At 54.0% G+C, this 70,342-nt stretch overlaps 1 protein-coding gene across 1 annotated transcript; it reads left to right on the plus strand.

The window, feature by feature from the left end:
- The first annotated feature begins 14,737 nt into the window (after positions 1-14,737).
- Positions 14,738-58,369, plus strand: Slco2b1 (solute carrier organic anion transporter family member 2B1). Its single transcript, XM_048360502.1, is given in 15 exon segments — positions 14,738-15,334; positions 27,011-27,141; positions 28,577-28,714; positions 30,949-31,111; positions 34,212-34,445; positions 34,674-34,772; positions 37,245-37,435; positions 48,454-48,556; positions 52,740-52,774; positions 52,776-53,098; positions 54,176-54,341; positions 55,694-55,857; positions 56,484-56,548; positions 56,820-56,940; positions 57,833-58,369. Coding segments are annotated over 15 exon segments (2,130 nt in total). The 5' UTR covers positions 14,738-15,318; the 3' UTR covers positions 58,014-58,369.
- Positions 58,370-70,342: the final 11,973 nt, after the last annotated feature.

Consider the following 70,342-nt stretch of genomic DNA (forward strand, 5'->3'; position numbering starts at 1 on the left):
GTCAGTACTTTATGGGTTATATTTGCCTTTTATATTTAGATCTTTAATTAGGTATATTTTATTGTTCCCTTGGGGTAAGGGACAAAACCCATTTTTTAACTGATGGATAAAAATAGCTCCAATATGATTTATCATCTTCTATACCAATCTACAGAGTCATTCCTGCCATAATCACATCATATATTTGTGTTTGTGGAATAGGCATTCTGCTTCACTGGTCTTTGTACCCATCCACATCTTAAAAACTTTCCTGGCTGTCTTCTCACTTTTATTATCATGTCAGCCCTATTATATGGACAAATTTCTAATGCCTTTATGAGGATTCTCTTTATACTCTCTCTGAATTTTTTGTTTCCGCAGAAGAGTTGATTTCATAACCTAGTCTATAGTTAATGAGTGTGAAAGCTATCTGGTATAATTTTTCCCTTCTATGAATCATTCAAAAAAAACTTTTGGAAAAGAAGAGATAGAATCAGAGTGGCCAGGAGTGGGGTATGGATGGGGGTAACTTCTAATGTCCTACAGCCTGGTGACATAATTGTGGTTGACAACAATTAGACATGTGTCTCAAAATAACTAATATTTTTAGATTTTGAATGCTCTCAACACAAAGAAATGCTGAATGATTGAAGTAATGAATATGCCAGTTACCCTGATCCGATCATCATACACCGTGAGCCTGAGAGGTCAATCTCTTCTCCAAAATACTATTTGATTTGTCAATTGAAAATAAAAATGTATTTTAAAGTATAATTTGAAACCATTTTCTGTGTTGAGTGAATGTTGACATCTGAGAGGCAGAATTAGCAAACTTGAAGGATCAATGACCCAGAATGCCCTGGTCCTGAGGACGTGCCATGTTGGGACGGTTGTGTGACATCCTTGCTCCTCAGCGTGTAGGTGAGTGGGTTGAGGGTGCACATCCCTCTCGTCAGATCGATTCTACTGGCCACGTAGGCTGTGAAAATGAAGAGTAGGAGGTGCTGTGTTAGTCAGCTTCCCGTTAGGATCCTAACTGTGATTTATACAGAGAAAAGGATTATTGTGGTGCATCATTCTGGAATTCTGGTCCAACACTTTGCATCTCTGGCTAGGGTGGCATATCATTGCAGAAAAATGTGGCAGAGCAAACTGCTAACATCTTGAGCCAGGAAGCAAACAAGAAGAAGAAAGGATTAGGACCAGCAGTTCACTTTGAAAACACAATCCCCAATAACCCAAAGACCTCCCATAAAGTTCACAGCAGCCCCCAAAGGGCAACCCTGAGGGATGAACCTTTACTGTGTAACCTTTGGAGGGATATTCCACACCCAAACTACGAAGGGCGCCCACGGCCAAAAGGGGAACCTGTGGGTGGTGAAGGTTTTTGAATGTCCTTTTCAGCACAGAAGCCTGGATGTGGACAGAGGGGAGGAGAAAAGCCCCAGGAGGAGAATGATAAAGGACACCACCATGGTGATATAGAAGTCCACGAGGGTGTGGGAGGTGATGTCAGAGCCGTTAGCCAGGACCACAGGGAGCTGTGGTCACAAAAGCTGCAGTAGAGATGGATGATGCTGTCAGATGCCACCTGTGATGTCTGTACTAGTGCCAGAATGGGCAGGAATAGGGCAGTGAGCCAGGAACTGGCCGCCAATGTGTCACTAGTCAGGGTGACCTTGTGGACCATGTAGTGGGAGAGGTGGCAGAGAGCCCCAGTCACTGGGAGAAAGCCTCAGAGCAAGAAAGGGTGTGCAAGATGTATGTCCATCAGAAGCAGGCAGAAAGCTCAGAAGTGATCCCCGAAAAGGAATAAGGTCAGCATGGAGGTGGTGCACGTGAAATAACTCAGGGAAGAGATAGACTCGGTGTATCTTCATAAAACTAAAGTCCTGCTGGGCACAGGTGGCTCTGACTATAACTCTAGCTACTCAGGAGACTGAGATATGAAGATTGAGGTTCAAAGCCAGCCTCAGCAGGAAAGTTTGTGAAACTCTGATCTCCAATAAACTTTTGAAGAAAAAAAAAATCTGGAAGTGGAACTGTGGCTCAGATGATAGAGCATTTGCCTTGAGCTCAAAAGCTCAGGGACGGTGCCCAGGCCCTGAGTTCAAGCTCCAGGACTGGTACACACACACACACACACACACACACACACACACACGCACACACACACACACACACACACACACACGTCCTGGAAGCCAGATTTACATCCCAACCATAGATGTTTCGCGCCTGCTGCCTGAGTCATCAGTGATATTTTTAGATAAGTGACTTAGTTCATGAAAGGGATAACATGAATTACATGGAAAATTTTTCCATAACAGCACAGTCAGCAGATTTTTCTTTCTTTTTCTTTTCATGGCTACATAAATACAACTCACACTTCTCTGACAGTTGCTGCAATTCTAAGTTGGAGACCAGATAGAGTCAGAGGGACAGGCTTGCTGGGAAATCCCAAAGCACCAGAATCTTGTCATCCAATCCCCAAAAACGGCTCAGAGAGGGGAGTGACTTAGTCAAGGTAACAGAAAATTGGTAACAATTATGAGATTGGAGGCATGGCTCAGTTAGTAGAGCACCAGCCAGTGAGGGAAAAAGTATTGGGTACTGTGTTTGAGTCCCAGTCTTGGACCTAAAAGAAAAAAAAATGGCAGCAATCTTACCAGAAGCTACCTACCTGCTCCCTCCCTTGTTCTCCTATGAGCCCACCCAGGAGGAGACACGAAGCTTGTTTCTGGCAGCCTAGTTCTCTCTGGGGCCGTACATCTGCCTCAGAATCTCTCAGGAGTGTGAGGGTTCCTGGGGAGTAGGGGTTTGTTCTGAGAACCCCTCCCACAAAGCCAGCATGTCACTGGTTTGCAGGCTCCTTGTTTCCTACTCTTCCATGGGAATAGACTGGACAGGCTCTCCTGACAGTGTGGGTGGCCAGTTCTGCCCAGCATTACTGTAGGCTCAGCCACCACTTGGCTCTGAGCCAGCTCTCCACAGTGATGGAAAGGGTTGCTGAGGCCTGTGACCTGGCTGACGTCACACGGTGGGCAGCTCGGCCACAGAACCAGGCATCTCAGGATGTGGGACTCTAGAGCAGAGAGCGCCCCTCCCTGCTGGGATGAGGCCCCCTCACCTCCTGCCTCCTACAGCTGGTCTGTGGTGAGTGCTGGGCACTTCACTTCCTGTCTTTTTGCCTGAGGTCTCTGCAGCCTGTCCCAGTCCAGCTGTCTACCCTAAGGCCCTCCAGCTGAGTAACTCAGGCCCAAGCCTTGCGTCACAAAATCCCCACGCTCCACCCTTCCCAGGTCTCCTGGTATCTGGACCCCCACCCAGAGCTCCTCTTCTTCTGGGGTTCTGCGTAGCATTTTGGGGGGCATTCCCAGGTGACTTGTTAGCAGCTACCATTACGCTTTGCTGATAATCAGAACAACAAGATTAATCGTCCTGGGACACAGGACTCTATGTCCTGTGGGGACCCTCCAGTGGTTAACCAGCGTTCGGTGTGACCACCCAAGGGCAAAGTTGCTCATTTGTAATCTCACTTCTATGCTACTTAGTCACAAAATGTGAAGAGGGTGTAAAAAGTCTCTGTGACTAAAGTCCTTGTGTCCTGAAGCTAATCAAATCAGACAGTGCAGAGAGCCATTCAGCTTCCCAGTCTTTACTTTCTCCAGCTCAAGGGCCTTGTTTTCTTGCTCTCTGTCTCTGTCTCTCTCTGAGATGCTCTAAATGTAACTTCCTCCAGGGAGCCTTCTCCAGACCCCAGTGTTCTTTCCCTCCTCTGGATTAACCAGGCTCGGCTCTCAGTGCTGTCACTTTAAAGATTAGGAGATCTGAATGGATCTGTCTTTGTGCTGGGTGAACTTACACAGTTGGGTGGTGGGGCTTGCAGGAGAACTAGACATCATATGTGCTGATCTGTGATACTGAGATGGGAAGGAAAGCCGGGATAGAGAGAGAAAGAAGGCTTACCATAAGGTTACCTTATGATAACTCAATGAGGAAATCTCCCAAGACAAAAATGGGGGGGGGGGGCGGGGAAGAAGAGTAAACAAATCCACGAAGGAAGGAAAACTCAGGGCAGTATGTTAGAGGGATAGGTAGAAGTTGGTTTGGGATGAGAGGCACTTTGAGAGGTTTAAGATGCTGAGGCTAAATAGGTCAGCAGGGGCTAGTAGAGGGAGAAGGGGCTCCAACTTTCTAAGAGTAAGAACTCCACATGAAGTTGTTGGAGAACCACACCCGGCCTTTAGACAGTACAACAGCACAGTTGGCTACACGCTTCAGAAAGATGGGGACCATTGTGGCTGCAAGCAGGGTGGCCTCGACGAGGAGAGGCTACAGGCAGTCAGAACAGCCAGAGAGCTTGGCGCCCAGGAGAGGGAGGAGGAAGAGTAGTGATGATCACAGCAATAACAGAAGATGGCCACCCTCGTGGACTCCCTGTGCTAATGACAGTGCCCTGGCACTCCCTCGTGTAGTTCGTTCCACTTAATCCAAGCCGTAACTTTTATTAGGAGTGTTATAGTTTGGATGTGAAATATTTCCCCCCAAAGACTCCTATGTGAAAGGCTTGGTCCCCAGAGGTGATGCTATGAAGAAATAATTGGTCTCTAGTACTTCTCTGTCTCTTTCATGGCCTGAGTTTTTGTTTTGCTTCTGTTTCTTCTTAACTTCAACAAATGAGAGGATGCAAGCAATAATTGTTTTTGTGGACTGGTTTATTTCACTTCACATGATGAGCTCCTGTTCCATCCATTTTCCAACAAAATGACATAATTTTATTCCTCTTAATGGCTGAGTAAAAGTCTATTGTGTACATGATCTTTAAAAGAAGAAGTAATTGGATTGCAAGGGCACTAAGTTCATCAATGGATTAATCTGTCAATGAGTTCACAGCTGAATGGGCTACAGAAGGTAGAAACTGACCTGAGAAAGTGGGTCACTTGGGGCGTAGCTTTGAAGGGTATGCATTGTCGCCGGACCCTTCCTCTTCCTCTCTCTCTCCACAATACTCGAGCCATCTAACCGTGGACTTAACCCACTGAAACCAGGGGCCAACTAGATCTTTCCTCTCAAGTTGGTTTTCCTTGGGGCATTTTGTCACAGAAATAATAGACTGATAATGCTTTGTTTTGTAGATGGGAAAGTTCACAGAGATTAGAGTAGCCAAGCAAGCTTTGCTGCCTCCTGTGACCCAAAAGTGAGTTGGATTAGAGTTTGACTCATCTCCACGTGCCTTACCACTCGAGGATTAGAGACGTCAAGCGGAAAAGTCAGAATTAGATAAGTGGTTATCCATTTCTGGGTAGAGTCTAAGACAACGGCTGGTATTCTGACAAGACAGAGGATGGAGATGTTGGCTGAGACAGAGAATATGGTGGTGAGTGCTGAGCGGGGGAAGCGAGAAGATTTGGGAGGAAGCCATGAGTTCAGTTTGGTCCATGTCACACTTGAAGACGTTGGTGGGAAGATGTCCAGCTGACATTCAACAGTCCATGTCTGGAGCTCAGCCAGGCTGTGATGGCAACATACTTTAAACTGGGTAATTTATAAACTCCTGGATTGTGTTGCTCACCGATCTGAGAAGGCCAAGGTCAAGGTATTGACAGGACTCCCTCTCTATTTGATAGATGGAATCTTCTAGCTATGTCCCCATATAGTGGAAGGGGCAAACAAGCTCTCTTAGACATCTCTTCCTTCCTTGCTTGCTTGCTGTTCTTCTTGAGCTCCTGAAGCTTGAACTCAGAGCCTCACACTTACTAGGAGGTGTGTTACTGCTGAACCATACTTCCAGTCCCTTTTGCACTGGTTATTTTTGAGGTAAGTTCTCACTTCCTGGCTGGCATGTTTCTGGACTTTGTTCCTCCTATTTTAGGCTCCCTGTCATCGCTGAGATGGCAGGCACATGTTTCCACACCTAGCTTCTTCCACGGAGATGGAATCGTGTGGACTTTTCTGCCTGGCCTGGAGCCATGATCTTCCCCATTTCAACCTCTGTGTCACTTAGAATGACAACTGTGCCACTCTGCTCAGCCATGGGATGAGAAGTTTTGTAAACTTTTCTGCCCAGGATGACCTCAAACTGTGATCTACCCAGTTTGAGCCTCTCAAGTAACTAGGATTATAGGCATGAGCCCCCAGCTCCTCAAAGTTTGGGCATCTTTAATAAGACCACTAATATAACAAATGAGGGTTCTTCCCTAGTGACCCCCATTGTCTCCCAAAAGCCTCACGCTCTTATACTATCACATTGGAAGTTTGGCTTCAACTATGAAGGGAGTAGGACACAACTATTTACACCAAAGCAAGGGAATAGGAAGAATATTATGGTAGTGGTGTGTGTGTGTGTGTGTGTGTGTGTGTGTGTGTGTGTGTGCTGGTACTAGGATTTGAATTCAGAGCCCATGCCTGAGTTGTAGGTTGGTGCTCTGCCACATGAGCCACAGCGCCAGCTTTTTGCTGGTTAATTGGAGGTAAGAGTCTCAGGGACTTTTCTTCCTAGGCTACCTCCAGTGATCCTCAGATCTCAGCCTCCTGAGTTGCTAGGATTACAGATATGAGCCAGCAGACTCTGGCTGGTTGGATCTGTTTATGCATACTTCCCACAGTTGGTTGGTGGGGAAGGAACTGTGGGAAGATGAAGTAACATTGGAGGAAGAGGGTGGAACACAGAAGAGCTTCTGAACCAGGGTCTGGGCTCCCGGGCACTGGGTGGGAGAGAAGTGAGCTCAGGGGAAGCCCGCAGGCCGGGGTTGGCAGTGGCGGCAAGCTCCACGTAAGCCCTGGCTGATGGGAGAATTTCATGAAGACGCGGAGAGGCAGGCATATTTGCTCACCTCTCAATGGAAACGGAGGCCATGCAGCACATAAGGCTCTAATCTTGGTGCCAGACTGATTTGGTTCCGGCCTGACACATCTGAAAAGCTGTTTTCTTTTCTCTAAAATGGGGGTTTGTTCATTGAGTAAGTACTTCTCAAGTGCCAGCTCTCTTCTGTTCATATGGTGCAGGTTGGTGGCCAGTGGCTCATACTTGTAACCCTCCCTACTCTGGGACTGAGATCTGAGGATCCTATCTGAAGCCAGCTCAAGCGGGAGAGTCCGCGGGACTTACCTCCCACCACCAAAAACAAAAAGCAAAAAGCACAAACAAAACAAAAAAGTAGAGCTGTTGCTCAAATGATAGAGTACCAGCCTTTAGCAAAAAAGCTAAGGAACGGGCCTGGGTTCAAGCCTCATTAGCAGCCACGCGTGCGACACACACACACACACACACACACACACATGCAAGCAGGTGTTCAAGGCATCGTGCTCCAGAACTGCGCAAGCCTACGTCCCATGGGGAGGTCCATAAGCTCACTGTCCATGCTTCCTCGCCTTAGAAAGTGAGGAGATCGCAGCACGTGGCTAAAGGAGCAAGCCCTCCAGACCTGGGCCGTGCCTCAGGAACCTGCATCCACTCAAAACAGAAAGCAGCCCACTCTCAGTCCACGAGAAGGCCAGCTGCCAGCGCCCTACCTGGGCACAGCTGCGCCCCAGGAGAGCTGGAAATGGTGACACTCCATCTCTCTCTGTCCTCCCCCCCTGCCCCCCACCGGGCAGTTGTAAATATCTCAGGGGAGAATCTGCACTGCGGCCCAGCCTTGAGCGAGGGGCCCAAGGAGCTCTGAGGAGGAGGGTTCCAATTCAAACCCCAATATTGTGGCCTCCCGGCCACCAGGAGGCAGTGTGGCCCAGGGGAAGGTCATTCGCTGGAGGCCGGAATGACCAGTTGTGTTTCCTCTGGCCAGGGCCTCTGTGGTCTCCCTGCCTCCGCTTCCCCTTTGTGAGTGGGGTCCTAGAACCCGCAGTGTTCGCTTGAGGAAAACGTTGGTGCGATGGCAGTGGCAGCCATCATCACCGCAGAGGGGCTTTCCCTGCAGGCCTCTCCCTCTGGGAGACTGAGAGGGCTCCCTGCTGTCCTCCCTGGGGGAGCCCAGAGACCTGGCAAGGAGAAGCTTGGGGGGGGGCAGGGCAGGGAGCTGGATTTGGGGGGCGCTGTGGTGCAGCCAGCCTGCTGGGCTCTCCTTGACCATGGATGCAAACACATGAGGAAGTGAGCCCGACCCCACCTGTGCTCTTCCGGAAGGGGTGAGGAAACATCTGGGCTGGCAGGGAAGGGGACGGCAGATGGTCCCTGAGGGTGTGACGTACTAGGTAAACAAAGAAAGGAAGGACTTTGAACTAGAGAGGAAAAGCCAACTAGGCACCCACACCGGGGCTTGAACTCAGGGCCTCAACCTCCTAGTCGACTGTTTCACTCAAGGCTGGGGACCTGTCACGTGAGCCATGCCTCCCCTTCTGACCTTTTGCTGACCAATTGGAGATAAGAGCCTTCGGGACTTTTCTGCCAAGGCTGGTTTTGAACTGCAATCCTCAGACCTCAGCCCTCCTCTAGCGAGAGTTACAGGTGTGAACCATCAGCACCTAGCCAAGAATGAGAGAGACTCGGTCTGCCCCCACCCCCACCCCAGGGCACATCTGCATTTTATCTGTAGACAAACCGCGAAGAGGCGACAGGAATTGGCAAGAGCACTTTAGACCCGAGTGAAGAGCCAGACGAAAGCCATTTTGAAGTCAGGCCCCACTTTACCTCGCGAACCTGAGATAAGCAGGCCCTGTGAGCAAACCCAGGACAAGCTTATTAGGGCCCAGCCGGTCTAGAACTCTAACTGCTGGGAATGCTTAACTCTAACCACCCCAGATTGCCTCGAGCCCTGAGCCAATCAGATTTGTACCGGTGTCCTAATCTTGCTTGCTTGAACACCTGATGGCTGTAACTTTGTTTTTTGCCTTTATAACCCCGGTGCAATCGCAGCTCGGGGCTCCCTCCTAACCTCAGCCGTGTCGGTGGGCAGGACGAGGCCCGAGTTGCAGCTCGCCTGAATAAAGCCTTGCTTTTGCATTTCGGAACGTCTGGCTCTCGGTGGCCTTCTTGGTGGTCTTCTCGCAACTTGGCATAACACCGAGCACTTGGACGGCAGAAGGAGTAGATCCAGAGGAAGTGTGCGTGGAACAGAGGGGCACGTGTGTAGGAAGTGAGGAGGAAGAGAATGAAACCAGATACAAACTGACACTGCTGAAGGAAATGAGGCGTCCCTTCCAGGGCGAGCTGAGAGGCCCCACCCAGGGCTGCCCTGGGCTTCTGGAGAGCACCTGCTTGCTTTCCAGAGCAGCTTCCTCAAGAGAAGAAGCCATTGCCACAGTGAGGGCGGGGGGTTGTGCCCACCTACCAGGCACTGAATTCTGGTCCTCCATTTTCTACCCATCCTTCAGGTGAGAACATGGAGGCATGATGGCTCATCCCGGTAATCCCACAGACTCAAGAGGCTGAGAACCAGAGGATTATAGTCCCAGACCAGCCTAGGGAAAAATGTCTGGGAGACTCCATCTCCACTGAGAGAAGCTGGATGTTGTGGCAAACGCCAGTGTTCCCAGAAATGACAGGAAGCCTAAAGTAGATGATGCAGCTCAGGCACAACAACCCGAGCAGGAAACAAGACCACCAGCAAGAAACAGGGCTGGACGCGGAAACGAGACCCTAACTCAAAATCACCAGCAAGAAACAGGGCTGGACGCGGAAACGAGACCCTAACTCAAAATCACCAGCAAGAAACAGGGCTGGACGCGGAAACGAGACCCTAACTCAAAATCACCAGCAAGAAACAGCGCTGGACGCGGAAACGAGACCCTAACTCAAAATCACCAGCAAGAAACAGGGCTGGACGCGGAAACGAGACCCTAACTCAAAATCACCAGCAAGAAACAGGGCTGGAGGCATGACTCTGGCAAGGGTGAGGCCCTGAGTGCAATACTGAAGAAAAAAAAAAATATATATATATATATATACTGACGCATGGGCGGGATCCCAGTTGGAGAAGAGGAAGATGGGTGGTGGTAACAGTTGCACATTGCTTTGTTTGGGAACATACCAATGCTACTTAAAAATGAGTAAGGTACAAGCCGGGCAGTGGGGGCTCACGCCTGGGATCCTAGCTACTCAGGAGGCTGAGATCTGAGAGTCGAGGTTCAAAGCCAGCCAGCGCAGGAAAGTTCATGCACTCTTAGCTCCAATTAACCACTAAAAAAGGCCAGAAGTGGGGCTGTGGCTCAAGTGGCAGAGTGCAAGCCCCCTCTCCCCCCCCCCCCCCGCCAGGGAGGTCTGTGCCAGGCAGAAGACACAGCTGCTTCTCACAGTCTGGGCCCCAGGAGCGAGAGAGCGGAGTGGGCTCTCAGCGGGAGGGGTGGGGAGAGGTCTGTCAGGCCCAGAGGCTGCCCGGACGGACGGACGCGGGGAGATGGATCAGGGTGGGGCCCGTTCAGGCAGAAGGCCCAGACCAAAGGGGTTAGGGGTGTGGTGGGGTGTGGGGCAAGAGGGCAGGTTTGGAAGCCTCAGGGTAACATGGGCCGGTGTGCAGGAAAAGAGGGGAGCAGGCAATGGCTGCTTTTGCTGGATCTCCCATGCACCCCCCCCACTCTCCCTCTCCTCCCTGGTGATGGGCATGATTCCAAAGATTGCCCCCCCCCCCTCTAGGAGGAAAAGCCAGGGTGCAGCCCTCCTCCCGGCCTCCAGGGGGCAGTGCTGTGAACTCCTCAGGGAGCTGGGCCCTCCCTCCCAGGGGAGGCTGCTTGCTCCGCCCCCCCCACCCCTCAGCTCCTCCCAACCCTCCCCTCACCCTGCCTTCCCTGCACACCATTCTCATCAATATCCTCCCTCCCCCCCCCCCGCAGGACACAGATGGACGCGTGCAAGCCCACAGTTGACACGCACACAGTGGTAGCGCGTGCTTGATTTCACCTGGCTCTTCCAGAAGACACAGGCCTAGAAGGGCGAGATCTGTTCCCAGTGCCCTCCGGCTTTACGACTAAGGAACTGAGGACTAGGAGGGTGGGGGGCCTGACCACTGCCAGAGTGGGGGGGTGGGGCGGGGAGGGGGTGAAGCCCCTCAGACACAGCTTGTCAGTACCCGCAGAGCCACGCAGCTGCCCGCGGAGCCCTGATTTCACCCCTGAGGGACCACAAGGGGGGCTTCCAAGGGATGTGTCGTCCTGGAGTTGTCAGTCAGGACAGCTTGACCTGACACAGGCCTGCTCTGATTTACTTCCTCATTCTCTACTTCCAGAATTATAGGCGTCCTCGCCACAGCCATCATCACCACATTCATAACGGCTGTGTGTGCGCGGCCCTCTGGGCTTAGCGGGCACTAATCCATCCATCCATCCATCCGTCCACGCACCCAAGTCTTGACAGCTCTAGGAGGCGTTTTGAAGATGTGGAGGATCAGAGCGAGCCGGTGATCCGCCCCCAGTCACCCGGCAAGACCCCAGAAGAGAAGACGGGATGAAATGGCCGAGTCCAGGCAGCCCTGCTAGAGCATGTCTTGATATCCTACTTCATGAGTCTTGGAGAGCTTCTTACTGGGTCAGGATTGAACTGCCTGGTGCTTCAACTCAAGCTCCGTCCGGGGCTGCCACTTCTAGGGCAAGGTAGAGATCTTGTAGCACAACACTGAGGCAGTGGGGCCCCGGGGAAGACCACTGCTGGGGCCAAAGAGCGTAGTGTGTGTGTGGGGGGGGTGGGCAGTGGATCTGAGAGAAGCCTGCAGGCTCTCAGGCGGCTCCAGGGTGGGCTGTCCCGGCTGGATGGGCCGGAACAGCTGAGCGGCGGAGGGAGGGGGGACGCTCCCCCTGGGCCCCCCAGCTGCCCTGCTGGTCCATAACTTGTCACATGCTTGGGAGATGAGCTGCAGCTAGTGTGGAATGGAGGAGCTGGGCCAAACCGACGCTCAGCAGCATGGGGCTTGTTTCTCAGCCTCCAGCTGGGGAAACGCAGGGGGATAGCTTACATCTTCCCAGCCTCAACCTTCCTATCTGCAGATGGGGGCAGTTGGTTCCCTGAGTTCTCCCTTCTTGCCTACACAGACCTGGGTACCAGGCGTCCATCCTCGCTGACACGGCACGGGCTGCGCATGGGCTGTCTGCGGCGCCAGGTGAGTGGCCTTGCGGAATGGGAATGGCAGTGTCCCCCCCCGCCCCCCGTGGAGCAGGCACACTGCCGCTTTCCTTTGAGAAGCTGCTGAGCCAGGCACAGTGGGTCTGCAAAGTAGCGAGCCCTGTGTCTGGGGGGGGGCTGGGCCCAGGCTCTAAGACAGGCCGGAGCTCATTTATAGACATTTGTTCCCTGGCTCCAAGCCAAGGGGAAGTGGGCGCCGAGGTGCTGAGGAGGCGGCTTGGCGCCTTTTTCAGGAAGGATCCCCGGCCTCTCTTCCCCTTCTCACCTCGGCCTCCTGGTCTCCGGAGCCATCTCACTGTGACCCTCGGGACTGTCCTGGAGTTTCTGGCTCACACCACCATCCCCGCCCCACCGATGGGAAGACAGAGGATTTGCCCAAAGCCGCGCGGCAAGGCTGTGACCGAGTCGGGACCACAATTGAGCTCACGTGGCACCCCGCATCTTCCTTCCCTTTCTGGTTACCAGGCCTGTCTTAGTGGGGTGAAGAAGCTCCCATTTTGCCAGCAGTTTTACAACGGCATCAGGCTTGGCATGAGACACAGGGCTGGCAAACGTCGTGAGCTCTGAAAGCTGCAGAGTTTTGCAAGCCGCGCAGGCTTTGCCAGCACCACGAGACTCTAAAAACGGCACCAAGTTTTGTAAACAATGGAAACCCACAAGATGGTGTTGGGACCCCTAAGTGTTTCGGGGCTGTGCGCAGTGAGCAAGGGCAGAGCAAAGCCTGGGTGTTGGCCGGTGGCCGAGCCGGGACGAGAACCAGTGTGGCCACTCTCCCAGCTGAAACCCGGCTTTAGACCTTAGACCAAAGGCCAGGAGTCCCAGGTTCGGTCTGGCCACTCACCCCCATTTGCCAAATAAACAGGCAAAGAAAGCAGATTTATTGCATGGATGACATCTTTAGCCATCTCCAGAGGTACCCCAAGGTACAGACCCAAGGGTACAGATACAACGTGGGGGGACTTTGAGCTCATTCACAGGACCCAGCAAAAACATCTTTTAAGTCCCTTCTTACAAAGCCTCTGTGCAACTGCTAGCCTGTCTCAGAGGCTCCAGGGTACGTGAGCCTTGCACCAGCACTGAGTTCAAGAATACTCTGGTCTCAATAAGTGCCCCACCCATTCCATGTACAAAAGTTCTTCAGCCTCTGAGGCTTAGATGGCCGCAGTAGAGAATCTAGAAGTCAAAAGAAACCTTTCCTCTCTCAATGGTGCACCTGCACTTCTGAGTCTGGGAGATTCCGCCTCTGTCCATCTCCATGAGGTCCTGCAGTGCTGACTTTAGACTGAGGGACTTGGAGACATAGGACTACTATGACTTTTCCAAGAGGATCAGGAGCTGTGCTTTCTTCCTCCCTCCCTCCTTCCCTCCCTCTCTCCTTCCTCCCTTCCTTCTTTTCCATCCTTCCTTCCTTCCTTCCTTCCTTCTCTCTTCTTATTGGTTTTTGGGCTTGAACTCTGGACCTGGGTGCTGTTCCTGAGCTCTTCAGCTCAAGGATAGTACTCTACCACTTTGAGCCACAGTGCCACTTCTGGTTCTCTGGTGGTTCCTTGGAGATAAGAGTCTCATGGGCTTTCCTGCCTGGACTGGCTTTGAACTGGGATCCTCAGATCTCAGCCTCCTGAGTAGCTAGGATGACAGGCAAGAGCTATCAGCGCTGGCTTTCTTTCTTGTGTACATGTAACCATTACTGGAATTTGAACTCGGGCCTGGTTGCTGTCCCTTAGCTCTTTCACTTAAGACTAGTACTCTACCACTAGAACCACAGCTCCACCTCCAGCCTTAAGCTAGACTCAAAATCTACATCCCCCAGCTTTACTTTTGCATAAATAGATTTGGAGAAAATCCAAATCTTTCTCTGAGGATTCAGCCTAGGAGAGAGAAAATCCTGAGTCCGGCACCAGAGGTCCAGGCTAAATCGAGGGATCTCATTTCCAGACTGTGTGGACCCCAGGGAGCCTGGTGTTGGTGGGAATGTGGGGTGCCTGCTGGAAAAGCAGGGTTGTTAGTTTTGCCTGTTTGTGTGTTTGTTTTTCCTGCTCTGCCCTGAGCCTGGCCTCTGCCACTCCCTTCTCTAGACTCCGGGGGTCCAGGCTGGGTTCAGGGCCTCCTAAGCACCCAGGCCTTTTGCTTTTTTGCTTGCTTTCCAGATAGGGTCTGGTACCTTTGCCCACCTGGAGCTGGTGTGGGCCTGGAGCCCTTCTTCCACCTGGCCCGCAGTCACACTTGCTGAGGTTACTGTCACGCTGCCTGCAGCATTCTGCTCCAGGCTTGGCTTCTTCAAAGCTCGGTGAGCTTTCGCAATAGCAGCACTCACTGCAAGGGAGGAGTCTTGTATTCTTTGCCAGTGAGGGAAATGACACTCAAGGAGGTGGAGAGATTGGCCTAAGGCCACGAAGGGCTGCCAGCGGACGACGGGCCCTCCGGATGGCAGCGGAACCTCTGTCCTCAGCCCAGACGTCTCTGGGGCTGTCACATCTGTTCTTCCCGACTCCGCCCCAGCCCTGTCTTAGGTGGCTGTCATAGATGGGGTGTCTAGCATGAGTCTCCCAAGGAGGCTGGCATGGTGCCCGAATAGACAGGGTCACTCCTTGGGCTGGTTGGCAGTACCCTGAGAGGGGATGAGGGCTTAGTCTATGAAAGAGGACCAGGGCTCCGTGCAGAAGCAAGGGCTGTCTGTGGCTCCTGGAGGATCGAGGAGGCTAGGGGCTCAGATGAAGACCGAGAGTACAGCTGGGAAACTGAAAATTCTGGAATGTTTGTCCCCTGAACGGCCCCAGGGCTTGAAGAGAGCCGTAACATCCTCTGTGTAACAGGTACCGATCAGATAAGGACAGACAGACAGAGCCTGCATAGCGACCGGGTTGTCAGAGCCACTGAGTGGCTGCTGGGGCCTCCTCCCTGCAGGGGGGCTGAACCTAAATAAGCCCAACCTCCTATAGACTCTGACCCTGCTGTCCCAGCCAGAGATCTGGGATTCACAGAAGAGAGGAAAGACAGACAGACAGACAGAGAAGCAAGTGCTAAGACAGAGATGGGGGCCCAGCGCAGAGAGAAAGAGGAAGGGGAGAGTGAAACAAGGAGACAGACACTTGCAGAGAGGGTAGTTTGAGCAGGACCCGCTTCTGTCCACTGTAGCCAAAGAAGCAGTGTCCAGTGCGTGGATTTTCTGCACCCACGCGTCCTGCTGTGGCTCGAAGCTGTCTCCAGGGTCCTCCGTCAGTGCTTCCTCTCTGCCAAGCTCCAGGTCCGGAGACTGAACTAGGGGCTAGAACTCTCTGCGTTCTACAGTCATGGGTCCCAGAATAGGTAAGTCCAGGCAAAGGGAGGGGGCGAGGGCGTTGGGAGGGACTGGGGGAGCAGGGCTTCCTCCTCGGGGGGAAGGAACTGAGCTGGGGGGGCAGGCCCGTGCACAGGGGCGAAGGTGCTGGGTGATGACAGGGGAGTGGAGGAGCAGGAAAGCCATGTTTACTCAGGTGGAGGCAGGAGGGAGCTCAGCCAAACCACCTTGTGCTACCAAGAAGTGGCAACCACCGAAAGGCAGGCCCTTCCTGTTCATCTAGCTGGTGAGATAAGGAATCAAGGTAGAGACAGACGAAAAAGACAGGAAACCATAGAGAAAGGTAGTCAGAGACAGAACACGTCCAGACTGACAGGCAGACAGACAGTGATGAACAGGCATTGCCTGAGCTTCAGAGGAAGGTGGACGGCAATGCTGGAGGGAGGGCCACTACAGAGACCCCGAGAAACAGAGAAGCAGGAGGCCAGGAGAGCAAGACAGACAGATGGAGAATCACACAGTGTTCTGGCAAGATCCAGGTGGAAAAAAAAGGTTCAGAGAGAGAGCTTCAGAGACCTATCTGGGCTGGCAGTAGGGTGGGGAAAAGGCTGTAGGAGAAATGTGTGGAATTCTCCAGAAGCCAAGCTTGGAGAGTAACACGGTAAGTACCCCAGGGCCAGGCGATGTTGCAGCGTAGGCTTGGGAAGGCTGGGATAACAAAACGTGTTCAGACGGAGCTCTGGGGGCAGGATGTCTGCAGAGGTCTCTTCTGGCCCCCCGGGTACCTGGCCTGCGGCTCTCCACGGCTCCCCAGACAAGGCCCCCCCCCGTTCCCGGCTGGCAGTGAGGATCTCAGGTGAGGACACAGACCCAGCCAGGCAGAGCCCCGAGTCAGGGCAGGAAGGACTGGGCGGACGCTTCCTCCCAGGGGCCCCTACAGGATAGGAGGGAGGGAGCTCATGCTTGGGGATTGGGCTGGAGTTTTTGTTTATTTTTTGGAGGCACGGTCTCAAACTCTCAACCCTAACTGTGTCCGCCTCCTGAGGGTTGGGATTCGATTATAGATGTGTACCGTCATGCCCAGCACAGGAAGACTTGGTCTGAGGGGTGAAGAGAAACGGAACTCCCAGTCAGCCTGGACTCAGTGTGACTGCAAGGGTTACAGACCCCACGATGTGGGAACAACCAGAGCCTTCCGTGGTTCTGTACTCTACTCGCTCCCCAGCCACTCCCTTGCCTCTCCACCTGACTTTAAAAACACGTGGCCCCTGCAGGCCAGCTCTGGAACATTCTCTAGATGCTCCCCGACACACACACACACGGCAGGAAGCTGATCCCAGAGTCCACCCACTAGCTGGCTGAAGGGTGAGAGGATGCAGGTGGGAAGAGCCCTGGGCCAAACACCAGATGGAGAGAGACCCGCGGTGCCCCCCAGAGCACGGGGGGGGGGGGGGTCAGCCAGAGAGCCTCAGGGCACCGGCAGGCTTCCGGCAGAGCTCCCCAGCCTGGGCAAGGTCAGGGGTTAAAGAAAGCCACCCCCGTCTCTGTGTGCCCCACAGTGTGCCCCACAGGACCCTCCACCCACCTCCACCCACCTCCCATTATGGTGAAACTTAACCTTCCCTCATTCCTCCAAATGCCATCTCCTTCAGGAAGCCTTTCTGGTGGACTCCCCCTGGGGTAACCTCTGCCAGCCAGCACACACGGGCGACCTGACTCCCGACTGAAGTCCGTCCCTCCTCACTTCCAGGGTTGCAACTGTCGATCTCGACAGCTGCTCCAGCGCAGCCCTGTGTGATGTTCAAATCCAGGCTCTGACTTTCAGTAGAATGTTCTCATCTGTGTGTGTGTGTGTGTGTGTGTGTGTGTGTGTGCGCGCGCGCGCGCGCACACCTTGCACTTGTTCTGTGACTTGAACTCAGGGCCTAGGTGCTGCTCCTAAGCTTTTGTGCTCAAAGACTAGCACTCTACCACTTGTGCCACAGCTCCACTTCCAGCTTTGTTGGTGCTTCATTAGACGTGAAAGTGCCACGGACTGGCGCTGAACAGTAATTTTCAGATCTCAACCTTCTGAGTAGCTGGCATTACAGGCACGACCCACCAGAGCCTGGCTAGTCGTGTCTTTTTAACAGGAGAGGAAATTGATGCTTGGAGCGGGAAAGTGACTTGTACAAGGACACACAACAAGTCACCATCAAAGTGGGGGGGGGGGCGCGCAGGACACAGGATGGCCTGCTGCCAAAGCTTTCTTCTCTGTCTGCGTCATTGTCCTTCCCCAGACTGCACAGTGGTGAGACTTTGGCTGCCTCAAGCATTTCGACACTGGCTCCAGACAAAGCCAGCTGTTCACTGAGTGTTGGTGAGAGTGGCCAGCAGAGCTGCGGGGAGGGGGAGGGAGGTTACTTCGCTCCAGGCTGGCCTGGGCCTTGCCTGCCGTGCCAGACTTTAGACAACCCAGATCCAGGTGGTGAGCTGGATTTGACTGCCATGAATTCAATGTCCAGTCAGTTCCCGCCCCTTCTGGGAACGCCCAACCTTTCTCTGGGCAGCTGTGGAGGCAGAGCCACGGTTGAAGGGGCAGGACTGGGCCTTCCGTCTGCTCTGGGAGCTTGCTCTCTCCGGGGCAACCTGAGGATGGCACTGGTGCTCTCACGGGCGGTGCCCCGAGTCTGGGCACTAATGTTTGAGATGATGGAGTTCAATGCCACCACAGCACACTGGAGGAGGCCTGATTCCTGAGGTCTTGAGTTCTGCCCAGGGCTGGGCAGAAATGGGATGGGGTCGGTCACAGTGCATAAACTGCCTTCCCACCCTTCCCTGCCCTTACCATGAAACTCTCCTCCCTCTCTCCCTCCAGCCTTTCTTTTTTTAAATTTAATTTATTTGTTTATTCATTGAACACAAATTTTTTGACAAGGTGTTGTGCAAAAAGGGCACAGTTACATAGTAGGGCAGTGTGTACATTTCTTGTGATATCTTACACCCTGTTTTTCTGTCTCTTCTCTAGGTCAGGTAGACATATATACAATATACAATGTATCAAGAACATATACAGTAGCCACGTGGCCACGCCCAAGAAAGTTCGCCTAGGGCTTTAAATGTAATGTCGACATTAGACAATATGTCGACAGTAGTCTTATATGAACGTACATACCTAGCTTTTGAGCTATTGTATTCCCCTGAGAGGTCAATTTTTGACCTTTATATGTTGAGTAATTGTTTGGTTTTAGTTACATACTGTTGGGTCGCTACCCCAATCCTGTGGGGAATACTATTTGACAAGCAGTTTTTGGTTTCACAGACTTGGTCTCTACTGTCTCTCCGTCTCCCTTTCTTAACAGGCATGTATCAGGGAGATCATGCCCCTTTGTTTTCTGTGTTCTAGGCTTGTCTTGCTCAACATTATTTGTTCGAGTTCTGACCATTTCCCTGCGAATAACAATATTTCACCATTCCTAATAGCTATGTAGTATTCCATTGTGTATAAGTACCATATTTTTTGGCCTCCAGCCTTTCTTTTTTTTTTTGGCCAGTCCTGGGCCTTGGACTCAGGGCCTGAGCACTGTCCCTGGCTTCTTCCAGCTCAAGGCTAGCACTCTGCCGCTTGAGCCACAGCGCCGCTTCTGGCCATTTTCTGTATATGTGGTGCTGGGGAATCGAACCTAGGGCCTCGTGTATCTGAGGCAGGCACTCTTGCCACTAGGCTATATCCCCAGCCCCCCTCCAGCCTTTCTTAAAGTCCTAAAGCCCGAACTGAGCCAGGCGCGGTGCTAATATAAGAGAGCCAGGGTAAAAGTACTTGTAGCCCCAACCCTCAGAAGGCGCCGGTAGGAGGATCATGAAGTCAAGGCCAGCCTGGACTGCATAAAGAGATTCTGTGTCAAAACACCAAAGAGGGGGTGTGTCCAATCTTAGAACAGAAGAAGCGGTGACCTTCCCCAGCTGGGTGGACAGGAGCTCCGTACAGGGGGCCTGCATCGGCCTGGACAGGACCTGTGGAAGTTCCGGGAGGGCAGCTGGTGCTACAAGTGTTCCAGACACTTGTCAGAACCTGGCACTGTTTGGGATGGTGAGCTCTTGGGTTCCGTCCCATTAAGGGAAGTCCACTGCTCAGTATCTCAGGAAACAAAGAGAAAGAAATTGAAGGGCCCGTCAAAAAGAGCGTGCGTGCCACGTTAGGCCTGTGGACTTTGTCTCTGAGCTGTGGAAGATGCGCGAGGAAGGGAATGGCTGTGCTTCGGTGGTCCTGAGAGAATCTCACCGCAGCCCCGCTCACGTGTCCAGCAGCGCTATGAAGGACTCCGCGTCCCCTTATCAATGGGCCTCAAGGCTGGAGGGCCCAGGCCAGCTGCCCGGGATGCCCCGGCTGCCAGAGCCCAGCCCTGAGTCGCAGCCCTATTCCCCCACCTGCCTGGCCTTCTTTCCTCAGTGGTATTGCCAGCTCCCACATGTCCAGCTCATGCCTGGTGGACACGGGCCTTCTCCAGACCCTCCCCACCCCCACCCCGCCCCACCCCACCCCCGGTGCCCGAGCAGCTCTGAGATGGCATTGGAACAGGTGCTTGGAAACTGAACCATGTCAAGGACTGGCAGGTCCTGAGACACACAGAGTTGGCTGGGTCAATGAGGCCCTAGCTAGGGGAGGATAAGCCCCTTCCAGAGCCCAGAGGCCACATGGAGGGGGGGGGGAGGAGGAGGAGGAGGAGGAAGAGGAGGAGGAAGAGGAGGAGGAAGAAGAAGAACAGGAGGAGGAAGAGGAGGAGGAGGAGGAGGAGGAGGAAGAGGAGGAGGAAGAGGAAGAAGAACAGGAGGAGGAAGAGGAGGAGGAGGAGGAGGAGGAAGAGGAGGAGGAAGAGGAAGAAGAACAGGAGGAGGAAGAGGAGGAGGAGGAGGAGAAGGAGGAGGAGGAGGAGGAAGAGGAGGAGGAGGAGGAGGGGGGAGGGGGAGGAGGAGGAGGAGGAGGAAGAGGAAGAGGAAGAGGAAGAAGAACAGGAGGAGGAAGAGGAGGAGGAGGAGGAGAAGGAGGAGGAGGAGGAGGAGGAGGAGGAGGAGGAAGAGGAGGAGGAGGAGGAGGAGGAGGAGGAGAGGAGGAGGAAGAGGAGGAGGAGGAGGCAGTGTGGCGGTGAGCTGACCTATCTCTGCTTCCTATTTTAGGCCTAAGAAGATCTGCCTGCTGCCCTGTGGGCTCAAGGCTCCCCCTCTCCCCCATACATGCCCAGAGTCCCTATTCTTAAGGTCATCATGGGTGTCGATGGGGCCGTCAGGGCCAGACTGGGAACAGAAAGTCCCCGCACAGGGTCCCTGGCCCAGCTTGGAAACCACCAGAGTGCCTGTCCCCCTCCAGTATCCAGCCTATCTCCCTCAAGAAGGAACAGCTGGATGTCCTCTAGACAGACCACCCAAGGGTCCTGCCAGAGGAATTTCCCACAAATGACAGCCAAGCCCAGCCCTCCCCCCTTCTATTCGGAGTCTCTCCTCGCTAGATGCTGGGCTGATCACGCTGTTGACTGGAGCCCTCAGACCTTGCACTACCCACCCCATACCACCTTAGCAGCCCCCGCCTGGAGTTCCAGCTCCAGCCGGCCTGCCTCCCTCCTTCAGCTTAGTGTGGCCCAACAACGCTGCTCTTGGACTGAGAAGATGGCAAGTGCCTCGATGGGGAGGAAGGACTGGCCCCTGGCTAAGGGTGCGGCCTGTGCAAAGGCTCGGAGGTGGGGAGAGCAGGGTGGACTTGGAGAAGGGCCAGCGTCCACTGGAGCAAGAGGATAATGCGCTCTGGGGATGAACAGGTGAAGTGTGACTGGCTCCCCGTGACCTTGAACTTGAGGTAGGGAGTTGACTCTTCATTATGCACCAGGCTGGGGAGAAGGAAGGGAGCTGGCTGTCACTAAAGACTTGGGAGCGCCAGGTACAGAGCATTTCCCTTGGTTCTGTTACAGTAGCTGTGAGCTGCTGTTCCCTTCCAGAGAAGGAAACTGAGGCTTCGAGAGGCTGAGCAGCTGCCCTGGGCCACACAGCTTCACGGGCCACTGGTGGGAGCTGGTAGAGCTGGGGCAAAGAACAAGTATTTGAATCCAAAGTCTAGGGCGGTGAGGGTTTGGGGAGGGACCCAATGGGAGCCATGAAAAGCAGGAAGGAGCGCTGTGCTGAGCAGGCCCACGTGTGGAGGGAGAGGGGTTGACCGGAGCACAGGGGCTGTGAGACTCCTGGAGCCCCCCCCCCCCAGGCGTCTGTCCTCACCGTCAAGCAGGGATGGGCCCAGGGCCTGCTAGCAAGGACTTCCTTCCTTCTGCTCTGCTCTGCTCTGTTCTATTCTGCTCTGTTCTAGAAACCTGAGGTCTTAGACCCTAGACCCACGCCGTAAGGTTGCGCATGTCAGATTTGGCCACTTGCCTCTCATAGAGAGATGGTAGCAGTGAAGGGAGAGAAAGGAGATGGATTCTGTGGCAGCCGTGGGAAGAGAGCACTCTGCCATGTTTGGGGTACGGGCATGAGCTACATGCTTAAACAGACAGGGAGCTGAGGGCAAGAGGAGAGAAGCTGAAAGACCCCCCCACCCCATTCCCACCAGTCACAGATTGGAGCTGGTTGAACTTTATCTGAGTCCTTATTCTGGGGAGGAATCTTGAGAAGCTTTCTCATCCTGAGCCAGGATAAACAAGTCATTGTGCATCTTTCCTGGTGGGTGGAGTGGGCTGAGGAAGCTCTGTTGTTCCTCAGGGGTAGCTGTGGCCCCCATAACAATGTCACTGAGAAGTGGAAGAGCACCAGCCTGGAGCAAAAACGCTAAGCGAGTCCACCAGGCCCTGAGTTCAAGCCCAGCCTCAGTACCAGCACGTACACACACACACACACACACACACACACACACACACGGAGCTCCTCAAGGAGAGGTTCACTGGGCTGTTTCTGTCCAGTATGGCTCAGGGAGATCACAGTGTGGATGAATATTTACTCTCCCTTCTAGAACCTACCAGTCACCAGCTCTGTCCTGCCCTGGTGTCCTTGGGTAAATTGTGGGCCTCTTTGGCTCTGTTTCTGCACCTTTAAAATGGCTAACCTGGCCCTCGATTTCTGCTCAGAGGCTCCCCAAGGCCAGCTTTGTTTGGGAAGGCGGACAAGGAAGGAAGCCCACGGACGCAGGGCCCAGGCCCAGGCAGGGTCACCCCGGGCAGCCCCAGGAAACAGCTCCGAGTAGGCGCGACACTTCGGACAAGCTGAGTGTTGTCCTCTTGGGAATTGGGAATCCGTGTTGGGAATCAGATCAATCTGCTGATCTTTCAAGAAAAAAAAGAAGCCCCAATCTGGAGTTTATGTGAAATTTCCAGATTTTTAGGTGGTGGCAATAAACAAAAAACACTCAGCCAGCCAGCCAGCGTTATGCAAGTGCCAAGATGATATTCACCCCAAGAGCACCTTGCCTGGGAGCCTGGATCCTGGGTCTCCTAGCCATAACCTCTGACCTCCACTGCCCTCTGACCTCTACTTGGCCTGGCAAAGCAGTGAGAGGGCCCTGTGGGGAGGCTTGTCCTTCTCCTTACCTAGGAAAGTCAGGAAAAAACAAAGAAGCACCGGAATGCCAGGAGCCAGTGGGAAGGACCTGGCAGGGTTATGAAGAGAGTAAGTTATTCTGAGCCTGGTGGCCAGACCTGCAAACAAACTCACTGGAGAGTTTGGAGCAAAGGCCGACTGGCCAAGCTGGCACTGGTGAGGCCCCTGGGAGTTGACGGAGGTCATTCGCCCTCCACGCCTGAGAGGTGAGGTTCCCCATTGCACTTACTGTGGCTCCGCATCTTCTAGCTGTCAGCCCTGGGGCACTCAGGGTCCATGACTGAGAACCTCAGTCGCCTGGAGTGGTCCCAGGCCTTGCTGTCTGTAATGGACAGACTCAAACGTTCTGTCCTGCCTTGGTCCTTCCTGTCCTGGGATGCCAGCGCTCTCCTGAGCTTTGTCTTGTCATGTCTGAGCACCTATGGCCCTGCTTCTCCTGAAGGGACAAGTTCAGGCCTTGGTAGTGAGTTCTGACCCCCCCCCCCCGCAAATGCTGTATTCCTATGCGACTGGGGGCCACATACGTGGGCTCTTTGACACTTTCCCAACAGCAAGCACTATCGTCCTGACCTCTGCCTAGAGGACAAGACTGTCCCCATACAGCCAGCCGTGACAAGTCACGGGACAGGAGCTAGATGGGAACAAGAACTGGCCACACAGAGAGTATCTTTGCATCTGTTCTAAGGCCATGGGTGTAAACTTCATCTTATGGTTGCCTTTATTTATTTATATTTACCGTGTGTGTGTGTGTGTGTGTGTGTGCGTGTGTGCGTGTGTGTGTGTCCAGCCTAGCCCTGCACACAGTGGCATTCCTTCTACAGCAGCCCCCCTTTGCCCTTGGGTCCTGAAGCGGGGTCAGCTCCTCCCCGGGGGCGGGCTGTACCGGGCTGGCCTCTTCCACAGGGAGACAGGGAGCAGAGAACAGGACCTTGCTCCCCTTCCCTCCCCACACACTCCTCCCAGCCTCGGCCTTGAACTTCTGCCTCGTTCTCTCACTCTAGATGTAGCAATGCTTTTTGCTACTACAGAGCAAAGGAGGCGAAGCTGGTGTGGAGGGAGACTGGAAATGTGTTTTCAAGCCTGGAGGGGTGGGAGGAAGAGAGTAGCTGGAGACTCCACTGGGGTGGCGGGAGGAAGAGAGTAGCTGGAGACTCCACTGGGGTGGCAGGAGGAAGAGAGTAGCTGGAGACTCCACTGGGATGGAGTAAGAGGTTGCGGAAACCGAGGTGAGAGGAGGACTGTGTGGGAAGGGACTCAAAGGTCCCGAGGAGCCGGGCACCAGTGGCTCACGTCTGCCGTCCTAGCTACTTAGGAGGCTGAGATCTGAGGATCGCGGTTTGAAGCCAGCCCAGGCAGGAAAGTCTGTGAGATTCTTACCTCCAATTAACCACCAGAATTCTGAAACTGAAGCTGTGGCTCAAGTGCAAGAGTGCTAGCCTTGAGCACAAAAATTCAGAGACAGTGACCAGGCCCTGAGTTTGAACTCCCCAGGACCAGCACCAAAAATGAAAAAAATTGTAAGGACTTGAAGGCGTGGCGGGTGCATACCTATAGTCCTAGCACTCAGTCAGGAGGTGAAGCAGGAGTACGACCTCGTCTTCTCAAGGCCAAATCTGGCTTGGGCTACAGAGTAAGCATCTTGTCAAGGAAGAGAAGGAAAAAGGGAGAAAGGAAGGAAGAAAAGGAAAGAAGAACGAGATAAAGGAAGAGAAAGAAAGGAGTAAGGGAAGGATGAAGAGAGAGAGAGGGAGAGAATAAAGCCAACACTGTTGGTGAGTCCCCTTAGGCAGACCATCACGAAGTCCCCGTGAAGAACAGTTCAATCATTTGCTTGGGCTGGACCAGCTGGGCAGAGGACTGTTAATGAAGGGCACATCATAGCAGCACTGTGTCAATGTGGTGGTAGTTGGTTTCAGTGGATTTCCTGTCCAGGCTGAATTCAGAGGCTCAGGTTTTCACGAATGCTTTCTGCACTAGGGAGGAGGACAGAACTCCCTGCCTTTCAACTAAGGAACCAAAGGAATGGCTGATCTTTTTTTTTTTTTTCCTCCAATCCTGGGGCTTGAACTCAGGGCCTGAGCACTGTCCCTGGCTTCTTTTTGCTCGGGCTAGCACTCTACCACTTGAGCCACAGCGCCACTTCTGGCTTTTTCTACATATGTGGTGCTGAGGAATCGAACCCAGGGCTTCATGTATATGAAGCGAGCACTCTACCACTAGGCCACATTCCCAGCCGATGGAACGGCTGATCTGAGAACACAGCAGAGCTGCAGCCAGGGACCCAAACATGGGCGGTGCACTAGGGAGACCTCCACAGCTAGTAAGGGTGCGAGGGGAGAAGGTTTCCCTCCCCCCGTACTGTGGTTGAGGGAGATGACCTAGGAGGGATGGCGGATCTGTCAGATGGAGAGAAGCTGGGGGAGGTGGCTCCAGTTGGACTATGTTGCCTGACGAGAGTGAGAAAGAGAGAGAGAGAGAGAGAAAGAGAGAAGATTGAGCAGGAAAGGAGGAAAGGAGAGGAATATGGCCTTCACCTGAGGTCTACCTGTACCTTTGTGCCTCCCCTCTTTGAAAACATAAAAATTCGACCCATAAAAGTTTGAATATGTCCAGGAGTGGTAGTACACATCTGTAATAACAGCATTTGTGAGGCTGAGGCGGGAAGATCGTGAGATCGAGGCCAACCTGGGCTACATAGTGAGACCCTAAGTCAAAAAAAAAAAAAAAGTTGTTCATGTGTATGTGTGATACCTGAGACAACCCAAATGTTCACGAGCTGAATAACAGACAAACTACTACTCAGCCATAAAAAAGAATGGAATATCGACATGCTACAGCATGGGTGAACATCATGGTCATTGAAAGAAGCTAATTACAGAAGACCGATACATGGTGCATGAGTTCATTCCCATGAAATGTCCAGATAAAAACAAATCCGACCGGCGGACAGTAGATTAGTGGCTGCCCCGAGCTATGGAGTTGGGGGGAGGGGGCGGCACTGCCGACAATATGAGGCTTCTTACTAGAGTGAGAAAAGTGTTGTACAGTTACAGAGTGGTGGTGACTTTGTGGATTGTGAGCTTTAACAGGATGGATTTTATGGCATGTGAATTAATGTCAGTGAAACCAGAAAAGAGTCAACCTTTTGTAGGGAGTACACAACGCCAGCTCGAGCGGGCGCAGGGTCTCTGTAGCCCTTTCTGAGTTTGCCTTCCAGGACTGAAGGTGGAGAAGGAAGGAGCCTCCGTGTAGGGGTGTCCTCGGGTAGATTTCAGGCTCCACAAGGCCTTGCTGAATGAGGGGAAACTCCGGCCTGTGGGGAGAGGGGCCTGGAACAATGGGGTTAGCTTCCCACAGGAAGTGGGGCCTCAGGAGGAGGAAGGCCCGGTCTTCATCTCAAAGCTTGGGTGGAGTCTCCCAGGCTGCAGTCTCCAGGCTCCCCACAGAGACGTGGCTCCAGGCCCTGGGAGATGCCTTTGAAGACAAGCTGTCCACTGGCTGCAGTGTTTACCAGAGATGAAAGCCAACACACAGGGAGGCCACGGATCCAAGCCAGCCCTGCCTCCAGTCAGCCGTGGCACCATGTGTCCAGGGGGCATTAAATGGGTGAGCCCTGATGGCCCTTTCCCACTGACCAGCTGTCTGTCTGTGCGCCTTGATACAGGAATTGGGCACTGGACTGGCTACGCACAGGCTGCTACACTGTGTTGGAGAATCTGTTCTAAGTAGTCTCAGCTAAAGTCTCAACCCTGACTCTGGACCCTGCCTTGACACATACCCCCAACACCCAGCCCTGATCCTAGACAGAGCCAGGCAGACCCAGGCCCAGATTCCAGGTCCAGGACACAAGCTGTCTTATGTCTGGGAGCCAAGGCTTGCTGAGACGGCAGGTTCTGCCCGAGAAGTTTCTGGGAAGCAAGGCTAACATGGTCTCTTTAGTAGATCTACGCAGGAAACAGAATGACTTGAGAAGTAGTAGGCATACATCACACCCGGTCAGGAAGGGCCGCTCCACGCATGGTGACCGGGGTAGGAATCAGGAAGGCTCAGATACACGCCGACTCCTAAGTTCCTGCCTCCCCACCCCACCCCCTCATACCACGAATTCCTTCTCTGGAAGGAATTTAGCTCACCTCCTGGCTGGTTGTCCACAGGATCAGCAAGCAAGGGACCCCAGGTGCTGGACAAGGACACCCAGGCCACAATGGTTACAGAAGACACATCTGCAGGCAAAGCCAACCCAGAACCTCAAGGTTTGTGGTCACGTGCATTCCACAGCCTCAAGGTACCTCTGGGGCCTGGCATGGGTGGGATCTTCCGGAGAACAGGAGGCTGGGAATCACAGAGATAGTCTACAGATGTCACTCTTAGCTTGGTTTGGGGCACCGAGAAGGTCCTCCCCTTCCACTGGAGAAACGGGGACTGTCCTGTGGGAAGTTGGGGGAGAAGGCCCCTGTCTCCCATTTCCCTAGTGAAATAATCCTGCACCGCCTGAATACCAGACTGTCCTGACCCCACAAGAGTGGCCCTAAATAGCCCACATAACCGACAGACACCGCCGGTGTGCCAGGCCGTGTGCTGGTCCCACATGATGTACCCCCCCCCCGCCCCCCCTCATGCTGTGGATCAGAACCCAGGGCCTGGCTCACACTGGGGAGAAGCTCTACCACTGAGCCACCTCCCCAGCCCTGGTCAGGGCCTCAGTTCCCCACCCCCCCCCACCCACCCCCCATGCTGTGGGTCAGAACCCAGGGCCTGGCTCACACTGGGCGGAAGCTCTACCACTGAGCCACCTCCCCAGCCCTGGTCAGGGCCTCAGTTCCCCACCCCCCCACCCACCCCCCCATGCTGTGGGTCAGAACCCAGGGCCTGGCTCACACTGGGGAGAAGCTCTACCACTGAGCCACCTCCCCAGCCCTGGTCAGGGCCTCAGTTCCCCACCCCCCCCCCACCCCCCATGCTGTGGGTCAGAACCCAGGGCCTGGCTCACACTGGGTGGAAGCTCTACCACTCTACCACTGAGCCACCTCCCCAGCCTTGGTCAGGGCCTCAGTTTCCGCCATCCCCTTCGCATGCTGGGTCTTTGAGCAAAGAGAGACTCAGAAGAAAAGAGTGAAATACATTAAGCTCTAGAACAAATACTCTTTTTTAAACATTAATTCTTTGAAGTGAGCTTTTCTTTTCTTAGGAATTCAATGGATTTTTCCAGAGCACGGCTGTAGGCAGGCTGTGTTGTTTGGGGGTGAGGGGTTGGAGCTCCGAGGAAAGGCCAGCGGTAGGGGAGGACTGGGTGGGACTGAGGAGGAGGAGGAACTGGGAAAATCTGAGCGTGCATCCTGGAGAAGGAGCAGGCGGTGGGGTAGGGAAGAAGGTCCGACCCAGTCCCGGAGAGTTCTGCAGGTCAGAGGGGCCACCTGCCCGCCATCCCCGACCCCTCTACATTTAGTCACGCGGTCTCTAGTCACCCCCAGTCCCCCACAAAGCGTACCCGGGGCAGCGTTTCCAGTGTTCAGGTTCGTGTAAGAAGTGTGGGCTGCTCTAATAACCAACCACCCCTCTCTCCCTCTCCTCTCCCCTCCTTCTCTCCTCCCATGTGTCCACCTCCTCCTGTGCGGCCCCTATCTCTACTCCTTGGTCCTTTCATGTGACACCCCCCTCCCCCATCCTGTCTCTGTGTCCCTCGGCCTGCCCCTATCACTCACGCCCCCCCACCGCCCCAGTTCTTCCTCCTGTGCCACAGCCTGCTGCAGCTGGCTCAGCTCATGATCTCGGGTTATCTCAAGAGCTCCATCTCCACGGTGGAGAAGCGCTTCGGCCTCTCCAGCCAGACCTCAGGGCTGCTGGCTGCCTTCAACGAGGTACTGGGCGGGTGGGCTGGGCGCCTCCTCTCACTGTCCCTCCCAGGGCCCTCAGCGGCCCCAACACTGTGAACCCCTGAACACGTTCCTCCTGGTGCGTCCTGGCCCAGAGACTGGCCGGCCGCAGGCTCAGGGTGAAGGCCCCAAGCAGACACCTCCCACCCTGGATCCCTGGTGTTTGGAGCGCTCTTCTAACACCCTGGAGAGCACGTCACTGGGAGACACGAAGGAGCTATCCAGGGTCCCCGTGTCTGTTTTCCCTTTGGTTCCTTTACGTAGTTGTTTGGTTGTTGTTGTTGTTGTTGTTTTATGGTGCTGGGGTTGGAACTCAGAGCCTCATGCTTGCTAGACAAGTATTCTACCACTGAGCCAAACTTCCAGCACTGTTTTTGAGACAGGGTCTCCCTATCTTTCTGGGTGAGTCCTTGAACCACAGACTGCCTATTCATGCTTCCTAGGAAGCTAGAAGGACAGCCATACACCACAGGCTCCAGCGATTGGTTGAGTGGGAGCTTGTGATTTTTTTTTTTGTCTTGGGATGCCCTTGAATGATAATCCTCCTAATCTCAGCCTTCCAAGTAGCCCAGATTATAGATAACAGCGACCTGAGCCTGGCTTGCTTTATGCTTGTGATGGAGGTGCTATTGATTGTCCTAGGGAAGAATCAACAGAAAGTCACTTGTAGTGTCTGAAGAGAGGCTTCCACTGCAGCTGAAGCCCTCTCTGACCTTGGGGTGGCAAGAGGGAGGGTGATACAGTAGGAGGGATGTGTGATTCTCTGCCTCCCCCTCCCCAACCGCAGCCACACAGGAAAACGGGAATGAACCACTCGGAGTGGATCCGGACATCAGCGTTCTGCTGTGTCCCTAAGGACGCTGCCCCCCCTCCCCCATCACCCTTCCCCACAGGTTCTATAACACTCTCTCCCTGGGTAATCACATCTCTCCTGAAGTGTCAGGGCCTCCATCACAGATGTGACTCACCTCCAGATCTCAGAGGAGGGAAGGGAATGCCTGCACATCTGGAGAATGGACGGCAGTGTCCTCCCTCTCCGGGGTCAGTCCCCCCCACCAGCACACGGCTGGCATGGCCCCACCGTCCCTCAAGGAGACAGGAAGCACAAGGCACAAGGGCAGAGGCACCTGCCCTGTACTCATCTAAGTCCTTCCAGCACTGAATCCCAGGGCTGTGGTTGTAAGGCTTGAAAGGCCGAGCCTCAGTCCTCTGGCTTCAGATGTACTGCATTTGTGTCTCTCATTCATCGTGTCCCTGAAACAAAACCCCTTTCCCGAGTTGCCCACACTCTCCTGTGTTCCAACATGAAATTGGTTTTTTTAGCTTCATCCTCATTTCTCCTTCCTAAAAGGGAAGTGAGACACTTCTAAGAAGGACACAGACATATAACACAGACCTAAAGAGTCTATTGTTTGTTTCATGCCAGTACTAGGGCTTGAACTCAGGGCTTCATGCTCTTGCTTGACTTTTAATTTAAGGCTGGCACTGTACCATTTGAGCCACATCTTCACTTCTGGCTTTTTCCAGTCATGGGGCTTGAACTCAGTGCCTGGGCACTGTCCCCAATCTTCTTTTGCTCAAGGCTACCACTTGAGCCACAAGCACCACTTCTGGCTTTTTCTGTTTATGTGGTACTGAGAAATCAAACCCAGGTTTCATGAATGCTAGGCAAACACTCTACCACTGAGCCACATTCCCAGCAGATAAACTTCTGTTGTTTTGGTTGATAAAGTTGGAGATGAGAGTCTCTCAGATTTGTCTCCTGGGGCCTAGCTTTGAACCAGGATCTTCAGATCTCAGCCTCCTGAGTAGCTAGGGTTATCCAATGATATAGTGTGTGTGTGTGTGTGTGTGTGTGTGTGTGTGTGTGTGTGTTCTGGACCTGGCGCTTACACTCAGGGCCTGAGTGCTGCCCCTCAGCTTCTTTTGCTCAAGGCTAGCGCTCTACCACTTGAGCCACAGCTCCACTTTTGGCTTTTTGGTAGTTTATTGGAGATACTTTCCTGCTCAGGCTGGCTTCAAAGCGTAATCCTCAGATCTCAGCCCCCCGAGTAGTTAGAATTACAGGAGTGAGCCACTGAGAGCTGACTCCAGTAGTTTTTATTCAACCAGCCAGTCAATCACCCAGAGGAGAATATGGAAGGTGGCTCTCGGGGAAGGGTGGTGCAGACCCCTGAACCGTGTTCCGCTTCAGTCAGTCCCTCCCTGTCCCTTTGCAGGTGGGGAACACAGCCTTGATTGTGTTTGTGAGCTATTTTGGCAGCCGAGTCCACCGGCCCCGTATGATCGGCTGTGGGGCTGTCATGGTGGCCCTGGCGGGCCTGCTCATGAGCCTCCCACACTTCCTCTCGGATCCGTATCGCTTTGACCACAGCGGCTCTGGTAAGAGCAGGAAGGGCCACGCAGGAGACTGGCAGGTGCTTGCGGTCCTGCACTGGGCGGGGGGTTGCCCCGGACACCCGCTGGTCCTTCCCCGGGTAGGTCCCACGAGCGGGGAAAGGAATAATTCCATGGCAGGGGAGAAGTCTCAGGTTCTTTCTTGGTGTAAGCCTGCTCATTTGTGACTTCTTTGAGGTAAGAATGAACTTAAAACAGCCAACTTTAGGGCTTGGTATGTAGTGGATCCTTAGGAAACACTTATGAAACAATAACAACAAAAGACTTCTCTAAGCACTTTATGTGTATTCATGCATTTGATTCCTATAAACAGATAAAGGAAGGATAAGGGCTGGGAATATGGCCTAGTGGTAGAGTGCTTGCCTCGTATACCCGAAGCCCTGGGTTCGATTCCTCGGCACCACATATATAGAAAATGGCCAGAAGTGGTGCTGTGGCTCAAGTGACAGAGTGCTAGCCTTGAGCAAAAAAGAAGCCAGGGACAGTGCTCAGGCCCTGAGTCCAAGGCCCAGGACTGGCAAAAAAAAAAGGAAGAATAAGTAAATGAACAAATAAGAAAATGAAGGGATTTTTTTGGGGGGGAGGTGAGGCTTGAACTAGAAGCCTGGGCACTATCCCTGAGCTCTTTTGCCCAAGGCTAGCAGTCTACCACTTTGACCCACAGCTCCACTTTTGGTTTTCTGATGGTTAATTGGAGATAAGAGTCTCAAGGACTTTCCTGCCCAGGCTGGCTTTGAACTGTGATCCTCAGACCTCAGCTTTCTGAGTAGCTAGGATGACAGGTGTAAACCACCAGTGCTCAGCGAAAATGAAGGAATCTTGAGAATAGCAAAACCTTGTCCAACTCAGTGAGATTTTGTTGAGGGTTGACTTGACCAAAAGATGTCTATCCCTTAAGAAAGACTCAAGCAGCCTGAACTTTCACTTCATCCCTTCCGTCTCCTACTTACCTCCCACCTCCTCATCCACTTATTAATCCATTCATTCCTCCATCGACACACATCTATCCACCCACCCACCCACCCACTCTGCGTTCATCCACACATTTATCCACGCCTCCACCAGCCAGCCAGCCCTTCACTCATTCAGCCAGCGGTCCGTGTGACACACTCTTAATACTACCCACCCTGTCCCTGATCCCTCCCAGAGCATCCAGCCCTTGCCTCCAGGGAGCTCCCAGTATGAGACAGAAGAAAGACAAGCAAAAACCCCAGCGTGCCAGTTGCACGAGGGGCAGCCTCACGGTGATAGGAGCCCAGACGGAAGCCCACACCGCAGCCAGGCACCAGGAGAGTTTCCTAGGGGAGAGGGCAGTCTCTTTCCCCCATCCTCCTGTCAGCTCCCACCTCTGGAGCCACCGAGGCCAGGGGAGGGATGGTGAAGTGTGGGTTGGCGTGAGTGGGGGGACCCCGAGCTGGGAAAGGATGGCTGCAGCAGGAGGGGACTGCAGGACCTGGGGGGCAGTGGCAAGGCCAGCGCTGTTCACCGGAGGCCGGCAGGACTGGGCCTGAAGGATGCGAAGAGCGCATCCCGGCCTGAGCGGAGAGCTGTCAACAGAACACCGGCTCGTCGTCCTACGTCCTTGTCCGGAACTTCCACTTCAGCAGAACGTTTTCTGTGCGGGGCACACGTGTCCTCCTGTTGACCCACTGCCACCCCTGATCAAAGCCCTTCTCCCCTTGGCCATAGTCTCTCGTGCTGACTAAGCGCGTGTGACCCTGCCGACGTGCCCTGGTCCTGTCCCCATCCATCCTTCCTCCGCCATTGCCTCAGACACATGAAGTGCCAGAAAACAGCAGGCAGGCTCTCCAGAACAGTCATCTCATCTGAGGTGCGGCAGACAGGAGCGCCCCACACAACCCACCCTCATCACCATCCTCTCTGGGGGGACACTGAGGCTCAGAGAGGGAGGTGCTCCCCCCGCCGGCAGCCGGCAGAACTATGCCCACGGCCCTGCTCTGAACTGATGAACTCTCCGTCTTCGGATTTCTCCTCTCTAGCAAACTGTGGTTCTAGAGAATTCACTGGAGAGAGTCAAAAGGGCGAAGTCACACAGGGAGGCCCACGTCTAGGATTCTGGCCTTCGTGTGCAGGGAGTGGCTCTCTGGGCTGTGCTGGCTTTCGCAAAGCCAGAGCTTCAGAGAGAAGGCCACTTTGTACCCACGTTTGGCCTAATGACAGTGTGAGGCTCTCCTCAAGTTTGCTCAACCAATATTGGTCACCAACAGGGAACAAATATCTGGTACTAAATGGAGTAAGTAATTAGTCACTCCTGCATTCTGTGTCTGTGCCCTGAGCTGACATTGTGTCCTTCTTAAACGCCAAGAAACCCTCTATGGCCCTGATGGACTTCCTGTACACCGAGCCACCTCCTCTTCCTCCCCTCCCTCCTCCTCTCCCTCCCCCTCCTCCTCCTCCTCCTGTCTTCCCCCACTTCCCTCTCCTCCCCCTCCCCCCGCTCTCCCCCCCTTTTCTCTCTTCCCCATTCTCTCTTCTCCCCCCTCCCCCGCTCTCTTTTTCTGTGCACACACCAGTACGCCAGTCCTAGGGCTTGAACCAAGGGTCTGGGCGGTGTCTCTTAACATCTTTGTAGAAGACTGATACCCTGTCACTTGAGCCACGCTGCTACTTCCAGCTTTTTTGGTGGCTAATTGGAGATAAGAGTCTCAGGACTTTTCTGCTTGGGCTGATTTTGAACCTCAATCCCCAGATCTCAGGCTCCTGAAGAGCATGATTTCCCCCTCCTGAGCTTACCATGCCACAGGGTGCCCTTCTGAGGCTCTGGGTTGATTCATACTATGACTGCACCCTGGGCCTACTTTTCTTTCCTCTCTTTCTAGAAAATCTTGTTATTTCTTCTGGACTTGGCTCAAAATCTGACAGTCCTTGCATGTTTGGACGGCCTCATTTCAGCTAAGAGCCACCATTGTCCCAGCACTTTCGAATGTCTCTGCTTAGAAAGGTGGCACGGGGAAGTTTAACAGCAGAGAGTCGGAGGCCAGACCACCTGAGAATCCGCAGTCCCTTGTGTCTGCTAAGTGCCGTGTGCATTTGCTATGAGTGTGTCTTTATTATCATCTCTCAGAGAACGTGCTACAGGACTCCAAGGCTTCCTTGTGTCTGCCCACGACCCTGGCCCCAGCCTCGGCTCCTTCCAACGGCAGCTGCTCCAGCCACACGGAGGCCAGACATCTGACGGTGGTGGGCATCATGTTTGCGGCACAGACCCTGCTGGGAGTGGGCGGAGTGCCCATTCAGCCCTTTGGTATCTCCTACATCGATGACTTTGCCCACCACAGCAACTCGCCCTTCTATCTTGGTGAGGGCCGTCTCATCCCTTAGGTCCCGATGATCAGGTCAGGCTCAGATGGGAGGAAGAGAGGCCCGGGGTGGAGGCTGGGCATTGAGTTCTTGGCCTCCAGGCCCATGTGGCTAGGAAAGGTGTGGAGAAGCCCTGGAGATGCCCTTCGTCCTGACGGCTGGGCTGGCCCCGAGCTGCGGAGGGCAGCCTGGGACACAGGATGCTCACCTCGGCCTTGTGTTGCAGGGCTCCTGTTTGCAGTGACCATGATGGGGCCGGGCATGGCCTACGGGCTGGGCAGCCTCATGCTACGCCTTTATGTGGACATCGACCGGATGCCAGAAGGTGAGCCCCAGCAGCGTGCATTTGTCTCGAGGGCCTCCCAGGTGCTAGCTAACGGACCCGTGGCCTCCCAGGAGACCTTGAGCCAGACACCAGCAGTGCCACTGACCTTGGACCTACCTCTCGCCTCTCTGGGCCTCAGTTTCCCCATCCTTGTGATAATATCTACCCTGTCTCCCAAGGCTGCAACCAGAATCCAGTGAGTCCACAGAGGTGAGGAGCTGTGCTCACTCTCCCTTCTGTCACCATAGCCCTTCTCCAGGCCCTCAGCCCAGCATGCTCTGGGCAGGCAAAAACAAACAGAAAAACCCCACCTCCACCTGGCCCACGGGGAGCTCCATCTGTCTTTAGAGCAACCAGCCTCAGGAGATCAGAGGGGACCACCCTGGGACACAGTGAACAGGACTCCGGATGCACGTGTCTCCCGGGCTTCTTCCTGAAGGAATACGAACTGAGGGTCCTTCTAGTCCTGACTGCCGGAGAGTCTGGGAAGACGCTGCGGGCCCCATCTGGGAAACTGTGGTCCCCGTTCTACCTAGAGGCCAGAGCGGGCCCAGGCCTAGGGCTCAGTGTGAAAGTGGCCGGGCGAGGGAGGAGTATTGGTGATCCCGGTGCACCTGGGCCCTCAGGGCTGGGATGGGTTCCTGTGAGAACATGCGTGCTTGGGAGCTGTGGGTGTCTTCTGCCTCCTACTCAGAAGTCCTGTCCCTCAGCTGGAAGCCTGGGCCGGGGGAGCACGTGCATGGCTGAGTGGATGTTCCTTCTTCAGCTTTTGTCCCCAGGATGTCTCCGGTCAGGACAGGTCTGGTCAGTCACTAGGGACAGCCCTGACCCGCCTCCTTTCCTCCTAGAATGCGAGGACCCAGAGTCAGACGGGGCTGGGATTGAGTCCCTTGCTCTCCCGGGGAGCTGTGCCTCCTAGGTTTGCAGAGACCCCTCTGCTCTGTCCGTGTTGCCATCCACCGTGTGCAGATATGGCACTTCCCAAGGCCCTCGAAGCAGAGTAGGTAGGGTAGGCGGATCTCGCCTTTTGCAAGTACTAACTGGCTTGTGCATGAGAAGGAGTTGGAAGATGCGCATGAACTTTCTCCAACCTGGCACAGAGGCAAGTGAGGAGTAAGGCAAGTCCCATCGGTGCAAAATCCACCCCACCCCAGCTCCGCAGACCCATTCTCCACGTGCCTGGAGCAGCTCCGAGTCCAGCACGGGGAGAAGCGTCTGCACAGTGGTGGCTGGTACATCTTTCATTGGTGTTGCTCTAGGCACCGGGGCTGGGGAGCTTGGAGGAGGATGTCTCCATCTGAGCTCGGGCTTTGGAGGTTTCAAGGACAGTTGGGCACTGTGGCCTGGGCTGGGGTGGGGGGGGGGCATTGGAAATAATCCAGTCCTGATTTATCTGGACGGGGCATCAAAGCCACTGTGGAACTGGTGAAGGTAACACACGTCTTCCCGCTCTGCCCCGCGGTTAGGCTGAGTAGGATCTCAATGACGCCAAGAAGTTTTGACAAACAGCCCTGATGATTTCGTGCCCAGGCAGGTCTGAGAACTACAACTACCGTTCTAACTTAGTTCTTTTAGTAATAGTAATTTAATAATAATCATAGGGGCTGGGAATATGGCCTACTGGCAAGAGTGCTTGCCTCGTATACGTGAAGCCCTGGGTTCGATTCCTCAGCACCACATATATAGAAAAGGCTAGAAGTGGTGCTGTGGCTCAAGTTGGCAGAGTGCTAGCCTTGAGCAAAAAGAAGCCAGGGACGGTGCTCAGGCCCTGAGTGCAAGCCCCAGGTCTGGCAAAATAATAATAATAATAATAATTAAAGAAGAAAAGGAGGAGGAACAAATACTTTATTATAATACTCTTCACGTGTATTGATTGGTGCTTTGGCTTTTTAATTTTTTAGTTTAATTTATTTTAGCTTTACATGTATTATTTTCTGTAATTTTCACAAGCCTATGATATAAAATAATGGTTAAGCATAGTAGTGCAAGCCTATAGTCACAGCACTCAGGAGGCTGAAGCAGGAAGACTAGGAGTTTGAGGCCACACTGGGCTACATAACAAGATTGTCTCAAAAACAATAACAACCAAAAACCCCATCTTTATCCCTAGTATGTCCCCCCAGAGAACTTACTAATATCTGTGAAGCAAAAGGGAAGAAACAGAGGCACAACAACATTCAGTAGTTTGCTCAAGGTTAAAAGTTATTAAAGGGTCATCTAGTAGTTTATTTACAAACTCTATGGCCTTGACCACCACATAGTATTGCCTTAGTAGTTAAAGAAACTAAGGCCCAGAAAGAGGGTCCAGGACTTGTTCGTCACATAGACCATAAGTGGCAAGGTCAAGACTAGAACTCAAGTCTCCCGACTCCTGGTCCTGGCTGCCTTATGTCTCAAAGGCCAGATCCGGGGTGGTGCCATAGAAGTGACAGCCCATCCTGGCCCTAACACCGCCCCTGTTTTGTCTTCCAGGTGGTGTCAGCCTGACCTCAAAAGACCCCCGATGGGTGGGTGCCTGGTGGCTGGGCTTCCTCATCTCTGCTGGCCTGGTGGCCCTGGCTGCCATCCCCTACTTCTTCTTCCCCAAGGAGATGTCCAAGGAGAAGCAGGAGCTTCGCTTCATGTGGAAGGCCTTGACTGGTCCAGCCTCACCTGTCAGCAAGGTCAGCCCCTCCCCATGTCCCTGCCGGTCCCTGCTCTAGGCCGGGCTCTGGCCCCAGCTCATTGAGCTTCCTCCCTCTCGGGTTGTGCACTTCACAGCTGTCAAGCTTGTCTGGGTCCTCAGCATCCTCCAACAGCTTCTCACAGTGACTACCACAGGCCCCTTCCATGGCTGAGGAGATCCAGGGCCAGAGAAAGTCACAGAGCCAGCCAGAGAGCCCTGGAACGAAAACCCACACCTGCCTTGAGTACATGCTCCCCAGAGCTGGTTATTTAGAGCTTTGTAAATTCTGAACACACTACGGGAATGGAAGGAACTAGAAGTCATGGGGAGTCGTCTGGGAGGGTTCCCGGAAGGAGAAGGACTGGAGCTGGACCTGCTAAGATCTGAGGAAGCACAGGAAGGAGAGGTGCTCAGGCAGGAAGCGGAGCGCTGGCCGGCCAGAGCCGGGGCCGGGTCTAGGTACGGGGACTGCCCGGGCATGCGCCGCCGTGCCGTGCTCTGGGGAGGCTCAGAGGCGATGGGGGGCTGGGCTGAAGCTGGGGCTAGGCTAGGAGCCAGATGGGTCTCCATCCTAGTTCTACCGAGCTCAGGCCAAAATCTGGTGGAGCTGGCCTTCCTGTAGCCTGAACAAGACTTCTTGGGAAATGGGGCTGTTGCAGAGGAAGGCTAGAGACCCTCTCCAGGCTGGGCCCTACATTAGGACAGGGAACACCAGTGGGCAGTAGGGTGGGACAGGTGGGTGAAGCCGGGGCCACGGGGCCAGGCTCCGTCACGTGGCGGCTGTGTGACCAGGGGCAGTTAGTCACTTTCTTCCCCATCGTCCTGATGGGCACGGCTCAGACGCGGTGCCGAGGCTGAGTTCCTAGAGCAGTGCGTGCGCCTCGGATGCGGAGAAAGCGCCCTCCCGAGTGGAGACGGCTGAGATTCCTTCCTGGAGTCAGGTTTTGAAAGCTGTGTGCCATGAAGCTGCCCCCCCCCCCCACCGCCGCCCCCCGTGAACCTGTCTGGCTGGCTCCATTCTTATTGTGTCAGCACACTGGAAATGGGGTGTAGGGAGGGAAGGGGGTGAGAAGTTCTTTAAAAAGCACTGAAGGCTGAGCACATGATGATCTGCTTCCAGCAGCTCTGAAGCAATAAATATTGATGTGAGAGGCCGCGTTCTGCTGCCTTCTTGGGGCTGGCTCGGTGGGGCTGCTAGCCCTATGGCCACCTGCCTGGTCCACTGTGGCTACTGATGGGGAGGTGCCGGGGCAGAAGGACAGGTCCTAGTGGACAGAACTGGCTGCCACAAAGTCCAGGTCCCCAAAAGCCGGATCTGTGTCCTCTGCAGGAATGGGAAAGGGGAGAAAGCAAAGGGTGAAGCTGTTTTGGAAATCATTTCAAGTATCCTTTCTTAGGCTTAGGACTCAGGGGGCTCCCAATGTCATCTGAAAGTAGATTGGGTTTTTGCTTTTTTGATGCCAATTCTGGGGTAAGAACTCAGGGCCTGGGCGCTGTCCCTTGGCCTTTATGCTCAAGGCTGGTGCTCCAGCACTTGAGCCATAGCTCTGCCTCTGGCTTTTTAGTGGTTACTTGGAGTTAAGAGTCTCACAGGCTTGGGACCACGATCCCCTGATCTCAGTCCCCTGAGTAGGTAGAGTTACAGGTGTGAGCCATGGCTGAATGCAGTTTTTAAGGTATCAAGGAGATGGTGACATCCTATCAGGACTGTGAGAGCCTCGGAGAGTCTCTGGCCTCAGACTGCCAGTCGGTCTAAGAGGCAGCAGGTTAGATGGCGTCTGCCACGGCCTCCTCCACAGGACTCCTAGGGGGCCTGGGGGGTGCTTCCACATGCCTGGACCGAAGGAGCTCCGAGATAGCAAAGAAAGGCCTGGCGGGGACAGGGACATGATGCCCAGATGATCGCTCAGGTTTCTCCCAGTGGCAATCGCTTGGCAAGGGGGTTCTTCAGGGTCTCTGTAGTAAAGTGGTTTCTTAGGGGCTTCCAATGGGTGGTCTCTCTCTCTTTCTCTCCTCTCTCTCTCTCTCTCTCTCTCTCTCTCTCTCTCTCTCTCTCTCTCTCTCTCTCTCTCTCTCTCTCTCTGTGCCTGTTCTAGGGCTTGAACTCAGGGACTGGGTAAAGTCCTTTACCTGGTCACACCTTCCCTACAGACAGGCCTCTTGTGTTAAGGATCCCCAATCTCTGAGACCACTGGGCTCTCTGGCCTTCCTAGAAGAGTCTATGTGGCTGTTCTTTCCAAGATAGCCCTGGGAGTCTGGAATTCTAAATTTACATCATTTTAAAATTCTGTGCTTCTATACTTGGAGGTGCTCAAGTACTTCTGGTCTATAATTCCGAAGTTCATTGTCTGAAATCACTTGTGACCTCCAAAACTCACTTTCCTAAAAGGCTATACTTGTTAAGAGTCTCTGAAGTCCATTGTCTCCCCACCATTAACTCTGGTGGACAGTGGCCAGGAATGGGGATGAGAGTTGGCCATTGTCTTTAACCCCAACGCCTAGGGCTGGTCCGTTGGACCTGCCTAATTCCTCAGGGGCTTCCTGCTCCCCTGTGCTTCCTCCTTGCCTGTCCTACGCCCTTCCAGCCAGCCCAGAAGCTACCTTGTATCCTTCCCCATCCCGGGCAGTGCAGGCTTGTGATTCCTTCCTCACCTGGTCCCTAAGACCCAGGAGCTTGAGAATGGTCCCGTCCACCCGCAGCCCCCCTTCATGGGTGGGAAGATGGAGACCCACAGAGGGGCAAGGAAGTACCAGGGCCTGCTGGCCTCTGTACTTGTTCATAGGAGGCCAGGTCCTGGTCCCCAAGGGCTGAGCTGGCCTGGTCACAGAGCGTCATCATACATCAGGCTGAAGGCCTGGTGGGGCTGATCTACGTGAGTGGTTTTCAACAAGCACCCCTTATAACTCCAAGGGTGCTGCTATAAGGAGAATGAGGAGGGATGTCTCCATCCAAGGCTCAGACCCCCCCCACCACCACACACACACACACACACACATACACACACACACACACACACAGACGCACACTCTTATAGTTGAGACAGAGCAGTTCCACTTTTATGTGTTTTTCTATCTTTGTTTCCCCCTTCTGCTGACAAGTGCTCTACCACAAAGCACACCCACAACAGCCTAACTCTTAGAATGAGATTTCAACTGGGGAAAGGATTCTGTTGCTAAAAACTTGCTGACCTAGCCTAGTACTCCCATCTGACTGAGGCTAAGGGAGAGAGATGAGAACAGCTGATCTAGCCCAGGAGAGAGGGCCAGAGAGTGTTCCTGGTACATGGGGTACCCTTGGCGGCAGACGGGGGTGTCAGTATCATACTGGCCCAGCCCTGTGACGTATCTACTCAAAAATCTGTGAAATGGATATAAATAAAACACCTGTATCCTGGGATTGTTGTTAGTTTATGTAAAACAGGGTGTTGCTATATAGCCCAGGCTTTGTGTCTGTTGCTCAAGAGCTGGATTATAAGTGTGTGCCACCAAGCCACACTACCTTGAGGTTTTTGTCAGAATGAAACGAGACAATGACTGGGAGTGTGGCTCAAGCCGCAGAGCATTTGCTTAGCAAGCTCAAGGCCCTGCATTTGAACTCCAGTACTGGATGGATAGATAAACCAACAGACAGGTAGATGGGAGAAAGAGACAGACAGACAGACAGACAGAGAGAGACAGAGAGAGAAATAAAGCAAAGTATGGAAAGAGGTGGTTCAGTGGTAGGCATTCAAGCTCAATAAAAGAAGATATTCTCCAAGCCAGATTATAAAAATGGGAATTTAAAAACAAAACAAACCTACTTTTTTTTTCTAATATTCTCCTTAAATGCTCTTTTTAGGGGAAGAAAGGAGTGCTGAATCTGGAGCTTAACTCAGGGCCTGGGCACTGTCCCTAACTAAGCTCCTTTTGCTCAAGGCTAGTGCTCTGCCACTTGAGCCACAGCGCCACTTCTGCCTTTTTTAGTAATTTATTGGAGATAAGTCTCAAGGACTTTCCTGCCTGGGCGGGCTTCAAACCACAATCCTCAGATCTCAGCCTCCTGAGTAGCTAGGATAGTAGGTGTGAGCCACATAATTACTTTTAATTGAAAAGTAAAATTATTCCATATCTGTGGTATCCTCGATGCTTTGAGGTAAACATTAGTGTGGAGGGCCAATCCGGCTATTTAACATATGCATGACTTCACATGCTTATCCTTGGATTGTTTGTGACAAATAATGCTTAGAGATCTGCCCTCAGCGATCTTCACTAAGCACCTAGCACATGAGTAACTGGAGTTGCCCCGGTACGCAATAGATCACTTGAACTTACCCCTCCCAGTTACCAGAAGTTCTGTGTCCTTTCACCAAATGTCTACCTAATCCTTGCCCCCCCGCCGCCCAGCCTCTGTGTCCGGCTTATTTCATTTAGCAGAATCATCTCCAGGCCCATCCATGTTGTTGCAGACATCAGAATTGCTCCTCCTCTTTTTTCCGAGCGATGCGATAACCAGAGATTAGGCTAACGTGTATGACTTTCTCTGTGCCGTGAACGATCCTATTTAGCCCTCATCACCTGCCTACATGGCAGGTACACTCATGACACCTTTTTATACCTGCAGGACCCGAGTTGCAGAGGGATTAAACAGCCAGGTCACGTGGCTAGTGAAAAACAGGGGTTCTGAGATTTGACACCAGGAAAAAGCCCTTCCAAGGCCTGTGCTCAGACAACGAATCAATCAGCCAAAGGGACTAAGCAGGAGAAAAAAGTATAAACTGTCACTAGAGCGAGAGGAAAACCTTGATCTTAATGCAAGGAGCACTAAAATCAATTAAGTTGGCACAGGTGAACCACTGATTGGGCACTGAGCTTTCTGATGGCCAAGAGGAAAGAGACGTGGCAGCTGCAGGAACCTGGCTGAAAAGAAGTGTGATTCACCCCCCGCCCCACGGCAGCCCAGATCTCTAGGCTTTCTGTGAAGAACCTCTGTCTCCCACAGAGGGCTGGCTACACGGCCAGCGGGGCCTTGCGTGGCCTCGCAGGCGAACAACACGTGTGTCCTGCCGTGTGCCGACGGCTGCAGGCCTCAAGAGGGAAGTTCAGCCGGGCCTGCTGACCTGGGCAAACCACAGCCCAGATGGGTCACTCCAGCGCTGCCCTAAGCAGAAGCCCAGGGCTTCCTGTCTCCAGAGCTCACTATCAGTCAGCAGTCCAGCACACAGAGGAGGGAAGAGAGCTGGAAACGACTGAGAATAGGGACAGGGAGCCAGAGACGTGTAGGGTTTCTGGTGCCCACGGGAAGCCAGGCCCTTCATCCGGCCCCAAGCCTCTCAGGCCTGGCTTCAGCCCATCGCTCACCCCGCTTGTTGTCCCATGAGCACTTGCTGTCTCCCACGACAGGCTCCTTCCCACCTCTACACTGAACTCACACAGTGCCCTTGCTTCAGAGCACCTCGTCCTGCCTTCCGTCGACCCAGTTCCTGCCGCTTCTCCCCGTGGGCCGGCCCTGACCCCCGGTGGCTACAGATCCGTCCGTCTCACCTTTCCCCAACCCCGTGCTGTCTCTCCTCGTAGGACGGGGTAGCAGAGGAGTGGGGTTTGACCACATGCCCTGCCAGTTCCTTTCTCCTGGCGTTTACCCTTTGGGCCTTAGTGTTGTGCACAGGCACAACGTCACGCCAGGCCAGCTTCTGAGAAGGAAAGGGCTTGGTGGGAATGTGGCACCGTGGACCTGAGGGCGGTGCACGTGGGGGCAAGTGGCCGGAGGGCGGTGCACGTGGGGCAAGTGGCCCGTGGCTGTTTTCACGTTCTTGTTTGCCGGGCTAGATTCACCTCCCCTGGTGCGGGGATGCTCAGCTTACTCCCTTATCAGTGCTCCCCTTTTCACCCTCTCCCCTGGGCACCCAACCCGCAGGCAGCCAAGGTAGAGCGAAGGGACACGGGCTAGCCTAAGGTGCACGTGGCCGAACGAGATCCCCTTTTCCTCCCTCCTTACCCACCAAGGAAGCCAGGCACAGACAGAGAGCAATCCAGTTTATTCAGGAGGGGCTCACAGTAATATAGTGATGATGACGAGGATTGAGCAGGAGCTGGCGATAGGCTGGCGAGCTTGTCCGTCCAAGAGCAGCTCCCAAGGACCTCCCTCATGGGCTAACGTCACTTCCCATAGTACCGCCCTCTGGGCAAAGCCCACGAAAAGGGAGCACATGTGCTCGCTGGTGCAAGGTGGGGGATGGTCTCAAAGCTACCCCTTCTGGTTCCGGACCCAGAAGGAGATAGGTGTGGCTCACTTCCACACTGCCCCAGGGCTGGGGAAGGGCGGCATCTGGGGAGGGCTCTCCTCGCCCTTCCCCCCTTAAGGCCAAGATGAATCCCCAACACTTGTTGTTGTTCCAGTACTGGGGCTTTAACTAAGGGCCTGGGTACTGTTTCCGAGCTCTGCTTCTGGCTTTCTGGTGGTCAGTTAGAAATAATAGTCTCCTGGACTTTCTGGCCCAGGGTGGCTCAGAACTGGGATCCTCCGCTCTCAGGCTCCTGAGTGGCTAGGATGACAGGCGTGAGCCACCAGTGCCCCTGCTGCGTTTACTATTTGCGTAGGAACCAGGGGTTCTCAGGGTTCTGTGCGGGCTGCACCCCACTCCTGCCACCCGCCTCTCGGTTGTCCAGCCCCACTGTGATGTCCCTCCCACACCCAGCCTTCCCTAGCGTGGCCATGCCTGAGACAGCAAGAAGGTTCATCGACTCCCTGACCGCTCGGCCAAAGGAAATACAAGCTGGAGGTGTAATTCTAAGTCCTCTAGTAGCCGTGTTCAAAAGTGTGTGTGTGCTGGGGGACTTGGGGGCGGTGGCTCAGGCTCAGGCAAGAGCAGGGGCGGCCCACACTCCCTGCAGCCTCCCTTCTGCGAGCTCCCTGGGCGCTGTGCTCGAACTCGTGGCCTCTGTCTGCCCCACGCAGCGTGCCAGTGTCTCCTCTCAATGGCTTCGTTTTTCTTCCCAAAGCCTCGCACCGGCTGCCCCGTTGCTTTTCACTGCAGAAGTAGCGCACAGTATTTTACCTCACCCTGTGCTGAGCACCAGGGTTTCAACAGACAACATAAACTTCTTCTTGCTCTTTCAGAGCTCAGGACCAGCAAGGAAGAGATAGGCACAGAAAAAAAAATGTTGGCATCTGAGTGTGTATAAAATGCTTATTTTGTAAACAATCGACCGAATTTCTACTGGGAATGCCCGTCCTGCCAGTTCAGGCAGAATCTTAACCTCAGCCTTGCTCGACTGAGAGAAGCAAAGGTCCCGGGGTCTGACACAGTCTTCAGGCACCTGGGAGGCCCAGGTCAGAAAGCCCATGGTCAGAAGGCATTCGTGCACCCTGGCCATTAGAACGACAGCCTAAGGTGTCCCTGTCACACTGGACAGAGGAGCTGTGGTGAGGCTGGGAACCTGGGAGGCTCCGCCCTTTACGCAGGCCCACGGCCTGCCTCTCAGAGGCCAACTGCGTCCTTGGGCCCTCCCTGGCTTACAGCATACAGGGCTGCCTGCTGCCTGCAGAGCCCACAGGATATCCCGTTCTTTCTTTCTCGGGGTGTGTGTGTGTGTGTGTGTGTGTGTGTGTGTGTGTGTGTGTGTGTGTGTGTGTGTGTACTGTGACTTGAACTAAGGCCTGGGCACTGTCCCCAAGCTCCTTTGCTTAAAGCTGATGCTCTACCACTTGAGCCACAGCTCCGCTTCCAGCTTTTGTGTGGTTAATTGGAGATAAGCCTCGTAGACTGTGCTGCTGGCTTCAAGCCTCGGTCCTCAGATCTCAGCCTCCTGAGCAGCTAGGATGACAGGTGTGTGCCACCTGCACCAGCTGCTCTTTGTTCCTGATGGCATCCTCTACCCCAACCCGCAAGGCCTCCACTGGCCTCACACCCAGAATCCTCTCGGCAGACTTTAGAAACAGAGCTGGGAAAGAAACCTGATGAGCCCTTAGCACTTCCCTGCTCCAAACCTCCCCTGCTGGGATGAGAGAGGGGGGGAGGAGGGGGGAGGAGGGGAGGGAGGCAGCACGCATGAGTTAATACTCACTCCAGTGAACCGCCGTGCTGGGACGGGACGGCCTGTCAGCAGCCAGCGCGAGGAGCAAGGCAGAGACGCTGGACGGTGACTGCTGCGCGCAGGCTCTGAAATCTGGGGAAATCCAGCAGTTGCCTCACGAAGCTCCCCAGTGAAATAGCATGCGGAAGAGTTATAAGCTCATGCCTGTAACCCGAGCTTCTCGGGGGGCAGAAGTCAGGAGGTTGATGATGCCAAGCCAGCCGGGGCCAAAAAAAGAAAAAGAAAAAGTTAAGGAGACCCTCTCTCCACCAACGAGTCAGGCATGGGGGTTCACATTGTAATGAGAACCAGAGGTAGAAGGATCAGGGTCTGAGACTGGCCCAGACAGAAAACCTATCTGGGGCTGGGAATGTGGCCTAGTGGCAGAGTGCTCGCCTCATATACATGAAGCCCTGGGTTTGATTCCTCAGCACCACATATCCAGAAAAAGCCAGAAGTGGCGCTGTGGCTCAAGTGGCAGAGTGCTAGCCTTGAGCAAAAAAAGAAGCCAGGGACAGTGCTCAGGCCCTGAGTCCAAGCCTCAGGACTGGCAAAAAAAAAAAAAAAAAATCTGAAAAATAACCTAAAGCAAAAAAGGATAGGCATATGGCTCAAATGGTAGAGTACCTGTCCAGCAAGCCCAAGGCCTTGAGTTCAGCCTCAGTACCACATCGTCATCATCCTCATCGGTGAGAGAAGAGAAAGATGTGTCAGACCAGCCCAGAGAGCTGTGGACACCTCAACGAGACCAGGCAGGAGAGGGGAGAAAATGGAGACCCAGAGCCGCCCAGCCCATGCTCCCCGTGGCCTCCAGCATCCTGCCCCACACGGCTCATTACGGGGGCCCTGCTTCCTGTCCTGGAAGCCTCTTCTGAGCAACTCTGCGCGCGGTCCTTCCGCCCGCCATGGAGAAGCCTTGCTTCCAAGTCTGACCTCACGCTGCATAGGAAAATCAGACCTCACTTGGTCATGTATCCGCATGGCCCTGGATCGACAGTAGCAACGTCTCCGAGACTTACTTTCTTCATCTAGAAACTGTGCACAGTCACAGCACCTGCCTCCCAAAACTTTGCTAGAGGAGTGCTGGCAGAAGAGTGGGCACCGTGGCTTTATCGGCTAAATGCTCCGACTCTGAAGGCCAGCTGTTTGGACCCTTTGCCGGTGTGCGATGATGATAGTTGCTTCATCTCTCTCTGTCTCCATTTCGTCACCTGGATAAAGGCGGTTATAATGCTATCCCGAGGATATAGTTTCAAAGCCAGTGTGGGCAGGAAATCTGTGACTCTTATCTCCAGTTAACCACCAGAACATCAGAAGTGGAGCTGTGGCTCAAAGCGAGCCACAAGAGTTCTAGCCTTCAGTTGGAAAACTTGGGGACAGCACCCAGGCCTTGAGTTCAAACTCCACTCCCCCCACCCCCCAAATCCTTGTTTTGTTTGGAACAGTAATGCATGCCTGTATCCAAGTACTCAAAAGGCTGAAGCAAAAGTTGTACAGAAATTCCATATTGGCTTGAGCTATATATACAACCATGTCTCAAAAGCAACAACAACAATGGGGGGGGGGGGGGACACAGGAATGGAGAGAGGAAGGAAGGATGCCCAAATGCCGTAATGGTATTCAATATAGAACATGTGAAAAAGGAACTAGGCAACTTGTGGGCATGGATGGGAGGGGGAGACGAAGGAGAGGAGACATTGTTCAAGACTGCCGCAAGTGTCACTTCTTCCTACAACTCCTTAATAACAACAATTCAAAAACAAAGACCCTACAAACCAAGAAGGATCCATACCCTGATCTCCAGAACTGATGAGTGCTCATTTACACTGGCAGAGGGATCTTAGAAATAAATGTTTAAAAACGATGCTCTCCCCTGCGGAAGGCCGCCGAGGCCCCGGTGCATGGCGTGTTAGACCCGCGTACTGAGATGGTTGCACGCCTGGGAGGCGGTAGCTCCCTCGAGAAACCTCCTCTTCCCCAGCCTCTCCTGTAAGGGCTTCCGCAGGTCGGGGGGCGTGCCGCGGGAAGTCCATGAGCTTCTGCGCACAGCGGCTGCGGGGTTGAGCACGTCCGGCGGGTGTGGCCTGGCTTCCTGGAGGAGCTGGAAGTTCTCCCACCCCCCGGCCTCACCTTACCCCGTGTCAGCAGCTAGCCCAGCGCACACCCCCACCACGCTCACCGCACACCGCTGTGGGAGGTACCCCCCACTGGAGGCGCCCAGTCCTGTGACTCTCATCGGATGACAGTCGCAAGTAGAGAGAGGTGCGGTTGGGTTGCCGTTGTGTGGGTGGCATTGGTGGTGACATTGGTAGAGATGTTAATGATGACAGTGACACGGATCGGGGTGGGGGTGACAGGATGGGTGGTCTGGATCAGAAGCCGAGGTAGTAACGTTGACAATGGTATCCAAATGGGGCTCTTATTGGGGGCATCAGTAAGGAAGGCGGTGAGGCTGGTGAAGACACTGGTAGAGACGAGGGCACACAGAGATGGCACTGTTGCTTCTGATGATCACGAGGCCGGTGGTGATTCTCAAAGCTCACGTGACCGGGGTAATGATAATGAATGTGACTTCAACAGAGCCAGTGCTATCACTGCGAATCAAGTAGCTATGAACTGACCAGGAGAACATTGGTGACGTGAATGGGGAGATTTGTAAGGTGAAAGGAATAACAATGGAGGTAGTTATAGTAAGTTAGTGACTAATGGGTTGAATTTCATTTACTCTTTCAAATCCCTTGTGGAGTACTGCTAGGGTCAATAACCAGGGAAACCCTGCTGGCCCCCAGGCCTCTCTCCTCCCAGAGGCTCCACCCCTGGCCCCCAGGCCTCTCTCCTCCCAGAGCCCCCCCCACCCCCAGGCCTCTCTCCTCCCACACACACCCCCACCCTGGCCCAGCCTACAGCCATGCTCAGTAGCATCTCTGGCATCCAACTGACTGGCCTTGGTTTTGTATCTCCAAGGATGAGGACTGTCCTTCTGAAGAGAGCCCTGGGGAGCTCACCAAGAAGCAGGATAGCCTGGCCCAAATGGCCCCAGACCTGACTGTGATCCAGTTCATCAAAGGTGAGTGAGCAAGGATTAGGTTGGGGTAGACGGGCTAGAGAGATGTTGGAGGGTGTACCGGTTTCAACCCCTTCCTCTTCTTCTACACCTACAGATTCCCCCACACACACCAAGTGTGCTGTGTATTTTGAGTATTTACTCAGGCCAAGAACTTCATTTCTTATTGCTATCTATCAAACACAAGAGTTGGTCCTTCCTCCCACATGTCTGGCTCTCACAGCAAGCAAGACAGCTTTCCTCCATGCCCTGAGCTCAGCACCCCACTTCTTCTCTGTCACTTCAGATCTGTGCCAAGTGCTTGCCCAGCCCTCCCTGCCGTGGGGAGCTGATGGAGGTCAGGGCCTGTCCTGTGTCCCATCCCCCCCTCAAGGCTGTGAACAGGAGGCGCTCGGTGAATACTCGCTAAATCCTCAGGCTGTGGCATGGGTGAAGAGAGCTCTGGGCTGAAATTCAGAGACCTTTATTCTGGGTTTTGCTCTTCTTCCAGGCCTCAGTTTACCCAGTATGGTTTCTCAGTGAGTAAGAGGTAGACTCAGTAATGTGAGGTTCATTCAACTCTAATCCATCCATCAGTAATCAGAATCCACATCGACCAGAGAGTCTTTTCTAAAGCTTTGATCTCACCAACACTGATTGGGCACCTACTGTGTGCCAGTCTCTCTTGGCGAACTCTGGACAGCGAGTCAAAAGACTGACGTGAGAGGCCTGCCGGAGTGTTAGTAACCTACCCCTGGTTCTGCAGTATCCCCGGTGCTGGGACTCTGCAGGGCTGGGCCTGGAGGGGAGGCCTGGGCTCCGGACCTCAGCTCACCCTCGCTGCTGGAGGCCTCCACACACACATCGCACCACAGAAGAGCTTATTAATCAGTTTTGGCTTCTGCCCAAAGTAAAATTGGGGCCAGCTGCTGAAACCGAATCCGAGAGGTGTCCTGGGCCAGCTTGTGGATTTGGCTTCTACAGGAGACTGCAGGAAACTGAGGCAGGGCTGATCACAGGCCCTGTGGCTGGTAACTGACCTAGCTTTGTTCTGCTAAGCTTCAGAAGGGCAGGTCTGACCCCAGGGCCTGGCTTTGGCCACCTAGAAGCATGGAGGAGACCGAGGGACAAAGGAAGCAGGTTCCTTCTGTGGAACAAACTACAATCTTAGGGGAATATGGTCCCCGAGCTCCTATCAATGAGACAGTCTGATGGAGGACGCATCTTCCATGGCTGGAGGGAAAGCCTGCTGTCATGGAAGACACCTGGCCATTATGCAGGAGAAGGCCCCTGTCTGATGGAGGAGACAGTCCCTGAGCTGAGGGAGGTTCTTGTTTGATGGTGAAGACATTGTCCTAGACTAAGAGAGGACTTGTTCTGTTTAAGCTTACCTGGCCTCGGAGCTGGAGCAAGGACCTTGTCTGATGGAGGAGACAGTCCCTGAGCTGAGGAAGGTTCTTGTCTAATGGGGAGGCATTGTCCTAGACTAAGGAAGGCCTTGCCCTGTTTAAGGTTACCTGGCTTCTAAGCTTGGGCAAGGACCCTGGTGAGTGGGGGAGATAGTTCCTGAGCTGGGTGAGTTCCCTAGCATGTCTGATGGGGGAGGCATTATGCTAAGCTGAGGGAAGAAAGGTCTCTGATCTGGAGGTGGACCCTGGAATTTCCCTTCAGGTAGTGCTAAGTGAAAGGCATGTTCCACCCCATCTGGAGAAGGCCAAGGTGCTGTAGAGGATACATAGTCTATAGGCGAAGGGATTGGGCACATGGTGGTTGGAAGATGAAGGATGTGCCCTGGAGTCAAGTTGTCAGGAATGGGGTGGGGTGCCAGCAGGAGAACATAGAAAGGGAATGATCCTGAACTAGGAGTTAAGAGTGCCTCAGGAACTCCTAGACGTGTCCCTAGCCCTCTCTGTCCTCTTGACCTTGCAGTGTAGACACCTGTACAACTTGGGCCAAACCCTAGTAAGGGGCCTTGCATCAGGTGCCCTGGCCAGGACAGCTCACAGAGGGAGGGAGGGAAGGAGGGAGGGAGGGAGGTTGCAGCAACAATCTGGGGTGAAGGCCAGAGCCCCCCATCCCACTGCAAATGCTGGCTGAATGCACTGCTTGGTGGCAAAGCTTGGTTGTGAAGCAGGGGGAATTCCACAGTCCTGGTCCCCACCCATCCCATTTGTACTGTTTGTCTTCATTCCTTGGCTCCTAAGGAAACAGCTCCTGGCCCAGCCGAGGGGCCTAGGGAACAAGCTGGCTGGACCATGCTCTGAATGCAAACAGAATTTACCATGAGGAAGGGCCAGGTCTCATCGGTAGGGACAGACCTAGCCCCTAGAGCCCTTATGGCTTCTTGTCAGCAGGGAAGGAAAATCTATAAGACCCTTATCTCGAATTACCCACTAAAAAGCTGGAAGTAGACCTGTGGCACAAGTGGTAGAGCACCAGCCTTGGGGGGGTGGGGAGGAGAGCTGAAGGACAGTGCCCGGGCCCTGAGTTTCAAGTCCTGGTACCAGCACCAAAATAAAATGAAATGAAGTGGAATGAATGAAATAGAAGCAAATTGGATAGCATAGAACAAAATAATATGGAATCCAACCAAATAAAGTAGAATTAAACATATTGAGTAGAAGGCTAACTCACTGGGCTGGAAGAAATGAACAGATTTCAGAGCTGGAACAGAGCTGAATAGAAAGGGGTTTGGTGTAGAATTAGATGGGATGGGGTGGGGTGGGGTGGGGTGGGGGGTGGGGTGGGATGGGGTGGGGTGGGATGGGGTGGGTTGGGGTGAGGTGGGGTGGGGTGGGATGGGGTAGGATGGGGTGGGATGGGGAGAGGTGGGGTGGGGTGGGTTGGGGTGGGGTGGGGTGGGATGGGGTGGGTGGGGTGGGTTGGGGTGGGGTGGGGTGGGGTGGGATGGGGTGGGGTGGGGTGTGATGGGGTGGGTTGGGGTGGGGTGGGGTGGGGTGGGGTGGGGTGGGATGGGGTGGGTTGGGGTGAGGTGGGGTGGGGTGGGGTGGGGTGGGGCGTGGTGGGTCGGGGTGGGGTGGTGCGGGGTGGGGTGGGGCGGGGTGGGGTGGGGCGGGATGGGGTGGGGGGTGAGGGGGGGTGGGGTGGGGTGGGGGGGTGGGGGTGTGGGGGCGTGGGGTGGGGTGGGATTAGGTGGGGTCGGGTGGGGCAGGGTGGGGTGGGGTGGGGCAGGGTGGGGTGGGGTGGCATGGGGTAGGATGGGGTGAGGTGAGGTGGGATGGGGTGGGGTGGGGTGGGGTGGGGTGGGATGAGGTGGGGTGGGGCGGGGGTGGGGTGGGGTGGGGTGGGATGGGGTGGGGTGGGGTGGGGTGGGGCGGGGGTGGGGTGGGGTGAGGTGAGGTGGGGTGGGGTGGGGTGGGGTGGGGCGTGGTGGGTCGGGGTGGGGTGGTGCGGGGTGGGGTGGGGCGGGGTGGGGTGGGGCGGGATGGGGTGGGGGGTGAGGGGGGTGGGGTGGGGGGGGGGGTGTGGGGGCGTGGGGTGGGGTGGGATTAGGTGGGGTCGGGTGGGGCAGGTGGGGTGGGGTGGGGCAGGGTGGGGTGGGGTGGCATGGGGTAGGATGGGGTGAGGTGAGGTGGGATGGGGTGGGGTGGGGTGGGGTGGGGTGGGGTGGGATGAGGTGGGGTGGGGCGGGGTGGGGTGGGGTGGGGTGGGGTGGGATGGGGTGGGGTGGGGTGGGGTGGGGCGGGGTGGGGTGGGGTGAGGTGAGGTGGGGTGGGGTGGGGTGAGGTGAGGTGGGGTGGGGTGTGGTGAGGTGAGGTGGGGTGGGGCAGGGCGGGGTGGGGTGAGGCGAGGTGGGGTGGGGCGAGGCGGGGCGGGGTGGGGTGGGGTGGGGCGGGGTGGGTTGGGGTGGGGTGAGGTGAGGTGGGGTGGGGTGGGGTGAGGTGAGGTGGGGTGGGGCAGGGCGGGGTGGGGTGAGGTGAGGTGGGGTGGGGTGGGGTGGGGCAGGGTGGGGCGGGGCAGGGCAGGGTGGGGCGGGGTTGGGCGGGTGGGTGGGGTGGGGCGGGGTGTGGTGGGGGTGGGGTGGGGCGGGGTCGGGTGGGGCAGGTGGGGTGGGGTGGGGTGAGGTGTGGTGGGCCGGGCTGGGCCGGGCTGGGCCGGGGTGGATAGAGGGGGAAGGGACAGCGCAGGGCAGGACAGGTGGACAGGGCCCGCGTGCCTGCTCTGACCCCCTCCCCGCCCCGCCCAGTCTTCCCCAAGGTGCTGCTGCGCACCCTGCGCCGCCCCCGTCTTCCTGCTGGTGGTCCTGTCGCAGGTGTGCTCGTCGTCCATGGTGGCAGGCATGGCCACCTTCCTCCCCAAGGTCCTGGAGCGCCAGTTTTCTGTCACCGCCTCCTTTGCCAACCTGCTCCTTGGCTGCCTCACCATCCCCCTGGCCATCGTGGGCGTGGTGGTGGGGGGCGTGCTGGTCAAGCGCCTCCGCCTGGGCCCCCGGGGCTGCGGCGTCCTCTGCCTGCTGGGGGCGCTCCTCTGCCTGCTGCTCGGCCTCCCGCTCTTCTTCATCGGGTGCCCTACCCACCGGATTGCGGGCGTCGCGCGCCCGCCGGGGTGAGCACCCGGGCCGGGAGGGCGGGCGCGGGCGGAGGGGGCGCCCGGGAGGCCTCGGGCAGCGCCGGGTCGGCGGGGGGCGGGGGGGCGGGGGGGCGCTCCGATCTCGCTCCCGTCTTTCCTGGAGCAGTCCTTGGTCTCCAGCCGCCCACAGACGTCTGTTCCAGCCCCTCCCTGGGCCCAGCCGGAAGCCAAAGACATTCTGGAAAGGTCCAGGAAAGGCGTCAGAGCAGGACGGAAAAGCTTGGGTGTGGGGGTGTCTGGAGCCTGAGTGAGGGTGCAGTCCACTGTGGATGACATCTCGTGGGGGCAGAGCGCTGGGTGCCCCCCAGAAGTGAGGCAGAAGCCACACCATAGGAGGGCGGCCCCAGCTCCCCCGGAGGGCGGTCACGCCTGTCAGGGAAGGAGAAGGCTCCCTCCACATGGGGGGAGGGGAGGGGACAAGGGCGGGGTGGCCCCTCCTAGAGAGGCCGCAGAGGAGAATGGAGAGGCCTGCAGTTCCTGGTCTTAGAAACAGAGCTAAAATTCTGTTATGGAAAGTACTGAGTTCCTGGAAGGCCCCAATTCCTTTCTCCGCTCCCCCTCACCCTTCCTACTTCCCCTGCCAGAACAAAAGCTCCTCTACCCTGGGAGCCATGGAGACGTTGGAAGCGCCATTACGCCTGCCTCTTCTCTAGAATGATGTCATTTTTTTCTGGAAATGTCTCCGAGCTTAGCCCAACACCCACCTAGGATTCCCTACCTTCCTGTCCTACCTCCTCCCCGGCTTTCTTTCCTCCACCCAGATGCTCGCCTTCCCCAGGGCTGTGGGGGCTTCCAGGCAGAGCCAAGGCACCCCCAAGGTCCCCCCTCATGGCCTCACCCCCTTTATTCTCTTCTCAAGCATGGAGGCTCGCTGCCCCCCTCCCCACCCCGGGCCCCCAACACATTTCAGAGGCTCTGCTCCTCTTCCTCATGGGGCAGCTCAGGTGCAGCTGAAATCTCTGACCATTGCTGGCAGAGTAAGAGCCGGGCTGCCGGCCAAGAGGCCTGGGGGAGGAGAGCCGGGCCAACCCCACCTGCCGTCTCTCCTGCCAGCGCCCCGCCGGGCCACGCACCGTTCCCCAACTGCTCAGCCCCCTGCTCCTGCCCACCAGATGACTTCAACCCTGTGTGTGACACCAGCGCCCGTGTGGAATACACCACGCCCTGTCACGCCGGCTGCACCGGCCACGCGTCCCAGGGGACTGTGGATAAAAGCCAGGTAAGCCGCGCTTGCCGCACCACCCTCGGCCTCTGCCCGTCTCTGTGGGCCTGGCACGCTTCCCCTCGTGTTCCCCGGCTCTCTTCCCTCTGTCTCTGTCTGTCCCCCCTTCTCTTGGCAGATGCAGGGCACTGGCCTCTCAAAATAAGTTTCCTTTCTTGCTAGGGCCCAGGGAGGCGAGCCAGAGCAAGCCTACAGCTGTGCAGGGGACATGGAGAAGGAAATAGCCCACAGGAAGGGGAGACATAAAAGGAAATAGCCCACAGGAAGTCCAGGGACCGACGGGCAGACGTGGTCCCTGCAAGTACATACAAGAGTAGAGGGGGCATAGCCCAGGGGGGCCCAGAAGGTTCCAAGAGAGGTGGCATCTGTGCTAGACCTTCCAGGATGAGTTGCAAACTAAGACTGGAGAGGAGGGAAGGGCTTTCCCAGCAGGGGGGAGCAGCATAGGCCAAGATTTGGAAGAGCGTACAAGTAAAACTCGCATGCACACCCATGCTCTGAGTGACTACGTAGGACTTGGAAAAGCAGACAAAAAAGCAGGCCCCGAAAGGGGAGGGCTACGAATGTGAGGGTAGGTGTGAGAAATGCATCTGCAGAGCAACGGGGAGGGAGCGTACGTGTGAGCTCTACGCAGGGTCGTGACAGACAGAGTGACCTCCCGGGCTCCCTCACACTCGAAGCCATAGTGTGGAGAAAGGCAAGCAGCACGCAGGGCAGGAGGCAGACCACTGAGGAGGCGCGCTGGTACAAGCCCGGTCAGACAGTCAGTCAGCCAACGCACCTTCACTGGCCCTCCTAGTCTGTGCCTGGCTCCACGCCGGACAGGGAGGACGCAGAGCCCAGGGTCCGAGGCCGCCCCTGCTGGAGACAAGAGGCCCAGCTGAGCCACCGAGAGCGCTGAGCTGAGAGGACCGGTCCCCAGTGCCTACCCGGGCTCTGGGTAGCGAAGCCATGCCACCCAAGCGGCTGTGATCTGTGGGGAAGAGGAGAGAAGCCGGGCGTTCTGGCTCGGCTTGGCTCCGGACAGGTGCCTGAGGGCACTGCGGCCAGACCACGTCTTAAAGCACGCCCCGCCGCTGGCGGCTGGCCAAGTCGCCACCAGACACACCGGGGCCAACCTGGGGACACGCTCTCGCTCTCTCTCCCTCTCTCCAGCCGCAGCCGCAGCCCAGGCCCAGCTCTGTGGCCGCAGCCCAGGCCCAGGCACCTGCCCGGCTCCTCGGGCCATCAGCACTCCGCAGGCGGGAGTTCCAGACTCCACGGGCCGGGACCGCCCCGGGCCTCGGCCCCTCGCCCACACCTGCCCTTGGAGGCAACTGAGAGCTCTTCTTTCTCTTCCCCCACGCTAGGTTTCCTACACCAACTGCAGCTGCGTGGCGGGGGGCGGCCCGGTGGCCGCAGGCTCCTGCGACTCGGCCTGCGCCCCCCTGCTGCTGCCCTTCATCCTCCTGGTCAGCCTGGGGGCCGCAGTGGCCAGCGTCACCCACACGCCCTCCTTTATGCTCATCCTGAGGTAAAACGCAGGGGCGGGAAGAGTGGGTGGGAACCAAGATGTCCTTAACCGTGGCCAGGACCAGGCGCTCGGTGGAGGGCTTGGAGGAAGGAGGCCATCGTGGTGCCCTCAGGTCCCACAGCAGACCAGGCCCTGGCTGTCCCCTCCTCATGCCCTGGCGGTAAGGCTTGCAGAGAAGGAGACGGAGGCTCAGAGGAAGCCAGGAGCTGACACGGGTCCTGTAGCACGTGCCAGGTGGAAGAGGAGTGATAGCTCAGCCGGCCCCTACTGTTCCACACCTGGGCTGCCCCTCCAGGAGGGCGTCCTGCAGGGAGGGGCGTGGGCCCCCCCTCTCCGGCTCCTGGGGCTGGAGGGAGGAGAGCAATGTCCGTGATCACGAACCCAGGGACATCAGCTCAAGGCTGACAGAGTGGCCTGCTTCATGGGAACCAGGCACTGCAGGTTGAGGGGCAACAGGCGGGCAGCCTCCGCACCCCCTTCCTCCAACCGCACAGAGGCTGACGTGGTGGTGGGGGGAAGGGCGCGCTGACACCCGTCCCTGCCGCTGCCCAGCCCTCCCCCACCCCCCCCACCCCCCGGGGCCCCTGAGTCCTCCCGGGCCTCATGCCACTCACCTCTGTTGCTAGGGGAGTGAAGAAGGAAGACAAGACCTTGGCTGTGGGGACGCAGTTCATGCTCTTGAGAGTTTTGGGTAAGGAGGCTGCTCGGGCCCCTTGGTGGTGGTGATGGGGTGCACAGGCCCGCTGCGTATCAGATCGGTGAACCCCAACCCCTTACCTTACACAAGTAGAACATAGGAACCCAATGGAGGCTCCTTTTGATCATGAGCAGGAGTATCTGGAAGCCAAAGACTGGAGGCCAAGAAGCCCCTCTGTGATCCAGAGCCCCTGAGGGGTTGTGTGTGTCCATTGGGGGGCGGGGGCTCCCGCGCTCCCTGAGCCCCTCTCCCCCCCCACCCCCAGCCTGGATGCCCAGCCCCGTGATCCACGGCAGTGTCATCGATACGACGTGCATGTACTGGGCCCAGAGCTGCAGGCGCCGCGCTGTCTGCCGCTACTATGATCACGACTCGCTCCGGAACAGGTGGGCACCCCTTCGGGGGCGGTGAGGGTGAGGAGGGGGCCAGAAATGCCCTGGGGACTCCAGGTGGGACATCAGCAGGGAGCAGGGAAGTTCTGTGTGCGTGCGTGTCTCTGCTAGGCTCCAGGTGCCGAGCCCACCATCCCGCAAGCCAGACATCTCTTCCAGAGACAAGAAAAGTGAGGGCAACAGGTGGCAGAGGCGGCTCAGGGTCACAGAATTCCAGCGGGCACCCCTAGGCCTCCCTGTGGATGGCAGTGATGCAGGAGCCTGGAGAGAGGCGGGCTGGCGTAGGGAGAAGCCCTGCCTTCTTCAGAGCTCAGCCTTGCCATCTGCACAGTGAGGCCCTCAAAGGGGTCCAAAGGCAGGTCGTTCACGGCCTGCCTGCGTGTGGAGATGACTTCCAGCGGGACCGGGAGGCTGGTGACCTCCTGTTCTGGGCCGCAGCTCACGGTGCCTGCCGACCCAGATCATCCCGGTTCCTTTCTGGAGGAGGTAAAGTCAGCAAGGACCTGGATGAGCTACACAGGAGCGGGTCCTGCTTTCCTGTGGAATGGGGGGGACAACCCAAGTGGTCCTCACCAGGCCCCTGATCCCTTAGGGAGGCACAAGGGGAGACAGAGCCAGCTTGGCTTGGGCCACACAGTAGTCAAGGACAGAACAGGGCTGCCTGGGCTTCTGCTCCTGCCCAGCGTCCTCTGCAGAGCCTCCTCATCTTCCAAGGGAGGCCCTCTGGGGGCCAGGGTCCCCCACCCACCCCTGAGGCGTCAATACCCCCGATTGCACTGGGGGTCATGTTTGTGGACTCCACTCTGCTTCCCCACCCTGCCCAAGGACATTCACGCCCTGCCACTCAAGCTTCTGAATTCGGGGGGTCCTTTTTTCCCCCTCCCAGGTTCATCGGCCTCCAGTTTTTCTTCAAAACAGGCAGCCTGGTGTGCTTCGCCTTAGTTTTGGCTATCCTGAGGCAGCAGAACAAAGAAGCAAGGACCGAGGCCAGCGTATCCAGTCCTGGTGCAATGCAGCACCTGCTAGCATCAGGGGTGGAGAAGAAGCCGGAGGAGTCCAGGGTGTGAATGGCCCTGGCCCCTGCTCTGGTCAAAATGGCAAACCCACAGCACCCCTCTGAGCTTTTAGCCAAAGACTGAGTGTCCCAAATACTGTGTCATAATTCTGGCTTCTCTGCCAAATGGCTGAGTGACTTTGGACAAGCTCCCGGCCCTCTCTGGGCTTTTGTTTGCCGTTAGAACCAGAGCCACTGGAAGTTGCTGTGGTGGACGCTTCTGAAGCAAGAGTGTCTTCTTCATTACTCCTGGGATCAAACTGACGACTTGGAACCAAACTTTCTTGAGCAAAGGAACTGAAAGCTTTACCCGGCATGGGGAAGTAGGCCAGGGTGGACCAGGCCGGCCTCCACAGGAGCCTCAGCCACCCTCTCTGGGGCTGGAACGCAGGCCCCAGCCTTGGGGCCGCATCAGCCCAGGACCGCATCAGCCCAGGACCGCCTGCGGTCATCAGCACCGACGGGTCTCCTCCCCACGCTCAAGCCGCCTTCAAGACGTGTCTGTTTGGCGCCCCCTGGGGGCAGAGCCCCAAGCTGGCCTCGTCCTCAGGACACCCAGCTTGCCTGGAGGAGGGTGCTAGGCAGAACCCTACCCTGGCAGATTCTCTGTCCCATTTAGGAAACCCCAACCCTTATACCCAGAAAACCAAAGTTTGAGGAGGGAATCTCAGACCCTGCCTTGGAACTTGAGAGGACAGACACACACTCAGGTGCTCACTTCCATCGGTGCCTTGTTGACACATTTCACCCTTTGACCAGGAGCCCCCAGAGCCCCCAAAGCTCTGGTGAAGAGACTCCTACTCCCACCCCTTCCTTCTCAGGGTTTGAGTATGTGTCCCCCAGGGGTGGGGAGGGAAGGGCTAGTTCTGTGACACGTAAGTCACAGGCCTCTGGTGCTTCTTTCCAGGGGGAAGGATGACCTCTGGCCTTCCCTCAGCCCCGTCGGTGTGGCCACGTGCTCCAGCTGGCTGGGAGGGAGGGCATCAAGAGCTCTTCCACCCCGACGCCCAGCTCTCCCAGCCCTGCACTGGGCATGGTGGGCCTGCGTGGCTCCTGTCATCTGAGCTGTCCCACTGTGAAATCTTTCCCATGGGAAAGAAGAAGGAAGTGTAGAAACCCGAATTGACTCTTGCTTCATTCTACATGTGACTGTAAATATTTAACCCGTATCTGAGCCTGTTTTCTGGTTTTGTTTTGGTTTTTAATCAATGCCAGGCATTTTCCAAAGTCTACTCCAGCAAGATGAGACCTTTTTTTTGGTGGTGGTGGTACTGGGTATGGAACTCAGGGCCTCATATTTACCATGCAAGTGATCTCCCACTTGAGCTATAGCTCCAGTCCAGGTGAGGCTTTTTAGTGTGTTTATGTTCCTTCTCTTTCCCTCCCGATCCTTAGGTTTTGCAGTAACAATCTGTGGTTATAGATTCCATCGATTATTAAATTTGTTGTTGCATAAAATCTCTTCCATTACAAAACTTTTTTAATAAGCTGCATTAGAGGTTTGTAACAGTTATTTAGAGTTAAGTTCACAATAGCTATTTAGATTTAAGCTTTACCTGGTTCATGGCTCACCATTATTTCTGGTATATTTTGTCTTTCCCTGTCTCTGTATTCTTGCTTAACTTTTGTTTGGGTGGGTGATTTCTTCTAGTAATGGTTTTAAAACATGGAATGTCGTCACAAAGTCACCTGCGCCCTCATCACCTGTCCAATGGCCATTCGTATTGCAGAAGAGGAACCAACTCCAACACCTCAGTGACTCGCTGGAGACTAGAGAGAAAGCAATGCGAGAGCCAGGGTTGGAGTCAGACCTCGTGGGATGGAAGCTAATACAATTTGAGGATAATTTTGCATGTGTGTCTCGGTGCTGAGGCTTGGAATCAGGGCCTAGGTGCTGCCCCTGAGCTTTTCCACTCAAGGCTGGTGCTCTACCACTTGAGCCACAGCTCCACTTCCAGATTTTTGGTAGTTAATTGGAGGTAAGACTCTCACAGGCTCTCCTGCCCAGACTGGTTTTACACCATCTGAGTAGCTAGGAACTTGGGAGATTAAAAAAGGAGGTGGGGGAGGATGTAAAATTATGGATGAAAGTTAAGCAACCCTTAATCAAAATGTCTGGAATCAGTCTCGTTTTGGATTTTTTTTTCAGATTATGGAATATTTAAGCAGATATAATGTGATATCTTGAGGATGAGACCCTAATCTAAACATGAAATTCATCTAAGTTTTCTCTCCACCTTATTTGCATAGCCTAAAGTAATTTTATACAGTATTTTTCAGTATCCCTGTGCTTTGACAGGGTCCACCACAAAAAGATCAGGGGTGGGATTTTCCACTTGAAGCATTATGTGGATGCTCAGAAAGCTCTGAGTTTGGGAACGTTTCAGAATTTGGGGTTTGGGATTGGAGATGTTCGTTCAACCTGTACAAAATTAGATAGGAAAGTGAATATTTACCTAGGACAAGGGAAAATATATCACACCATCCAGGAAAAAAATGACATATTTTAAAACATAAGTGACTGCCTAGCACACTTCTAAGTACTTTTAATAAATACCTCTAAAATACATTTCCCTCAGATGATTAGAAGAGTTTTCCACAGACTAGTTTCTGGCTCTGTGCATTCCATACCTGTTTTTCCTGTTCATCTTCTACTGCCCTTACATTTTCAGGGCCACGTGCCACAAACACATGGCATGACCTCTGGAGATAACACCAGGCTGTCATCTCCTGTACACTAAGATGGCTACCACGGTTTCCCTACACAGAGGATCTGACAGTGACATTCAGTTCAGCCGCCTGGCCAGATTCTGAAATGCCAGTGCACACTCATTGAGCCACAAGGGAGGTTGCAGTGGGGAAAAAAAGTGGGGGGGTGTTGGAGTGTCTTGCTTTTTCAAATTCCATTGAATATGATCGTGCAGACCATTGGTGATGGTCATCTCAGAACATTTGCCTGGTGCAGAGTCGGCCTCTGGGGTGAGTTCAGAGCTGGAGATGAGAGGAGGTTTTCCCTTGTTCTTGAAGTCTTTTGGACTGGCTAGGAGAGGTGTGGGCTTCGGAGGGGCAAGGGAGGTGGAGAAGGGAGACAGGGGCTCCCAGAGATTATGGGTCTCTAGGGAGCCGTGCCTCCCCCCCCCCACCCCGCTTATGTCGTCTCTGCTCAATGAAGAACCCCCAGAACTGTGTCTGTGACCTCATTGTCCCTCTACCCTGCACCCAGAAGGGTTGAGTGAGGTGGGGGGGGGAGTATTCCGTGTTAACCCTCCCTGACAGATTCTAGATTCTGCTGGTGGTCAAGTCCCAGAGCTGACACCCTAATCCCGGCCCCAAGTTCCTCCTTCTGTAGAAGCTGCAAAGCTCTAAGGCGGGCAGACAGCCCCCGGGGACTGGGGAGCCAGGAGCCCCGGTGAGCACGCTGACCCCACCCCCACCCCAGGATGGAGAACGCAGGGGCACCCTCACCATCGTCTGGGAGTGCTCAACTCCTGTCCCTTCTCGTGCCTTTGTGCGGGCCCCTGGCTTTCCCCACCACACTCACTGACGGTGTAGTTCTCCACTTGAGGAAGGCCCAGCTCCAAGGCTGCCACCTCCAGGGAGGAAGCCTGGGGCCTGCAGTGGGGGCAGGTAGCAATATCCTTTGGAATCCGGTTAAAGATATGGACTTTATGTTATTTACTTTTTGTTTTTTGCTGTTCCTGAGGCTTAAACTCAGAGCCTGGGTGCTGTCCTTGAGCTTTTGTGCTCAAGGCTAGCAAGCATTCTACCACTTGAACCACAGCTCCACTTTCAGCTTTTTTGTGTATGTGTAATTTATTGGAGATAAGAGCCCTACATTCTTTCCTGTCTGGGCTGTCTTTGAATTTTAATCCTCAGATCTGAGCCTCCTAGGTAGAAAATTATAGCTGGGAGCCAGTGGCTCATGCCTGTAATCCTAGCTACTCAGAAAGATAAGATCCAAGGATCTTGGTTTGAAGCCAGTCTGGGCAGACAAATCAATGAGATTCTTATCTCCCATTAACCAGCAAAAAGCTGAAAGTGGAGGTGTGGCTCAAGTGGTAGAGCACCAGGCGTGAGAAAAAAAGAAAAAAAGCCAGGAGATAGCATGAGGCCCTGAGTTCAAGCCCCAGGATACACACATACACACACACACACGCACACACACACGCACACACACACACACACCACAACACAAGAAAGAAAATTATAACCCACATGACATGAGTACAATTGTGCCAATGATTTCAGAAGTTGAAGATGCTCTAACGTTCAAGTGTAGCGCTCCCCCAAACACAGTACCTGAGGTTAAACCCTTCAGGGAGTGACAAGAGAGCTGTTTTAGACAGTCAGATCTGAGTTCGCACCTCAGTCTCTCCTTCACGGAGGCCTTGGACACATAACTTGATTCGGCACGCGATTTGCTCACCTGGAAGGTGAGGTTGGCCCGGCTCATCTCCCATACCTGCAAGGTATGCAGACAGGTAAGATCGCATACTATCTAGAGTCCCAGCACCTGAGGATCAGAACTTGCAAGTTTCCTTCCCTTCTCTCCCCAAAAAGATTTGATGAGCACAGCCAGCAGGGAAGAGGGAGAGGGGCCGTGCAGACAGACGGAGGAGGAGCCCGGCTTTGCCCTGCCCCCGGCCGGCCGCAGCACATCCCCTAATCTCTCCTCCCCTGTCGGCCCGGGCGCAGCTGGCCCCGTCTTATCTCTCCCCACAGCCAGCTTGGGACAGCTTTTCTCTACCAGATTTACATTTTTATTGATTTTTCTTTCTCCCTTCCAGAGCATTCCCTGCCTTCTGCTTCCCCTTTGGCTATCAAATGGGTTTGCCCCCAGGAAACAGCAATTCTGGGGTGGGCCTGGAAGAGATGGGTCAAGGATGGATTTATTTCCCACTCATTCATTCATTCACCTACCCAACCAACCAACACATCCTACTAGTCTGCCTTGTGCCTCACGCTGGCACCGCTTGGAGACACAGCCAGGTGCTAGAACAGTCCACACACACCCCACCCCCCCGCAAACTCCTTGAGGAAGCAGACAAGCTTCCTTTCCAGGAAAGGAAAGAAGAGGGAGTCCTGGGATCTCCCTCAGGCCAGTGGGGAAGGGCTCTTGGAGACAGCCCTAGCAGAGCTGGCTTAAAGATCAGGCAGGACTTCCCCAGGTGGAGAAGGTAGGAACGGCAGGAGGACCAACAGGGCAAGCAGACAGATGGAGAGCAAGATGTGTTGGGGATATGATGACTACAGCAATGTGACCCAAGTCCCCTTTGTGAGCAGAACAATCAGCAGAGGGAGGGATAGACAGCAGGGACCAAACCTGGAGTTCCAGCTGAAGGCTTTGGATGCCTTCCTGAGGGCAAGGAGGAGCCCTTGAAGCATTGATTGATGGATTATTCCATTGACTGGTTATTTTAAGCAGGGAATGACAGGACAAGATTTGTGTTTTAGAAAGGCTTCTGGCTGCACCAAGGGGGGGCTCAGAGTAGAAGAGCAAAGCAGAGTCCAGGAGCTCATGCAAGAAGCTGAAGCAATAATGGAGGGAAGTAGGAGACCTTGGACCAGATCAGAAGCATCACAGAAATGGGACATCTAGGCTGAGCCCTGAAAGATGAGTAGAAACACAGCCAATGGAAGTGGAAAGGGTGTCCAGGCTGAAGAATCCGCAGAGATAAAGGGCAGGCACAGAGAAAGCTCCCAGCCAGCTGGGAAATGTCCACTAGTTCTGTGGCGTTGCAGCTGGTCTTCGACAGCATGGGAAAGGCCAGGTTGAAGAAGTGGGATGGTGTCTCGATGTTGTTCAGGGTCCTTGGACTCCTGAACCTGGATGCAAGCAGAGAGAAGAGCCAGAGGAAGCAGCATGAGGCTCGGTCCTCTCCTTGCGAAAAAGCAAATCTCTGCATGTTCAAAACACTTACTATGGTTTCCTAGAGGAGGCAGGAAGGTATTCTTCCCGGGTAGCAGAGAGAGAAACTGCGGTCCAGAAAGTGCAGAAACTTAACCAAGGTCACTCTAGAGCCTAAATAACCCCTCTTCAAGACACCACTTTGCACCAGCCACTAGTGGCTCATGATGAATCCTAGCTACTCAAGAGGCTGAGATCTGAGGATAGAGGTTCACAAGAGCCCAAGTAGAAAAGTCTGAAAGACTCTCATCTCCAATTAACCACCAAAAAGCCTGAAGTGGAACTGTAACGCAAGTAATAGAGCACCAGCTTTGGCAAAAAAAAGCTAATGGACAGTGCCCTGGTCCTGATTTCAAGCCCCAGTACTGGGATGATTAAAAAAAAAAAAAAGGGCTGGGGATATAGCCTAGTGGCAAGAGTGCCTGCCTCGGATACACGAGGCCCTAGGTTCGATTCCCCAGCACCACATATACAGAAAAAATGGCCAGAAGCGGCGCTGTGGCTCAAGAGGCAGAGTGCTAGCCTTGAGCGGGAAGAAGCCAGGGACAGTGCTCAGGCCCTGAGTCCAAGGCCCAGGACTGGCCAAAAAAACAAAAACAAAACAACAAAAAAAAAAAGTGGGCTGGGGATATAGCCTAGTGGCAAGAGTGCCTGCCTCGGATACAGGAGGCCCTAGGTTCGATTCCCCAGCACCACACAGAAAACGGCCAGAAGCGGCACTGTGGCTCAAGTGGCAGAGTGCTAGCCTTGAGCGGGAAGAAGCCAGGGACAGTGCTCAGGCCCTGAGTCCAAGGCCCAGGACTGGCCAAAAAAAAAGTGGTTGGGGCTGCGAATGTGGCTTAGTGGTAGAGTGCTTGTTTAGCATGCATGAAGCCCTGGGTTTGGTTCCTCAGCACCACATATACAGAAAAATCCGGAAGTACTGCTATGACTCAAGTGGTAGAGTGCTGGCCTTGAGCAAAAGGAAGCCAGGGACAGTGCTCAGGCTCTGAGTCCAAGCCCCAGTGGTTCTATTAAGTCTACTTGTCTCTGAATCACACACATAATGCTAACTAATTAAGATGGAATGAAAAAGAGGTGGAGGGTGCACAGGAACATGTTAGAGAGACCGTGTGTGTGTGTGTGTGTGTGTGTGTGTGTGTGTGTGTGTGTGTGTGGGGGAGGGGATTGTTACCAATCCTAGAGCTTGAACTCAGGGGTTGGCACTGTACCTGAAATTATTTTTCTCAAAGCTAGAGCTCTACCACTTGAGCCACAGTGCCACTTCTGGCTTTTTCTTCACACTGGACATTCTAGCTGAGGAAGAACAGCCTGGTGTTCTCTACCTTGGAACCCAAAAGGAAAAGCAAAAGGAAAATCCCAGCTCTGCCATTTAGCGGGCATGGGAAGTTACTATCCTCAGCTGAGTACTGTTGTTATTGTTGTTTTTTATCTGAAAAAGAGAAGAGCAAATTTCCACCATCAAAACTGCCATGAAGATCAAATGTGGTGATGCAACTCTATAGTAATCTATTGCCAAGTTATAGGAGCTTAAAACAGCCACCTTTTTTATGTCCCGCAGTTCCTGAGGGTCAAGAACTTCCCATGTAGGTTAGCTGGGATGTACTTGCTCAGGATTTCTAGAGGTCGCAGTCGTGTGCTAGCCAGAGGTACAGCCATCAGAAGACTCAACAGAGCCAGGTGTGGTAGTTTGGCCTGTAATCACAGCTCTTGGGAAGAGGAAACAGGAGAATCATGAGCTCAAAGCCAGACTGGGCTATGATGCCTTGTTTTGGTGGTTGCTGCCATTGTTGTTGTTTTAAATAGTTTGGGCTCAACAGGAGCTGGAAAATCCACACCCAAGTTGACAGTCAGCCTCTTGTCATGGCAGCAAACTTCCCCTTAGGGTGAAAGGCCAAAGAAAAGAGAAATGCGGTACCAAAATGGAAGTCACATAGTGGTAGTAGTAGTAGTAGTATTGTTATTATTGTTAAGAGGTCCTACAATTCCACAAGTCTCATGAAGTGTTTTATAACTTAATTTTATAGAAGCGTCATCCTATAGCTTTTGCCATCTTCTGGTGCAATGTGGGAGAGACATGATTCTAGGAAGTGTAGGTCATTGGCAGCCATGAGAACAATGTCTCCATACAGTAGCTATGTATTCACTAGCATCTGCTATTATTCTCATCATGATCACAGCTTGACTGAGATGAGAAGATTTCAACATAAGACGATGAGAAAATTTGGCAAATGAGGCACTGCTCACTTGTATGCTAGAAGAGGATTGCTAAAGAATGGGATGGCAACCAGGGAAGACTTCCTGGAAATGGTGGAGAGCAGATAGGGGTAATCCCATGAGAAGACAGGCAAGTGCGCTAGGCATCGTTGGTTTCCTTCCCACCAGATGTGGAGAATGATCTGCCACAGGGATGACCAAGTTTGCAAAGACCATGCCTTCCACTTGGCCAGTGAGGAGATCTAAGAATAGACACATGACTCATTTTGGCCAATGAGATGGCAGTGTTAGCCTTCTGGGCAAGCTTTGCTCCTGAATGGGAGAGGGTCTGAGAGACAGGACTCTTTTCAACACTATATTGCTTCTTCATGCTTGTGAGGACAACACTCTTCATGCCAGCCACCTTGTAATCCCAAGGACAAATCCTACCCAAGCGTAGAAGGTGAAAAGCTTACACTGCCAGATGCTTTGTCTGTCTTCCTTCTTAAGGAAACTACCTGCCACTTTAAGACAGGTTGTCTCTTTCTTGCATCCTGATTCAGCAAGCAAGAATCCCAAGTCCCTCTGGGGTGACTTCTCTTTTCTCAGAAAGATAGAGGCAAGAGTAGATGAGGAAAGGGCTGGGAGGCAGGAGTCCTTGGTCTAACCCCAGCTCTGCCTCTGTGCGGCTCTCTAATCTTGAGCAAGTCCCTGCCCCCACTAGGCCTCCAATAATTATAGCTAATATTTATTGACTGCTTGCTGTGTGCCAAGCACTCTACAAAGAGCTTCTCTTGCATTATCTCGTTTATCCTCACATCAACTCTATTATGTCAGTTATTACTATTCTTTTTATTTTATGGATATGGAGACTAGGGCCCAGAGACATGAGGTTATATAGATAATCAGGGCTGGGTTACTGGATTCCAAATTCATCTTTGTCTCTCTCCAAAGTTCAGGCTCCTGGCTTTAATGCTGGAGTCCCTAGCATTAAGAGGATGTCTCCGGACAAGGTGACTTCTAATGGCCTCCCCAGCTCAAGTACTCCTTGATTTGCTGTCCCACTTCTAGCTAGATGATCAACAAGCAAGCTTATCCCTGAGAAGAAAGATATAAGGGCTGTCTTTAACCATCTGAAAAGCTGTCATATGAGCAAGAGATTAGACTTGCTCAGTGTAGCTCAGAGGACATGAACTGGACCAGTGCAGAAACAATACTGATAGAGTACAACTTACGTAAGGAAGAACTTTCTAGCTTCCATTTGGCAGAGGCAATAGCAATGCCCAGAGGTAATGATGCCCCTGTCATCAAGGTTATTCAAGCCTGTGTGTGATAAGTCTTTGTCAGAAGTTTGGCATTGACTAGTGATGAAACTGAATGGCTTAAGACTTGTGGTAGGATTAAATGAGACAAGAAGACAATGTTCCCAGGAGTACAATACGTATAAATAAGGGGAGGTCAATAAATTGTTGGGAATTTTTTACTTTTGACACTAAAATTCTTGGGTTTTAAGTTTCTCTAATATGGATTTTTTTTCCCTTTGGTGCTGACATTCTGCACTTCTGTCATTTTAACCAGATAGTTTCCCAGGTTCTTGCTTAAATTATATGCGTTTAATACTCTAACCTTCCATATAATTGCATGACTCAAAAAGCTGAGAAGCGTGTGATTTTGTAATTTAAGTCTTCAGCTTTTAACATATTATAATTGTTGTTGTTATTAAGTGGTTGTACAAAGGGGTTACAATTCCCAACCTTCAAGTTAAACAGCTCATTGTTTAAATAATGTGCACTGGAGACGATGAATAGTCTTTAGCTTTAACAACTGAAGATTCAATGACGGGTCTCCAGTGGCCTCAGCCCCCCTCATGCTGAGCTCCTCCCTCGGCCCATCCCCCACCCCAGCCTCAGGCTCCCGATTCCCAGGAATCATCCTCCCAGATCCCTCCCACACTCTCTCTCTCTCTGCTGCCTCACTGCTGCGAGCACCCCCACTCCCTACATGTTGGATGGCTCCTTAAACAAGAGCCTCCACACAAGCCCGGCTCAGACTTAGTTCAAAGGGGATGCATAAGAGAACAAGAAGTCTTGGTCATAGTTGTGTGTGTGTGTGTGTGTGTGTGTGTGTGTATGGTGTGTGTGCTGGTCCTGGGGCTTGAACTCAGGGCCTGAGCACTGTTCTTGAGCTATTGAGCTCAAGATAGTGCTCTACCGCTTGAGCCACCACCCCACTTCCAAGAGAACCAGGTCTCTTGCTATTCTTTCCTGCTTGTCCCCCTCCCCCTGGAGTGTTGTTGTTTTGTTTTTATTTTATTGAGGCACGATTTTGAGGCCACTGATGGCCTCAAACTCACAATCCTCTTCCCTCTGTATCCCAAATGCTAAATTATGGGAATACACCACCATGCTTGTCTTCTTTAAACCTTGCTAAAACTAACCTCTACTGGGAAACCTTCCATAATTGACACTGCATATCTGATACCAATAAACTCAATTAATTACAAGTGTAAAGCTCTGAGTCCTGGAGTTGGTTATTGTGCATGCCTGTAATTTATCTGAATATCTTGTCTTCCTGTCTGTGGATGAGTTTTTTCTCCTAATTTAAAAAGTTTTCTCCTCAACCAGATGGGGATTTTTCCAGAGGAAGTCTGTGACTTCCCTATCAGACTGGAGGCTGTGTGCTGATATGGGCCACATCGTGCTTCAGTTCCAGTTGGGGGCTGAATAATGAATGCTCCCCCACCAGATCAATCAACTCCCAGACATGCCTCATGTCTCCGCCATTGGGCTGAGGATTGCATGAAATCAGAAGGCACACTTCCTCTTCACGGAACGAGGTCCTCAAGGTCAAAGACAGTGCTTCCACCCACAGATTGAGCAAGAAATCTAAGGCTCTCCCTCTGTACACTCCTCCAGTCTTAGCTCAGCATTCACCATAAAAAAGCGGCGTTCCCTAAAACAGACAGACACATTTTTTTTAAGATCCAGGAAGCAGAGGAGTAGCTTAACGCTCTTCAAGCACGTCTAGACCCTCTCTTAATCTACCCTGAGCCCTCTCTTCTCCTAAAAGTAACCATCTCTGCAGGGAGGGGTCTTCTCCCATCCCCTCCCAGAAACTCAGAGCGCGCAAGGATGCCAGCACCTTGGACAGCGCCCAACCTATTATCCTCGGAGCCAGCGGAAGCAAAGCTCTCCAACTCCCTCAGCCTCTGGGTGATGGATTTCCTCATTTCTCAATTTGATTAAAGCCCAGTAGATAACCAGAGCGCCTTGTTCCCTTCTCTTCTCTCTTCCTGATGAACATAATTAACTCTGTTAGGCTGGGGATACTTGCTCTTACACACTGCCTGCCCAGCCCCCATGCGGGCATGAATCAGTAAGACACAGACAAACGCTTGGGAGACTCACAGATTTCTTCTAGCACAATGAGGGGGGCGGGGGGCCAGAGGGGGGAAGCGCTGTTCAAGATATATAGAGGCTGTGAGGGCCGGAGGGGGAGAAGCGCTGTTCAAGATATATAGAGGCTGTGAGTGGAGAGGGAAATGTGGTAGTGGAGTAAAGAAATTGGAGGCCCAGGAATTTGGAGTTTAGTCCTGACTTTGCCCCTAATCAAGATAGGTTCTAGATCTAGAAGTCATATGCCATTTCAGAGCCTTTTTTCTTTTTCCCATTTTCAAGGTGAGGATGTTAGACTAGACTATCTAAATTGCTGTGTTCCATGTTAGAGACATAGGGAAAGAGTCTCATCAAAGGTCACACCGCTGGCTCAACCCATGGCTTCTAGCTCCTACCCTAATGCTATTTCTCCTGTATGGCACGTACACAGACTGCCTTGCCTAGGGATGAAGGATTGAGAAGTTGAAGACAAATAGGAATGTATTTATTGGTAGTGGTATTCAGGCTGGGCTCTGGTGGCTCATGCTTATAATCCTAGCTACACAGGAGGCTGAGATCTTAGGATCACAGTTCAAAGCCAGCCCAGGCATGAAAGTCTCTGAGACTCTTATCTCCAATTAACTACCAGAAAACCGGAAGTGGCACTGTGGCTCCAAGTGGTAGAGTGCTAGCCTTGAGCTGAAGAGCTCAGGGACAGCGCCCAGGCCCAGAGTTCAAGCCCCACAACCAAAAAGAAAAAGAAAGAAAGACAGGAAGGAAGGAAGGAAGGAAGGAAGGAAGGAAGGAAGGAAGGAAGGAAGGAAGGAAGGAAGGAAGGAAGGAAGGAAGGAAGGAAAGACGTTC

Source organism: Perognathus longimembris, chromosome 13, assembly GCF_023159225.1.
Source record: "Perognathus longimembris pacificus isolate PPM17 chromosome 13, ASM2315922v1, whole genome shotgun sequence".
NCBI lineage: Eukaryota > Metazoa > Chordata > Mammalia > Rodentia > Heteromyidae > Perognathus > Perognathus longimembris.